The sequence below is a fragment of the Trachurus trachurus genome (assembly GCF_905171665.1).
Source record: "Trachurus trachurus genome assembly, chromosome: 20".
Classification (NCBI taxonomy): domain Eukaryota; kingdom Metazoa; phylum Chordata; class Actinopteri; order Carangiformes; family Carangidae; genus Trachurus; species Trachurus trachurus.
The window spans coordinates 8,490,974-8,555,575 of NC_139911.1; the positions used below are offsets into that span (position 1 = coordinate 8,490,974).

At 41.1% G+C, this 64,602-nt stretch overlaps 2 protein-coding genes across 3 annotated transcripts; both read left to right on the forward strand.

Moving 5' to 3' along the window:
- The first annotated feature begins 2,033 nt into the window (after window positions 1-2,033).
- Window positions 2,034-38,665, forward strand: phldb2b (pleckstrin homology-like domain, family B, member 2b). Of its 2 annotated transcripts, XM_083995715.1 has the most exons (22): window positions 2,034-2,124; window positions 8,091-8,147; window positions 8,720-8,843; window positions 10,257-10,355; window positions 10,965-11,048; window positions 17,629-17,748; window positions 19,787-19,974; window positions 20,111-21,241; window positions 25,170-25,550; window positions 26,472-26,633; window positions 26,768-26,905; window positions 29,335-29,490; window positions 29,589-29,699; window positions 29,848-29,922; window positions 31,722-31,865; window positions 32,075-32,174; window positions 33,577-33,727; window positions 35,764-35,854; window positions 35,944-36,090; window positions 36,242-36,461; window positions 36,578-36,663; window positions 36,785-38,665. In XM_083995715.1, the coding sequence occupies exons 1-22, from the start codon at window positions 2,092-2,094 to the stop codon at window positions 36,923-36,925; spliced, it is 3,939 nt and encodes a 1,312-aa protein (XP_083851841.1). In that variant the 5' UTR covers window positions 2,034-2,091; the 3' UTR covers window positions 36,926-38,665. The 2 variants fall into 2 exon arrangements, with proteins under 2 accessions (XP_083851841.1, XP_083851842.1); XM_083995716.1 differs by lacking the exons at window positions 2,034-2,124; window positions 8,091-8,147; window positions 8,720-8,843; window positions 10,257-10,355; window positions 10,965-11,048 and adding an exon at window positions 13,481-13,626.
- A 2,545-nt stretch (window positions 38,666-41,210) lies between these two features.
- On the forward strand, window positions 41,211-59,520 carry LOC311003807 (TLC domain-containing protein 4-B-like). The gene is made up of 7 exons (XM_083995676.1): window positions 41,211-41,608; window positions 46,793-46,962; window positions 49,262-49,351; window positions 50,657-50,715; window positions 50,901-50,995; window positions 55,453-55,526; window positions 55,774-59,520. Exons 2-7 carry the CDS (start codon window positions 46,802-46,804, stop codon window positions 56,090-56,092), a joined length of 798 nt encoding a protein of 265 aa, XP_083851802.1. The 5' UTR covers window positions 41,211-41,608; window positions 46,793-46,801; the 3' UTR covers window positions 56,093-59,520.
- Window positions 59,521-64,602: the final 5,082 nt, after the last annotated feature.

Below are 64,602 nucleotides of genomic sequence, written 5' to 3' on the forward strand. Positions count from 1 at the left end.
CGGGAATGCTGTCAAGCGTTCGGCGGCTCTCTTGAAAACCCGCAGGCTCTGAGATGATGTCACTGGGAAAGCTCACCAGCTCCCATTGCTCTAATAGCAAGCAACCATGGAGGCATAACAGCTTAATGGCCCCTGGAAACGCTTGACAAAAAAAGAGTGTTTAAAGGAACTGCAAGACGATTTTAAGCGTATTATCCTGATAACATGAAGTGGTTCCTCTTTTTAAGAATTTGACCCCGGAGATGCATCAGTTAACATTGAGTCAAGACCTAAAATGAGCACAAAAGCTGATATTTTGTCTTTCAGAGGTGTTCAGATGAGGTGTTGAGATGGATGAACTTGTGCTATCATTCTGGCCTACATATAATTTGCTTTTTATTCAATCTGGATGACTTAAAAAAAAAACTAAGTTTGTATATTACTGTGGTTGTGGACTGTGTGCATAGCCTAAACAAAATTCTGCACGACACAGGCAGTGTTATAATTGTGTGTTGTGCATGTTGTTGTTTGATGGAACCTCTGTTATGAACTTAGAAATGCATGAACCTCTGCCAAGTAAAGTTACCTACCTCTGATACAGAGAGCTGCCGGCATGCCTGCATCACGACCTCAGACTTGATGCATGACCGTACATGCAGCAGAGATTTTTCAGATGACAAACATGACTTAGAATAGACTGTCTGCAGATGTACCCACATGAAATATGGCGATACAAGTCAGAGCGATAACACGCATCGACTGGTGAAAACTAGGTTCATATTTCATCTTTGTTTCGCAAAATTAAATTCTTTATTCCGTTTTTTCCCCTTCAATTTTGAGGAAAAAACAATTAATTTAGCTCATCACCTGCACGATCCCTTGGGTGAACGTGCATGCTTGTCAGAGAGGGGTTTTCACATCAGATAAGTCTTGCACCTGCGCCCCTGTGGGATCTAATTACGTAGCTCCACCTGTATTTGAGGGCTATTTGTCACGAGATTAAAGGCCACATCAGTTTAGCTTGGCTGGAGAAGATGTTCTCCCTCAAATTTATTCTCACTGAAATCCTGCTAATATCCTCTTAGGGGGATTAACCTACTCCGCCTTTTCTTCAAGATCATCGTGAACTGCATCTGCATCTTGCTGTCAGCATAATAATCCTAAGTAGTTCAGAAATGTGCCTCTAAAAAGTGGATTTTGTAGCCTACTGACAGGTGCTGTTGCTTCCCCCCTGACATGTATCCATAACTGTAATCATCCCATCACAAATTGGTACATCCAGATTACAGTCTGTCATTGCAAGTGCCTAAATTTTAGGATTTTTTTTTTGGTCTTCTATGTTATATCAGTTTTTACAGTTTATTTGCTTGCCAATTTGGATCTTTCTCCGTGTATCATTCCACTGTATTAGATCTGGGCTATTTTCTGTTACAGGAGACTAGTCTGCATTCCTGTTATAATATCATTAGCTAAACATGCTTCTTATCATGGTTTCTTATCATTTCTGCCAAGTGAAAGAATGCTATCCCTCTCTCTCCCTCTCTTCCCCACTCTCTCTCTCTCTGTGACCCTTTCTTTCTCTACCTCTCCTCTCTCTCCTTCTTCTTCTACCAGCCTAAAGGCTTCTTTCTCTCTTTGAACCAGTAAGAATGAGAGGTCAAGTGTAGGTGGTCTGTAAACGCTGTATGGTTAACACCTGTACCCGGTGCTCTTTGTGTGAGGGAGTGACACAGAGAAAGAGGGAGAGAGGTAAAGAGAGAGAGGGAGAGAGAGCGAGAGAGAGAGAGAGACTCCCTCCCTCCCTAACTCGACTTCCAGCTGTTGTTGCATTCCTCTACACGTCGCAATTGGCTGAAGCCGCCGGCTTTTTTTACGTTTGTATGTGTGCGTATGTTTGAAGTGCGTGTATGTGTGTGTTTGTGTGTCAATGTGACAGCGGATTGGAAAACTTTCCTCGACATCCAGAGGTTGCCCACGCGGCACAGGGAATGCATCCTCTGCCTGGCCGCAGAGCGTGATCACAAAACAGAGGAGAAGTGACAGAATATTTTCACGCGACATAATAATCCTGGATCTGGGAGCAGCGACGTAGTTGCGTCACCTTTCGGGACAATGACACAAGTCGCCAGCCCCGCTTCGATAATGGTAAGTCCGTTATTTTATGATCCAGATGTGTGTTTTCTAGATTGTGTAACTTTTTTGTAACTTTCAAAACTCTTTAATGGTGTCACTTGTGTTTAATCCGCGGCTCAGAGTTTGTTTCTTAATGAGCTGCTTAACGACAAAGTAAATCTAATCCGACTTTAAATAGATTCTGTAATACAGAGGAAGTTGTGTTTCTTTGTACGACCCCGTCTATGAAATTAAAGGGATAATCATCCTATTTGATTGCGCTGAAGTTCAGTACAAAATAAACATAGGGGGAAAAATATCCAAGATTATGGCCCAGACATAGGTCTATTATCATATTGCCCACGATTACAAAACTAGGCCTAACAGGCATTGGACCCAGAAGAGAATCAATCAGCACAGTGTTTTGACTGATAATGAATGGATGTTATAATATTGGTGTGTGAATAAGAGCAGTCAATCTTAAACTATACCACCATCATCATTACTTGATCCAGATAAATGATGAATCCACACTTGCTTCATGGGTCCTGTAGAGTTCAGTGAAGTACAACATGTGGCCTATCTTGGACATCAACCAACAAATTTAAGAGATCAGACCCAGGAGCCATGTTCCACCTCTTTAACGTCTCAGATTTATTGGCAGGCTATAGATGAAGAACAAACACGTCTGGGTATCTATCATCATAAATCATGATCTCTTATCATGTCAAATTGCATGAATGATAGAGTGTTACAGGTTGTTATTTATCTTTGATGGGGTCCACTGCAAAACATCTGTCTTCAGAGTGAAATATCAGTGTAATAGTGAACTCTCAGAGGTTTTAATCAAAGGCAAACTTGCTGTGAGTTTAAGTATTGATATAACAAAATAGAGCTGTTATATACAAGGTTTTTTTTATATATAAAAAAAACATTACAGTATCAAAATGTTCGGTTCATGTTAAAACCATTATGTCAAATTGGGTCCTGTTCTCCATGATGGGGAAACCAGGAGGACACAATTGTTCTGCTACAATGACTCAACATAACCAATATGAGACTGAAAACATCTGATATGTGGTATGTGCACACATGTACGTGGGCTACATATAGAATTTAACCAGATGCAACAGCTATAAAATAAATCACCCAACAAACTTTCAACTGCTCAGTCAAGTATGAATATTTCTACCCTGTGTTGTCAGGACAATTGGAGTTGCACTATTGGTTTGATAGTTTAAAGATGTTTGACTAAAGTTAATTTGTATTATTTATAATGAGCATTTGGTATTTTCTCAAGAGTGGGTAACAAACATGTGTCAGTTGGAAAAAGCTAAATTAATGGGTTTGTTTTGCACATAGTCACTGGGTCAAATTGCTTAAAAAATACCCAACACAGTTGTAACAGATCTTTGGGTTTATTGTTGATGTATGAAGGTAAATGTTTGGTTCAGTGTGTCATCATTGCAGTATACAGCCACATTTTGTTTCAAGACCAGTGCTGCAACTTGGGGAAACTTTTTTTCTTTGTCAGTCCACCATTAATCTCTTTTCCGTCATCCCTGGATTCTTCAGTCTGTGTTTTCATTCATTTCCTTTTCATTCGTCTCTCCGTCTCCCCCACACACGCTCAGTTTGCTTCTCTTGTTATCTAAAGATCCATCTCTCTGCCTTCCTTCTTTTCTTTTCCATCCACAAGTCACAGTTCATTTCACCATGTCAAATATGTGACTTATGTGGGTTATGTGTCTGTCTATCACTTCACTGTCCCCCAGCGTCTCTCTGTCATATCCAGCGTCTTGCAAACCCAAACATTCGCTTATCCCCTGCACAGCGGCTAAGGTAATCTGTGTTTTTTCAAAGCACACACAGACACACACACCCTCAATAGAAATTCAAGTTAGATTTCCTCCAACTCTGAGTCAGCTGCAACAACAATGGATTTTATTTCCTGTGAGGATCTTGGATTTCGGTAAATGATAGAAAAAGTGTGAGAAAGTTTGGTTTGGTTTTGAACAGTGCTGGTGGATATTTGTTGTACTCCAGCAGGGATTCAGGTCAGGTTGTGTTAATCAGCTTGCAAAGTTTGCACCAAACGTGAACACACACACATGACAAAGTAAATTTAAAGAGTTACTAAGAAGTACGGACTTTTATAGCCTGCATGTGTGCCTATGTGTGTGTGCATGTAAAAGGCATTTATCAAACTAATTAAAGTCTTGTTGGAGACATTATTGCAGACAAAACAGAGAGTGTAGTGAGTTGCTCCATATGAGGGCCACTCAGAGAAAGGCTCCATATTAAACAGCATCTGTGATACAATACTTGCTTTGTCAGGTGGGAGGAGAGGGTCACGCTGGAATGTAAAGGGGAGGGGACGTTGAAGCGATTGAGGGATGGAGAAAGAGAGAGATAATGTCAGAAAGAGGAGAGACAGAGACCCAGACAAGACACAGCGACACTTCAATGGCCAGATGAAACACATGTCACATATGAAAATAAATGAGACAGAGCAAATAGGAAGAAAGGATGAAGACGTTCTGGCTCCACATCAGTAAGAAGAGAGACAAAGACAAAGAGAAAAGAGATCCTGTGACAATCAAGTGACTCCATTTACTCACATTCAAGAGCAGCTAAACAGTTTGGGAAATTGGATTAGTCCCAAACGAAGGAGCAGACACACACACGGTCTCACACCATACTGTGAATGACACCCAGACATGCACCCACACGGACACAACACAATACACTTGGAGCTATTTCTGTATGCAATTCATATTTAGACAGATGCAATGCCAGTTTGGCCTTTAAACTTGCACAGGATGTGTAGAGAAGTCAAGACAGTCTAAGGATTGCTCTCATTGTCTCTGCAAAGCAAATGTAACCCTACTCCTCACTCCAGACAGCCAGCTGAAGTCACTCAATCTGAACACCCATAATGCATTTTTGTCAATTTGTCTCTCTGATTATACTCCAGCTCGTGGTCATCATCCTGAAGAGCTGCCTTCTTCAAAACACTCTCTAATGCACTTATGGAAACAGTGCTGCAGCTGCCAGCTACAGAAGCAGCAGCTTGCAGCAATCACATGCCTTTTTCTATGGAAATGATGTGATGCGCATATCCATTTAAGATCCCAAAAATGCTAAATTTGGTTTTTATTTTAATCAAAACAAACTGCCATATTTGAAGATTTACACCATGAGACAAAAACAAAAGAGCAAAGATGATTAAAAGAGACATACTCTCACACATCCTATAAAATTCTGTTCAAAATCAGTGACAGTTACAACACTGGGAATTGTCCTGTGATGTGGTTATGGGAATGTAGTCTGCAGCACAGACAGCAAGAAATGATGCCGAATGGAGCTGAAATGGAGCAAAAGACAAACCAGATGGAGAGGAAATGCAGAGGAGAGGAGAGAGAGGGCAGAGGATAAAGTAAATGAAAGGATAAGATGAAACAGTCCGAGAATGCGGCGTCTTCCCATCTTGTTTTATGAGTCTTCTCGCTATCTTCCTCCTTCACTTTCCCTTTTTCCATCAGTCCATCTATCTCTCGCTCCTACTGTCTTTCTCCATCTCTGCCTCCAGATGCAGGGTAAACAAAGCATTTGGGGAGGGGGGGGGGGGGACTCAGCTGTTCTACAGATGGGATCAAAGAGAGATTGTGTGTCCATGCACTGTCTCTGCTTGGGTCGTTGTGATTTTAAAGCCATTGTGTATTTACAAAGTTTTTCAGCTGGCACACAGTTGGGATTAGTTCAGGTGTAGACCAGATTTAGAGTTACGGGTCAGTCAGGGTTTTCACATTGGCGATTTTACAGATAAAAGAAAAATTTACCTTGGAAAATTGTCCTTAAGATGTTTATTTGATCAGCATTAAAGGCTAAATAACAGAAGAAGTACCTCCTACAAATACCTGACCCAATTCAGTAGACCAGATTGCATCAGGTTTGGTGTTTTGATCTGAGACTCGGGGAAAAACCGAGGATGTCGGAGCTGGAATCTGTAAATCTAGAAGGGGGCTCGACACGCCTCACTGCTCTGTATCAACTAGAGCACAACAAGGACCAACACTTGTCTTGACCTGCCCCAGAGTAGAGCTCACCTGGTGAAAGAAGGTAACGGGGGTCGGGCTAGGCTATACAAAGAAAAGAGAACAGCTGACACACAATGGGGAGGAACAATGGAGTAAAGATGGGAGAGGTTATTTGTGGGGGGACGGGAGGGTCAAGGAGGCCGGAAAGGAGATACAGGAAGGGAAAAAGGAAGGGAGGGGTGAAAAGAGGAGACTTAAGTCTTGACACTAGACTAAAAACAGGATCTCTTGAGGTTTAAATTTTGATTTGACCTCCATTTCTCAGTCGTCTATAGCTGATGTTGCCATCATACATGCTGTGTTTGCTTTGTCTACACCGGCGATGGAAGAAAAAAATCTGTGGAATGTGGGGCCTCGTATCTTCATGCGATAACAAAAAAGAGCTGATGTGTGACTTTATTTGTGGATGTTTGTGTGTTTTTAAGAATAATAAGGGCACAAGGGTGGCGGGTGCGTATGTTTAGAGGCAATAGGGGTGTCAAAGCAACAGAGGAAGTGAGCTCAGAAAGGAAACTGGCACTGAATTAGAGGAAATGGTATGGAGCTGACTTTGATTTTGTGCTTCCTTTGATTGGAGGACAGAAAGAAAAGAGAGGGGAGTGACAGTAAAAGGGGAAAAGAGATAGAAATATAGAACGGAGACAAGAGAGGAATAGAAAATCCATTCAGTGAAAGGAAAAACAGATATAAAAGATACTTTTGGTTTAAAAAAGGAGGATAACAAGGAGAGAGAAGAGAAAGAACAGGAAGAGATGACAGGAGCTGCCAAAAGAAATGTGGTTGGGGTGGTTTATCATATGCTTCAATCATCTGTGTTTTGGAGAGAGGCATCCAGCCCATCCATCTCATTGTGTGTGTGCATGTGTCTGTGCCTTTGAATGAGTGTTTATGCACGTAAACGTAGGAGCTAGCAAGACTGTTTTGAATTGCAGGGTAAAGCAGGGTTAGGCCCTGACACTGGATCTCACTGTGTTTACACTCCCTCTGTTTTCATTCCTCTTAATGGTTTATCATTCGGTTCCCACTATGGCCAATCTAATCATCAGAGTTTTCCCTCTGCCTCCTCAATATTCCCACCTCAAGCATTACAACTTGAGGGTATAGGCTCAGGTTGATGCAAGAGACAAATGTTGAATATCATGTTCAATTTTAACATGTTTTGATTGGTTATGATATAACCTGACATTCAAACTGTGGTTTAAGAGGAAAGCAAATGGCAAAGTTTCATCTTCTTATCCATTTTCAGATGTGAAAAATATGCCATGCAACTCATGGATATCACTATCCTTTGGGCTTGTAGGTAGTTGGATTAAAATGTGTATTATTTGATATACGACAGCTTCAAAATAATTTAAAACAACATTCATTCTGAAGCCCTCAGTGTACTGGGACGGCATGAATGTGTTTACATCAGATAAACACATTCACATACCTTCTGACTTGTTGAGTGTACACAATCACACTTTCCCTTTACACCACATATGTTGTTCTCTGACACAGAAAACACATGCACATTCAAAGCAGCAGGCAGTGCGATGGCAGACCATAATTAACAAGTCGTGGGAACAATGTTTTCATGGAACATTTCTGCCCGTTCTTCCCCCTGCAAACCAGCTTTAGTGTGTGTGTGTCTGTGTGTATGTGTGTGTCTGTGTGTATGCCTTTTTCCTCTCAAGTGGTATTTTCCCCTTGGAACAGTTTCACATGGAGAATTCCTCTCATGTGGCACCAGAGCAGATGTACTTCTGTGTACTTGTGTGACCCTACTCTTTCATGTTTACATGTACTATATGTATAGCTACACAATACTATTTGTATCCACTTGCATGTGAGTTATGTATCACTACTTTCTACTTTCTGCACAGCCACTTAACATAATCTTCTCCATCCTTACTACAGGACTCTGAGATGATGTTCCAGCCAGAGTCAGACCAGGTGTCTCCAGTTGAACCCAAGGTGAGAGAATACACACAATCATGCACGCTCTGTCATTCATCAATAAATCATATGGATTTTTAAACCCCTTAATTAAGAGGTGGTCCCAAATCAGACTTAAATAAATAATCACATTTTATTAAAGAGATAGTTCAACATTTTGGCAAATTGGCCCATTGCCATAATCCCTATAGTTTTAGGAGTAGGTTTGTTACCTTTAATTGTTGGTGCAAGCTATTTTTAGAACGGCGGAGCAGAGCCGCGAGCTGCTCAGAGCTACGCTACGGAGGATTGGTTTCCCTCATCAAACTCATCAAATACACAATCCAACAACTTTGATGAGGGAAACCAAGAAATTCCATGAGCGTAGCTCTGAGCAGCTCGCGGCTCTGCTCCGCCGTTCTAAAAATAGCTTGCACCAACAATTAAAGGTAACGAACCTACTCCTAAAACTATAGGAATTATATTATTATTATGGCATTGGGCCAATTTGCCAAAATGTTGAACTATCCCAAATACAGGCTGGATTTCACACAGGTTTATGTTTTGTTGCTGGTTTTTTTTTTTGTTCTCATGACCTTTCCACTCTGCAGTCTCCACCACTGGATCTGATCGACACAGGGAAAGGGCTGAAGGTCCAGACAGCTACACCTCATCTAGTTAGCCTGGGCAGCGGGAGGCTGAGTATAGCCATCACCCTGCTGCCGCTGAAAGAAGGTAACCCACATGCTGTATAGAAGGGGTAGGGTTACCAGGCTTTACAGTAGCCATCTATCTTCACTTCCCTCACCAATGCTGTAGGTCATGGTATCGTCATATGAAACTACCCTCATTGCTTTGTGTCTCTGCTTTTTCCGCTCTTCCTATCCTCTCTTTTTTCCCTCCCTCTACCCTCCCCTCGCTTCATTTCCATAAGCACTAGAGAGGCACGAGGGGAGTGATGCGATTAAGGAAAGAGAAACTTTATAGGTCACAACAAAGTCTTCTGTCTCAGAGAGGAGGACTGGAAACCCATATTTATACTCGTTACTCCATCCACATCCCTATTTGTTTTCACTGGGAGTGAGAATTATCCCCCTTATTGGTTAATGCACAGCCTGAACCCACAGCCAACCAACCAAAAATCACAATGCTGCACGAACAGACCACAACCTAAACAGTATTAAAACAGCAATGACTACCACTGCATGGTTTTCCCGACGGTTTCGAATACACAGTGAAAGCAGCTGCTGCGCTTATTTGAATCACTTGTCTTTTCTACATTATACACACACACACACATATTCATTCATCAATTGAGCAAGCCACAGGTGTCATAGTTTTATTGCTACTCCAGGTAGTGAGCCAAATATCACATTGGAGAGATGGGAACAGAGATACAAGCATCTGCAATATGTCAAACAGAGAAAATGCTTGTACAACTGATTATTATTCAATAGCCTGCAGATACAGAAGTACATGGAATAGTAATGCAAACTGACAGTAGATTAGAGACATTAACATAAAAGGATCATCTGTCTTCAGTTGGATAACTGGAGACTCACGTGTACTTGTGGAGTTAATATATTCTGCACAGATAAACTTTTTGCATGCAATAAAAACATAGTTTTTACTTTTCAAAATGTTTTTTGGCTTTTCAAATTGTTGCTCACTCTCTAATAATAAGTGTGATTTTACTCACAGTATATATAGCACCAAAATCATGGGTTTTGCATATACAAAAAAAACCCAGATAAAGGCTGTTTGTTATAGCAGAGTCCGTATTGTGATATTCTAAATTTGCTTAGTCACTATTCAATGTGTAACCTTTGCCACACACTTTCTCAATCCCATCTTGGTGTGCCCTTTCATTTCGGTGCGGAATGCCAACAATGTGAGCACAGCCTGTTAGGAGAACTAGGTCTATTTTCTCCACAATGAGTCCACTGAAGAAGCACTAGTTCAATTCATAGTGCTGCAGTTGCCCCTTTTTATCACAGGCCACCCATGTAGTTTGACTTGTAAAGATGCTATCTTAGAGGAGTGAGTCTATATATTCTGGTTGTTATTGTCTAATTCCCTAATTTGAATCCCATAGTGTCTTTATGTTTTTGTTCTACTGATGACCCTGTGTTTGTCTTGATGTTCCAGGGGTGACCCGCATAGGCCGCGAAGATGCTCCAATCCCTCAGGATATCGTCATCCAGGGGCCTGGCGTTGAGGCAGAGCACTGTTTCATCATTAATGAAGGTTCATGTCATTTCACTCTGTCTGAAACTTATTCATAATACCGGCATATGTATATATTTTCAAGTGTGAAAAAAGGCAAGGGACTGCTAATCAACAAGGTGTTTTAATCTTAACATCTTACTATTGAATGGGCTGAAAACAGTTCTGCCGGTGGAAGTGAGATTATAATATTTGAAACGATTCTGTCAAACTTGTAAAGAGCTGATCTGATACCTGTTTCAATGAGTAATAAATCAAAGGCTCTTTTGTTTTATTCTAAGAGGATTAATTATTATAACAAAACTCAACAAGTATTAAATGAAATTACCATAATACAAGCTGGTATAAATCTAATCTTTAAAGAAAAATAATGTTTCAAGATGAATATGGATTAATTAGCTATTTAGCTGGACTGTGCAGTGTATTAGGTGGTTGAAAGAGACGCTGAGCAATTAATCACACTCTTAATGCAGTCAATCTTCCTTTGTGGCACATTCTGTATAATTATTACTCTACACGCTTTCAGACTAAAAGCTTTTTTTTATGACAATGCTTTCATGTTGTTTCACCTGTTTAAATCTTAATAGTGGACAATATGGACTGATCTTCTTCTCATTATTAATACAACAGGAGGGGTGGTGACCCTGGACCCCTGTGGTCACCTCTGCAGTTTGGATGGAGTCCAGGTCACTGTGCCGACACCGCTCACACAGGGTAAGTCAGAGCTGCAGTGCACAAGCTTTGAGATGTCGCCCCCTACTGGAACAGAGTAGCATAGAGGTGGAATAAAGCTGATTTCATTGCATCAACTGTACGTTCTTCCACTGTTTCATAACCCTCTATGTGTGTTTGTGTGTGTGTATGTGTGACAGAGAGCCAGTGGTTAGTATGTGGTTTGGTTAACCTGCATTCCTCTGAGTTTGTGTATGAGTCATATGGGCACAGTTAATGCTGCGCTGACTCTCTGCATAGAAACAACAAGTAAGCTATATTTGTGTGTATATCCACATAACTGTATAGTATAGGCCTATGTGTGTATATGTGTGTGTGCATGCGTGCATGTGTGAGCATTTCCACATGTTTGTGTATGTGTTTTGATTAATGGAGTGCGTATGTGTGTGTGCACCTCTGGTTCTGGTTTGGTTTAATTTGTCATGGTTTGGATTAGCTCGCTGCTACAATGAGTCACAGCTTCCAGAAACTGCAGAGGGTACAACTGCTCTTTAAATGCTGTTATATTAGACTGGCAGAAACACATAGACACACACAGAAAGAGAGAGAGAGAGACTACCCTCCCAAATTGTAATGCATTCTTATCTTTTTCCCTTCCCCTGCCCACGTGCCTGTCTGCCTGTATCTTGATCAGTTTATCTCTTGCCTGCCTCTCCTCCCTCTTCTTTTCTCTTCTCCTAGTTTTCCTGTATTTTTGCAGCTGCAGAGCTCCTCTTGTTTCACTTTTTTTCCTTCTGTGACACTTTCCACTCTGTGTTCCTTCTTTTTTTTTCTCCCCCCTTTTTTACAATTCTCATTTCATAGATCATGCAGCACAGTGGCTTTTCATTCTCCATGTGTCCGTCCGCTCTGTGTACTCTTTCCTGCTTTTCATTGTCTCCAGTGTGGCCTGGTTGTTTTCGGTTAAATATTGACAGGCCTATTTATCTTCCCGCTGCGCCTGGCTGATTCAAATATTGACATCACACAAGGCCGAGGGATCGTGAGGTAGCAGGGATTGGGGACAAGGACTGAGAGGGTTAAGAGAAAAAGTCAAAAGGGTATAGTCAGATGGTTTGGTTTGGAGGGTTAGGGAAAGAAAGAAGGAGAAAGAGAGAGCAACATCTTTTGTGAATATCCAGAGTCTCGTACACTCTGGGTTGAGTTAGTCTAACCACACACACAAACACTCGTATACACTGGAGGTCTGTCTGGAGATGATTAGCTATGTTTAGGAAGTGATCTGTTCTGTATTTAGGACTTGACCTGGTATCACATCAGCGTCACTCCAAACAGCTAAAAGTCACTGGTAGAATAAAATAATAATATGTTCATACATCATAATGATGACAATGATAGTCATTGTATCCGAACAACAACATTGTAAAACACACAGGATAACTATGGGCTTAGTATTAGTACTTAAGTATTATTTCCAATGTAGTTTACAGAGGCTATTAACTGGATAACACCGGGTTTTGTGTATTATATCCACTGAATCTTGCAGTTACTTCAACATAATGTTTTGTTTTGTTTTTTGTTCACAAGTCACTAAAGTTTGGGCGCAAAAATCAATGGACCAGCAATCAGGCCAGTATGAGGAAAATGCAAATTTAGCTGCTGAACAAAACACAGCTGCTCTCTTTTCTTCTTTCTCGGCACAAACACACACGGTGTGCACACTGTCAATGGGTTCATGTTGTGCTCTGAATGCACATAAGAAAGCATCATGAAGAAATCAGAGGAGACCACTGACTTTGGCCTGAGGGCAAAGTTTAATCTTAAATACTCTTATTTGCTTTTCGGTGTTATCTGTCCCTCCCAAATTCTTCCACTTTAACCAGTCTGTCTGCTATACCCTCTAATCTTTACATACATAGACATCTCTGGCTAACTTTTAAGTCAAATTAACCACTTTTTTTAAAAACTAGATTAGATCAAAGCATTACACCATTTTCAGGGTTTTTCAGTTGGTCTCCATGGTCGTACTGGTTTGAGGTTACACCGGTCCAAGGTATTTCAAAGAAAAGGAGAAAAATAGGTAGGTAGACAAAGAAAAGCTGAGGGGGCGTCCACCAAATACCTCACTATCTAATAGTCTTTAAACCTGCCAACTACGGATCGGGGTGTCGGCGTATTTTTTGCTGTTTGTTTACATGTGGTTTATAATTACTTACACTCGTGGTTCTCCTCTGTGACGCGCTGTTTTGAAGACGTCCATATCAGTTGGGACACTGGGTCCCTCGAGAGCATTTAAGAGCGTTTTCTCTCGTAAATCCGAAGCCTCCACCCCCTTTTTCCAGAAGGTGGTACAGTCCGGGAGTCAGGCTCGTTGATGGTAAATCTGTGAACTTTCTTCCACTCGGAGTCAAGACGGCGCAGAGGAGGTGTTTTATCGTAGAGGAGGGAGCCAGACAACAACAGAGACACCGGCACCACTGTAGCTGTATAGTCCTTTTTTTTTAGTTTTCTTACTTGAATTTAGTTTAAATAGATTGTTAAAATATTTTTTTATGACGTTTAAGCAGAATAAATTTGATTTTCTTTCGTGATAAGTGCCTACTTGAATGGAAATCAAAAGGTTAGTGGCGTATTTCTATTACCTTCTCTAACAAAAGTAACAAAGTAGCGTTATATTTACTCTGACTTGGTTTTGACGTAACTCTACTTTGTTGAACTGTATCTTTTTTTTTCTTTTTTTTTGTTACTTTATCGTACTTTAAATGTAATTAGTCTACAGTAGGCTAAACTTACCTTATCTGACCTTATTACCAGTATTAGCGTATTTATCCAGCCAGTGTAATATGTTTTCTAACTTCAGTCACGTGCTCTTTGAACAGGTTGGGCAAAGTTATCAGTCTTAAATTTTCTAGCTGTAATCATCATGGCTCAGTCTTTGTTTAAATGTTGTCTTAATTGACAGTAAAATAAACAGGCTAAGTTACTTTTACCATGATAAACAGCAGTTGCTTAACAGTTAATATATTGACTTTACTGTAAAAATGAATCAAAAGCCTATCAGTCTGTTGCTATAGATTAATGGAAATATGAAGTCTGTGAGGAAAATCACTGCATTCAGGTGTATCTGCTTTTACATTTTTAATTTATGCAGAAAACCTATGCCTTTTTTTTGTCTTTTTTTAAATGGTATAAGTGTGTAATGTACAATTTGACATGGCATATTCGTTCAGCACTCAGCAGGACTGGTGTTATGACTCTGTGCAGGTCCTCGGTGCAAGTCCGGCCCTCACCAGGAAGTTACTTTGCTGATTTGCAGCCAAACTTTGGAAGCGTTCCATCACAAATGGCTGGTTGTTGCATACTGCCAGCACCTTTTGATGGAAATAACCTCAGTATTCCTGCCCCGGGGTCATATATTAGCTGACAGGTTCACAGACTGGTGTGAGTGTATGTGACAAAGAGAACTATAGCCCTGAGGCCACATAGACAGATTCAGTGGTTGGGATACCTGACACCTGAAAACAAAACCTGCTTCATTTTTCTGCATGTATTGTGTTTATACATCTTTCTTCTACCTGCCACCTGTGCACTTTCCCTTCTTATATTATTAAGACCAATGAGAAATGTGTTTATGTTGAGAAATGTTTGGTATCAGCCGTGTTTACCTTTCTTTCTCATAGATTAGAAGTTGTTGATACTGTCCCCTTGTCTTCAACCTTTGCTTGTGGTGGGTCATTAAATGAAATCTTTGAGGGTAAGATCTGAAAGAGAACAGGTAGAAGATAACCACTGAGGTGTAGAAGAGCCAGATTGTGTGTGTGATAGAGAGGCAGTGAGTGAAAAAGTGTGAATGAGTGACTGAGCTAATCTGCACCGACTCCCCTGAGAAAGACCAGTCTTGTTTTTTTATGATGTTACTGCTGGACCTGTGATCCCCAGAGAGGGTTAATTTGTGGTTTTTCAGGCCAATTTACACTTCCACTGGGGCCTGTGTGTGTGTTTGCATCTTTTCGCGACCGAGTAAATAAACCTTTAATTCAGCACCACACAGTAGATTTTCAGGATCATAGAAACATTTAGAAGATAACTGGTTTATTTCAGAAAAGAAATGGGGATAATTATAATCTGACTCCACTTTGAAATCTTTGATTGTGATCACTTTGGATGTCAAACATGACAAATCAGGAGGCCGGGGGAATCTTTGTAATTGGTTTATTTTTCCCTCTGACCTACTGGTCTCAAATTGGCAGTTCCTCCACTTACGTTAACCAAACAGAGAAACAGTTTTAAGTTTCCTCTCCCATAACATTGTGGTGAGAGTGTAGTTTGGTTCGTTCTGATCTACATTGGGGCAGAAATTGACTCCAGACGCGATACAGCTCCTACATCTGTGCCCTCAAAGAGTCTGAGGTCTGACTTTGTAGATCACAAACTTTCAATTATCCTATAAATGTATATACAGACTAATTTCAAGTTTTATTGTTATTAAAAAAGGTCTGTACATGTGTATTTGTTGCAGGTGGTGGTGGGAGGGGGGGTATACTTCCATATGGGAGGCAAACTCAATTAGCTGGTAAACAAGTAAACACGTGAATGAGATTAAATGGGTTTTATTGTATCTCTTTGTGTCTTTGCTCTGTGTGTGTGTGTGTGCAGAGGAAGGTGAGCATGTGTGTCCTGAATAACTTGTACAAAACGTTATTTAGGACATCAGGCTTAAATTCCCTGTTCCAGTGGAGGCAGTTATGATTACTGTTTTAGGATGGGGATGCTGTGTGTTTTGTTGCACATGTGTCACAGATGGATTTCTTTTTACAAATATAAAAATCAGATGTGGGTCTAAAAAAGGAGAAAAATAACAATTGTTTAACCAACAGCTTGAAATCTTTTTGTTTGTGTTAGAGTTAATGTTCTCATTATCACAGTCACTCACACTGCTGCTCCTAAGTGTTTCTGCTGAGGGAATATGGGAGGGGAGAATTAGTTAATAGTTATTTGTTAGCTGAGAAGAAATAAGGAGGGGGAGGGGGTGTGAACAAATCAGAGTGATGCACTTCACCCTCAACTTTTAAAGTTGCTCATTGCGAGGCTATTGAGGCGAGGGGTTTTTACAAGAGCTGGCTAAGTGTGTGTGTGTGTGTTTGCTGTTGTGCTAAATACTGAGGGCCATCGGGAGTCATTAAGCAGACACTGTTACAAGACATGCTCCCACATACACACACAGATACGCAGGGCATTTTGAAGACGTGCACTCACATTACTCATGTCTGGCAATGAGAAACACATATTATTATTAGGTCTTGCTCACACTAGCTAACAAAGTTGATGTATGAGAGTGAGAGTGTGTGTGTGTCTTCTCCTTTTGCTCTCTTGTCATGATGCCACTTCCTCACAGTTTTGTGCCCAAACCTGCAAGATTGTGTTTACGTAAAGTATATTTGAGAGGTTTACAGTTGAGCTGCGTAGACTAAACATTTCTTACGCTGTTTTCATGTGTGTGCAGTGGTTAGCTCCAGCTCACCACTGCACTCAGCCCCCCCCTCTGTGCTGAGATACTCCAGCTTTGAAGACAAAACAAAAAGAAAAGAAAAGAAAAAAGCTCTCTAGGGCAATGTACAGACAGGTATGACGTCTTTTAGCTGAATTATAATCTCAAATAAAGCTATTAACGCTGTTTCTTTTAGTGAGGGTAAGTATAATGTGAGACGGATAAGGGGAAATTAAAATTGAAAACAAGGGAAGCGAACGAAAAACCGTCTCGACATTTTTCCATTCAGTCTTTTTCCATTCACCCTTTTGCTATCCCCCTCTTGCTTCAGTGGTTGTGTCTAACTTCAGGTCCAAAGAATCTGATGTAACCGTAAAGGCGCTATTAAGGAGGTGGGTTTTTTTTTGCCTTTTACACACATGCTAATCATTGTGGTGGTTTACTGTAACGCTTATCTGAATGGAAGAAAGGAGAAAGGAACAAAGAGAGAAAAATACTGCATGTGAGTGTGAGAAAACAGACAAAAAAGATGAAGGGCTTTTTGTTTTTGAGTGGTTTTCTATCATCTTTTATTGTTCACTCTTCAACATGTGCATCGGTGTTGTGCATCGTTTAATTTCTGTCTTGCTATCCTTTTTTTTTGTACTTTTCAAACCTCTTATGCGTGTGTGTGTCTCTGTGTGTGTGTGTGTGTGTGTGTAAATGTGTGTGTGTGTGTGTGTGTGTGTGCGTGTGTCAGCTCTCCCTCTCTGTCTCTCTTCCTTCCCTTCTGAGGTATTTGGACAGCTGTGGCTGGCCATGTGTATTACAGAGGTTGTGACCCTGACATCTTGTTTAATACCTGGCCCTCTCAGCCTAATTGATGGCCAGAGTAAATACTGTGGTCTAGGACGCCTGGCTGTGTGCAAGCATGTGAAAGTGTGTGTCTGGCTGTGCATAAATATTACCGACTCGTACTAATTTAAAGCTGTATTTATGACCGTCTCCTCATGCGCAGCGTGTGATGCCACGAAGGAGTACTCTTCAAGGTTGTTGCTGGTCTGTCTGTGTTATACTGTCTGACATGTTTTAAGGTGACTTTTTTGAGTTATATCTAACTTTACGTGTGTTTTTTTTCTCTCTCCCTATCTCCAGGTTATTCCTTGTGTCTGGGTAAATCCTACTTTTTCCGGTTCAACCATCCTGAGGAGGCGAGCAGAATGAAAAGCATGCTTCCGCAGAAGAGCCCTGTGTCAGCTTTAGCCTACAACACAGGTATAAACACACATGCACACACACATACACACACAGGGTCTGGTAAAACCCCACCATGACCCCTGGACTGCACTGTCTTCATCCTCTCTGCCTTTGTTCTGCCACATCTTTTTTTTTTCTTCCCCCCACCTCCACTGGTTTCATCGTCAGTCACTTTGCTGCTTTTCACCTCCTCTCTACTTGTAGTTTTCCATCAGCTTTTTCTCCCGATGTCACATCTGATCGTAGCAAAGTCTTACAGTTTCAGACAGGTGTGTTCGCCTTGAGCATGTGAGTGTGTTAGAAAGTGAAACCAGTCAGGTTTCTTTCCTAAATATGTGGTTTCACTGTCACACACATGCTAAAACTTAAATTCAAGGCATGATTGACTGTTTTTGTCATCTGGTGCCCCCTCCATTGCCATGGTGATTCAGCTGGACTCTGTGTTGTCTCCTAAGTGATTGATCTGGCTGTGAGCAAGGTGTGTGTGTGTATGTGTGTTTGTGTGTGTGTGTGTGTGTGTGTGTGTGTGTGCCATAAGTGGAATCCTTGCTCTTTAAACTCCTAGACACAAGGAATGCACCTCTCTCTCCCCCCAGCCTCTCTCTCTGATGTTTTCATAGAAATGACTTACATCTCCCTTACACACACACACTCTCTCTCCCTCTCCCTTTCACACACACACACATACACTTTTATTTATTACAGGCAGCCAAAAATCTTTACTGCTAACCCTTCAGGCTTCCAAGACTTTCACTCTTTGACATGTGAACTTAAAGTGAAGACTCTCGCACAGAGCGGCAGCGGCTCGGGCATAGAAGAAAATAGTCATGATAGAGGAGAGTTGATGCACACCAGGCCTCCAGTATAAATCTGCCCATGTATGGACACAAACACCCCTGCGTACGTGTACATGAGCGTGAGCGTGTGTGAGTTTCTAGATCTTATGATGTTTTTCATTTTCTGCCCCATTTCTCTCCACCGGGCTTATATTCAGCGATGACGTGCGCCTTTAGGTACTCTGCTTTCTCTTAACAATATAACTCCACTAAACAGAAGGAGCTGAGAACTCACACAATTCCCCAACACATATGTACACTCTTGGCACATGTTCACTTGCACCATACACATTTTGTGCGCGTCTCTCAGGCGGAGCCACAGCTTTTGTGTGTGTGTGTGTGTGTGTGGGTGTGTGAGGCAGTTAAACGCTGGGTGGTCTAAGCTTGAACATTGTAATAGCTCCTTTTCCACATTATGCCACAGATGATAAAAAAAACAGAGCAGGTTTCTCACGTAGTGCTCTCTCCTACCCAAGTGTTTTTACCTACATTTTTGATGACAGGGTAATATTTAGGGATTAGGGCCTTTTGGAAGCAGAGCTATCAATCAAACGGACTGCTGTTGATCTTAGCAATATTTTAACATGTTGAAAAAAATAGGCTTTGGTTGATGTTTCTTAGTTAAATTTAGCAAAGGGGAAGTTAAAAAGCGACTCAGTTGAGGTTTGGAAAAAGACCCCCTCTCTGCTGAAACAGCTTTAAATAAAGGGCTTTGGGAAGGGTGGGGGGCCTCTTGAGGGTATTCCAGAAGATTTTGTGGTCTTTTTCATTTCCCCAAATCCTATACTAAGGAACTGAACTTGAGTTAGAGTAGAACTGTTTGTCTTGGATCGGATGGAGGGTTTTGTGCGAGTGTGTTTTTTTTCGCATAAAGCGTGTGTGTTGACTCCTATTCTGGGGGATTTGCTGCCAGTTGTGGATTGTTTGGGTTGGGTTTGTTCTGCCAAGGGCCACATGTATCAACCGCTGCAGCTTCAGGTACTTTCTCTCTTTTTTTTCTGAGAACATTTATGTTTCTTATGCCCCCCCCCCTTTTCCTTTTATGTCTTAATGATTTTTTTTTCTCAGACTGAGCAAAAACAACTTCAACCCATGTCTTCATTCATTTGTATGGCTCATTCCAGTCAGCCTTTTTCTTTTTTTTTTGCCCTGCCTTCCCTGTCATTTTCCCATTTGATCCATTTATTTTCTTTTTCCATTTTATCTCCCACCCCCTGCAGACTACCTGAAGTTCAGCAGTGACTACAGCTATGCGGTGGCGGGGGGCACCAGCAGCGCTCGGGGCATGCGATCAGCCTCCGAGCTGCGGGACTTGATGGACACCCTGCAGCGCAAGAAGATTGCCCTGGAGAACAGCCTGAGAGCCAATGGGAACGCCGCCAACCCGTCTTACTTCAGCGTGACACAGGTTGATCATCTTTTAGCTCCACTGTGAAGTCTGTACAGTTAGACATAAATCTAGTACAGCTCCATTTGCGTGAAATACTATGATAAAATAGACATTTTAAGTATTTCTAACTGTGATCTCTGTTTCCATCTCTCAGTCTCCCCCCACCACCCCTGTAACAAGTCCGACCACGTCCTCATCAGCCTATCAGGACCAGGCAAGGCGATTCTATGGCTCTGATCGTCCACCTATTTCCTTGAAATCGCCCCCTCCTCTTTCCCCTGGACGTCGATCCGACCCCCTGACCCGCACCTCCGACAGCCGGCGGCATCACAACCAGGGCTCCTCTCCTCTGCTGTCCACGTGGAACGGCGGGGGCTCTTCCAATTCAGTGGCTTGTAGCGAGAGCTCCCTCCTCTCTCTCCCCCCTCCCTCCTCATCGCGCGCCCCGTCGTCAGGCGGCGCCGTCAGCATGCCATCAAGCCCCCGTCTTGGACGTCGTAGCTGTGGGAACCAAGAGCCGTCGCCCAGCGGTCGGACCAGGAAGTACTCAACAGGCTCGCTGACCGGGTTGGTGGGAGGAGGGCACAGCCGGTCGCTGCCTCGCCTCTGCGCCTCCCCATCTCCTCATGACAACAACAGAATGCTGACCCTGTCAACGCTGCCGCCACGGCGATCTGATATCGCCGGGGGTTACAAATTAAGCGGCCAGAACAGCTACATGGCCAACCCCGACCTCAACCACAACTCTGGTATCTCCACCCATCAGACCTCCAACAGGAATCAAGTCCAGGCCAAAACTCAGGGAGAAGGTGTTGTGTCCATCTCCCTCACCTCCACCAAGAACTCGCCTCCTCCCGTCTCCGCCTCCACCTCCACAGCAGCTCCACCCGATGTGACCATCCCGTCCAGAGCAGGGGGCTCCTCTTCCCCCCGTGTGGCCAAAAAACTCAGCCTGACTTCCTCTAGCTCAGTGGGCTCCATCAGCTCCATGTGCTCGAGCCCTCAGGACGCTGAACGGCTGGGCAGCCACGGATCCTCCCAGCTCTCTGGTGCACCGGGTTTTACTATCGGAGAGAGGCGGTCGTCCTTCGGGAAGGCAGGGCTGGAGCCTGGGATGGGCTTCGGGGAGCGGAGGTCGTCGTTCGGAAAGGCAGGTGTGACTCCACCAGGGGGGTTCAGGGAAAGACGAGGGAGCATCAGCTCACTGAGCGGGAAGGAGGAACTGACCGACTACCACCATCGCCAGAAAGAGGAGAGACTGCGTGAGCAGGAGGTGGAGAGACTGGTGAGTTGGAGTGTGTGTTTGTTTGTCTTTATCTGTAAGTTTAGAAACATTGAAGAAACCTTCAGATCAAATGACGGTGTATAAATATGTAGATATACACTGTGACACTGTGGTACAAAGGGTAAATTCACTGGTTAACAGACAGACAGACTGTTGACAGGTGAACCGTTAGTTGCCGTTACGGAAAGAGGCTATGTTTTGATTTGCAGTGGAGGATTATGTGATTGCAAATGCATGTAATTACACAGAGACACACAAGGAATGGAATGAGTTGAGGAATGCCTCCCTTCATCGCTAACCTCCTACTTGCCCTTTCGAACGCACTCTCCCAGGGAGCTTAAGACACACACACACACACACACAAAGTGAGGTTTACCACTCACACAGATGGCAGTTAACCGATACTAACAGAACTATTCTTAACTCCCGTGCTCGGATTGTGTCTGTGTGTTTTGTGTATGTGTAGTGCGTGTTTATGTCAGTCATCTGGAGAACCGCCCGGTGCGGTTCGGTCCGCTGAGGAGCCACAGAACACATCAGTCAGGAGTCGGTTAGAGAAACTACAGAAGATTAGAGAGCTGGCTTTCTGTGTAGCAGGTGGATAAACACACATATGCTCAGCGTATAATGACAAGTGGACTTTAAAAATCCTGCTCCACTTCTACCATTATGTGTCCCTCTCGTTTACACAGAGGCATATTCTGCTGAGGAGACTGGTGCCTCTTTAACTACTGAGAAACAGTTCTCTGGATTCTGAACAAACCAAACTGCATTTCACAAGCTTCACAGTGGCTTTCGGCGAGTCTCCAGATATCATGAAATTCCATCTTGCTATCATTCCTACTGGGATAAGAGAGACATTTGCGCTTTGCAAAATAACAAAATGAATCATTTATGAACACATCATAGCTGTGGATTTTATTTAGTTTGATTTACAACCAGTCATTTCTGTTTAAACGATTGCATATTTCTAGTGGGTGTGTTAAATTCTGCAACCATTTAAGTTTCTATTATAAAAAATTCATAATGCTTATTAACTTTTGGCTATTTTTTAATAACAGTTTCTAAATAACTCCTAATAAAAGAGTGAGCTGATTTTAGAAGTTCTGATCAGAAATGGCTGGGTGCAGTATGAAAGCCACAAGAAGCATCTTGGAGTTCAAGCCTCAAGCTTTAGGAGAGCATCTGGCTTGGTCTTAATTTTGTCTGCCATCTAGTGGTAGTTCAGGGAAGCTGCAGACACAAACGCAAAACCAGTTTTAGAGTAGAGGACCAACTGTGCCATTAATGATAAAGCTGAGAATCAATACCTCTTGTTTTAATCTGAAAAGCGGAGCAGGACATAAAAACAAAAATATGAATTCTTCTATAAGTTCACTGTTAAACCAAAGCACCAGCTCATTCTATATTTCTCACATTGTTTTCTCTCTTTCTTTCCTTAAACTCTTTCCTTTTATTTTCCAGCCATTTTATACCTTTTTACAATCTCACTGTCTTTAGTCTCTGTCCCTCTCCATCTGTCTCTTTAGTTGACAGCTGATTACTATAAGGGCTCTACAGAGGCTTGTGGCCATTAGAATAGAACAAGGTGACAAACTGACACTGGCTTGTTTTTTTCTCAGCTCCTGGTTCACATTACATGCGTTAAATGGGCTGTGTATCTGTTGTTGCACACATAACAGTGGGGTCCAAAATGTCTGAGACCACTTTCCCATTCAAGTAAATCGAAATGGTCACACTTTAAGTTTATTCAAATGTCTAACCTATGGAGTGTACTGTATATACAAATGATAGGCTCATTATTCAACAATTTCTATTCAATTCTCTGGAATAAATGTATGTTTAATCTCTAAGACACTGAGTAATAAAATATATGTACAGAGCCATAATGCTTCTCCAAAATGGGATATCTCTTTCCCGGAAAATGATTGTCTCAAGTATTTCACACTCCAAACTTCACCTGGTTCGGATTTCTTCCTACAGTACATTTCCCTGGAAAGTGTCTTGTTTCTTTAGTGGCGGTACACACATACACATTCCTATGTTTTGAGTCATGGCTTGTTTTTGTGTATACTTTGGATCATGGTTGACAGCTGTCCACCTTCTCATTAGCTCACTCGTTCTCTCCGTCTCCCACATATACTCACCCCCCTAGCCTCCTTCATTCCCCCTCTAATTTTACTTGCACATGCTGCCTGTGTGGCTTACATACTACTCTCTCCAGAGGAGGTACTGCTGAATCCATAAGGGAGTATTTTGATTCATCGCAGCCTCCATAGATGACCGTGTAACAGAGTTGGGGCAGGCAGACCTGTGGAAACGGAAACTCTTGCTCTAGGAATAGCCAGGGAGAAGAAAATATTCTTTCTAGGATATGACATTCAATAAATTATAATACTGAGAATACTTTGGACCAAACAAGAACATTTAAACAGGAGGGACTGATTCCTGCAATGCTTCCTCAGGTAATCTGAGCTCTGGAAACTTTTATGATGGAAAGTAACTCTAGTACTCTAACACTGATGTGACGTTCTCTGCTATGGCACATAACAGTGTTCATTTTGTGTGTTTATTTTAACAGTTTTAAAGACATCTGCATGTACTAAGAAAAATAAAAAATAAAATGTGCAAAGTGTATCATTTTTGCAGGATTTGAATGGTAAATATCTACCACTAATAGAAATGTACCGATAGGTTAAGTTTACATTAGGGCAGAAATTATTTTGGACAAGAAACAGAAATAATCCCAAATAGGCCTGGGACGATAATCAATAAATCAATTAATCGCACGATAAATGAAAATGAATTCGATAGTTTTTCCGGCCTCGATAAATCGCCATGTGCATGCGCACCAGATGCGCACATATTTGTTTTCCTCCAACCAGGCTGGATGACAAGAGGCTTCACTCTGTGCATCGGTCTCAGCACCTGGGCCGTTTGTTTTGCAGAATGAAAGGAGTGAACCCTCTCTTCAGTCATCCAGGATCTTTGTTTCCCAGAATGCATTTGGCAGCAACCGGCAGCGCTAGCTGTAAAGCTAAGCAGCTAAAAGCTATTTTACCGTAATTCTTGCTGCCGCGCTGTTAACACGTCACTTTTTAAAGTTTTAATATTTTTTCATGCCAGAAAGTCACAGTTTAGATCCCCACTCCCCAGTCTGTGGTCAGTTTATCCACATATCGCCTGTTAGGAGATTTCCTCCGACGTTTTTGGAGCTACTGTGGTAGCAGCCAGCAGGAGGAGCGGGGCTTCCCACAGACTGCAGCCGTCTGCAGCAGCTCACGGGCCGGGTCAACCTCCGTCATTGGGGGAGAAAACGACTAAGAAAACGTATCAGCAGGTTTTTAGAGGTTTACCGCCGGCTGGTTTAATACTTTTTAGGAGATAAATGCTAGTCTCATTGATGAAATCTGTGGAAGTGACATTAGTTTGTTTAAATGAAAAGTGGAGCTTCAGGTGTGTAACGTTATTGGACAGAAAAGCTGCACTGCACTGTTTATTATTTTATTATATGTTTATTTTATTTATTTAGGATAGTAGCAAGCTATATAAGTTCTTGTCATTCCAATTACAATGGTAAAAAAAAAAAATACTCATGAGAAATAAAAGTTTATCGCATTTAAAAGGGTCTACTTGCATTATTATGAAATATTATTATTATATTAGTGGTTAATTTGTTCTCAAAAAAATGTGTCAATAATATCGTTTATCGTCAATAATTTGTGGGACAATATATCGTCCAGCAAAATTTATTATCGTCCCAGGCCTAATCCCAAAACTTAAATTCACACCTTAAACACTTTAAATGACACTTTGCAAAGTAGACAAAGCTCGACCACATAATACTGTACAAAAATAAGTTTAAGGTATCACCGTTACATCTGCACGTACTTTAACACATGCTGGTGTTTATATTTGTGTCTCACAGGAGCGACAGCGGCTAGAGACCATCCTGTCTCTGTGTTCAGAGCTGGGCCAGGCCGACAGGGACGGAGCCGCCACCACTACAAGTCCCACTTCAGCTGTGGCCGATCTCCGGAAGATCAACCAGGAGCTGGAGAAGCTCCAGGTGAACGACGACGACGACGACGACATGCCGTCCGTCTTCTCCGACTTTTCATCTATTCTTGAGACAACGGGGAACGGGCACATGACCTCCCCCGGATCGGAGAACGGTTACTATGACGATGAGCTGCTGATACGACAGAGGCGCCGAAGCGGTCACCGAGACAACAGAGCAGAGTCGCCCACCGTCAGCCTAAGAGGCTTTGCCCCCTCACCTTCTCCACGTTCACTGAGGACCAATGAGGTATAAGAACTGGGACGTCTATTTGGATGCTAATTAAATTGCGGATTTCTGCTTTGTATTAACACAAAACACATGGCGCACCCCTACTAACATCACATCTTTTAGCTGATGGCAATTAGGTAATGATACCTGAATTCACTCAGCTATTGATGGGCTTGTTATTGTCAACTCATCACCTCCCGTCAACAATAATAAGTAATCTGACCTTCTGACCCTCTGATGAACTGGATTTTTGTTGCTGCTCAGCAGTGGAGAACAGGCAGAGAAAATGAGTACTAACATAAGGAATATATCGATGTCTACAGATTGCTGTCTAATTCATTGATCGCTGTAGGAAAGGTGTACAACAAGACTGCAGGACAAGCTCCTTCGACTTTAGTCGGCTTCTTTAAAGATTAATCAGGATTAATTGTTGGAAGTGTTTAAGCACCCTGTTCTTTTTGGAACACATGAGAGTGAGAAGGATCACCCTTAATACTTGGAAAGTCTTGACATTACACTTCCTCCACATACACAGATGTCAGATATTTACAGCCCATTTATTAGATTAGAGCAGGCGAAGTGTTACCAGTTAGAATTGACAGCTGATGTTTGAGTGAGTATGTGCATGCGTTTGTGTGCTGGTGTGTCCACCTATATTTGTTTGTTGTAAAATTGTCAAGTGGTAGTTCCGTCTCGCCACAACAACAAAACTTTTACAACAGTTTCTATAAAATATATTTTAACCTGGTCTAAATATGAAGACAGCTGGTGCACAGTGGTTTAATGTCTGACTCTTTCAAAGGAGGTTAAATCGAAAGCAACTGGACTTAGTTATTTGTCCAGTCCAGTTGCTTTCGATTTAACCTCCTTTGAAATACTATGACCTGGACAAATGAGAATATGCACCGGCTTAATGTCTGACTCTGTTGATGTTTGCAGTCTATGGACGATGCAGCTCGTCGCCGCAGACAGGACACGAGGCCTTCAGAGGAGGAGGTGAGGCAGGTGGAGGAGGAGAGGATCCAGGTGCTGAACAACATGGAGGAGGTGGAAAGGAAGATCAAAGAGCTGGACAACCAGATGGACGAATCTGCCCGAGAGGTACAGAGAGAGGAGGACAGAAGGATAGATCATGAAAATGTTTAATTTCATTTTATCAGTAGGGCAGTCTTTTTCACAAAAATACCCAGAGAATCACATCACATGGCTAAGTTATTTTTGTTTGTCTATCCAAGGTGGAGGTTGAACAGGCTCTGGTGGAGGCCGAGCAGGAGTCGGAGGTAGCTGCTCTCCAGCAGGAGAGGGAGGCTCTGGAATCACTTCACAATAAAATGTCTGAACTAGAGACCAAGTCCCAACAGGAAAAGGAAAAGGTATTAAACAGGCTACGGTTCATTCAAAAACACTGAGAGTGAGTGAAATACTTCTCAGATATTCGTAATGGGTAACACAGACACCAAGAGCCTGTTAACACACTGGTGGGTCAAAAGATGAGAGCATACTTGAAATGGAGAGAGCGTTAATTCACAGACTGAAGCATTTGATGAGGCATCTTCTGCAAATTGTCTGAGTTTCCTTTCTGAGTCACTCCATTAGAAACATGGGTTTTACCCAGCAGCATGCATTTCTCTTCCCGATGCATTTGTGTGTTTGTGACATGAAGAATTTACAGGCCACTCAGAGACTCTCATACATTTAGGGGTCATGTGACTAACTGATAGGTGTTAATCCTTCTCATGCTGCCTTGCCTCCAAATATATATCCGTTAATACTGCGCGGGGTATACCGGTCACCAAGTGATCCCATCTTACACACACTCCTGTGGGGGGAAGTGCACATGTGTCTGTCTGTATTTACAGTGGCTTCACATTATACTCCTAACTTTCTGTTGAATATATTGTAAATATATAAAGTTGCCATTGGTCAATGCTCACATGGCCCTGTTCAGACCTGGTGTCTCAGGCGGTCACATCACAAGTGGACAGATTTAAGTAAAGGTGTGAACACAACTAGGACGCATTCAGGACACATCTGAGATCCGATCACTCAGACGACACTCGAAGTGAAGCAGTGTGGGAATCCTCCCCTGACGCTGAAATGTCCATGCACCCCAGAGCTGTTAGCTGGTATCATCCTCATGATACTGAGTGAGAGAGAGGGCAAGACTCAGAATGATAAGATTAACTTTAAAAATAAGTTAGGTTGAGCGTTTGCTCATATTTTGGACGCCTGTGTCTGTGTATGTATATGTTTGGTATCTGTAGAGATAGGCAGCATTAATGTGTTGATTAACCCTCTACTGAGACATCCCATATATCCTTCTCCTTTTTCACCCATCAGCCATCACCCTCAGTCATTTCCATCCAAACAAACAAACAGAGGAAAATAGGCAGGAGATAAAACTCATGATAATATTCATACCACCTCCCTGCCTTCATTTTACTCAGTTCCTCCCCACCTTTCCATCCCTTTAGTAGATTACCTTTTCTCCAGCTTTCCCTCCCCCCCTTCCCTTTAGACCAATGTTGATGACCTGGTCACCGTAGTAATTAACTGTGGCTCCCCAGTCCGACTAACGCTGCCATCCTCTCTCTGTCCTGCGTGTGTGTGTACGTGTCTTTGTATTTATATATGTACACATAAACAACGTGTACATGGTATATATGTGTCCTTTTTGTGGGCACGTGTGTGCGTTTATGTGTGTGTATGTCAGGCGTGCGAGTTGCTGCAGGCAGAAAGGGGCAGAGTAGAGAGGTTGGCTCAGATTGTGTGTGAGCAGCGCTCCCAGCTGGACAGCTGCCCTGAGGCCACCAAGGAGCCCCTGCAGGAGCAGCTAGCCAGGGTCAGTACACACTCACACCTCACGCACACATCAAAGGAAGACATTTACCTCCATGCGTAAAACCAAGGAACAATGCAAACAAACACCAACACACAGGCAAGGATACTACAATATGTCTGAGAAGTGCAGCAACTGGATATCCAAACACAGATAGCAGAAAAAACAGAGTCAAATATATAAATACATTCAACATACAAAATACATCAACATGTGTTTGCATGAAGAGTCTCACACATGAACAGAAAGAGACATGTGATGCTTGCATACTTGAACTTGCATGTCAACATGCACACATTTTCTTTCCTGTGCTAAGTGGCTTTCCACCCCATGTCCACCCTAAACTTTACATGGTTCATGTTTTCTTCTCACTGTCTAACTCTTTAGGTGTCTGTGTCTCCTCTACACCATCTGTAAGAGTATAAAGTACCTCGGTGGGACAGGCTGTCAGTCCTGTTTGTCTCTTAGAGAAATACACTGACATTTGGACATTGGGTCTAAGGCTTCACGCTGTTTCGGTGTGTTTGTATGTCGTTTAGGATGCACCACCTGGTTATGTTGACTCCTTAATGTAGCAGCCCGGGTTCAGCTGCATGTCTCTGTCCCCTGTCTTACCTGTCTGTTACTGTCACAATAAAGACAAAAAAGATTCAAGTTTTCATTTATTTGTATTGTGGGGAAATGCTTGTTGCATGTTGCATACATGGTTTCATGACTTGATTGTTAAGATGAAATATTGGGGATCTGTGAGTCTGGTTTTCTATGTCTGTGTCAGTTTAATGATTGTTTGTCTCTATCTTGTCTCATCAATTCATTTATTACCATATAGGCAAAATTATCATCATCATATCCTTTTAAGGTGACAATGTGCAATTAAAGAGAGTATGTGGTTTGCTCTTTATCCATTCCTTTGTCTTGCTGGTTCACCTGTGTATGTTTTTTTTTTTTGTATGTGTCTGTCAGGACTGCGAGGTGCTCGAGGCGGAGACAAAACGTTTCGAGGACCTGGAGTTTCAGCAGCTGGAGAGAGAGAGCAGGCAGGACGAGGAGAAGGAGACCCACACGCAGCAGCTCCTGCGTGACATTGCAGATTATCAACGCAGCACAGTCACTCGCAAGGTAAGAAACCACTGTGTGTTTTTGCTTCTTACTAGGTCGAACCTTGGCAAAAGCTGTACAAAGTTTCATGTAAAAATGCTTTATTCCATTTCTATCAGGAGCGACTGTTAACACTGAGGAAGCAGGCAGCACAGATTACCCAGCAGGCTCAGCGCGAGAAGGAGAGCTTTTTGAAAGAGAGGAGCACCCTTGAATCAATGCTGCAAAGGGTACGAGGATATTGATGTTTGCTTGTGTATGCACGTTGCCCTGAATGTGAATGATTATTAAAACCTCATGAACTAATGGTTCATTTTGTGTTAACATTTTTTTTTTACTTTTTGCTTTTTTGGGGACTTTTTCTTTTTCTGTCTATAGGAGAGACAAAACCTTTCCGCACTGGAAGGAAAACATGCCGAGCTCACTGGTGGCCGGGGTTTCACGCTCAGAGAGGTAGGTTTAATTGACAGCTGTCGGACAAGACAACTGATAACTAGTCTCCTCTTTAAACCTTTTAAGATTCCTGAAGCGGACATGGCCCTCCATTATTTTTAATGAGTAGGGTTTCCTTCTCTGCCTGCAAGGATACAGCCTTTTTTGGCTGATGTGTCTCAGTCCTTTAGTGATCAAATCAACTGCCTCAGTTTTTCCTCTTACAATCAACTGGTGAACCCTCGTATTCCTCCTTTCCTCTATTTTTAGAGGTACTTTTTCTTGTTTTATTAATTTATCCCTTTCCTCTGTGTCCCAAATTGTCTGTATAAAGTCATCTTTCTTCCTATGCCTTGATCATGATACAAACCCTGTCTGGTCCAATCCAATACTTATGTTTATGCTTCTTGAATGCTGATTAAATAAGGCATACTTTATGGCCTGTACAGTTGGATGCACCACTGTAAAGCCTCGGTGAGAGGAACTGAAAAGCAGCCAGGCTCAGATGAACACAACACAGTAGCAAAAGTATCAGATTTTGATCCTGATCCTTAAGATCATGTCTACTTCCTGTCTGTTCCTCCTCTCCTTCTGTCGGCTTCTTTGTCCCCTTCTAGTTTCCTGTTGTGTCGTAACTGTCCAGCGTTACAGGAAGCAAAAAAAGTTGCAGTAATTCGAGCATTTGTTGTATTAATTCTATGCACTAAACTGATTTATTAATACTGAGGTTAACTTGTCCGAATGTTAATTGTCCTGTGTACTCCATTTAATCATTGTTAACATGCTGTGTCTAAGTAACTTATTTCTTTTGCTCTATTTTTTGCCTTGAACCTGCTAAAATTACCATTAAATTCTGCATCTCTCTAACAACTAATTTACCGTAACATATTAATATGGCTGACTCACTTCATGCTATGCCTCACCCCTTCTCTCTCCCCCATTTCTCCATGATGCTTTCCAGGGCTATGTCACAGTCAGTGAAATCAATGAGCTTTACTCACACCTTAGAGGAGACCCTAAACCCACCCCCGCCTCGGCCAATGCCTCTCCTGAGTCCGAGGCAAACTCCTCCCCTGAGGACAACAACCCCAAACCATCGGAGGATGAGGTGTGTGTCGTGGTGTAAAGGGTTCGTGTGTGTGTGTGTGTAGCCTAGTACACAGCCACAGATGATGCAAAATGTGTATGAGTGAATGAGTGTTTTTTTTTTCTTTCCTCAATTCCCCCCCTTTCTACTGCGCTATTTCAGTTTTCTGACATGTTCCTCTCTTCTTTTCAAAGCTCTATTATTCTTCTTCACCTGTTGACTGTCGCTCCTCTTCCTCCTCTTCTTCCTCCTCCCATCTAAATCCCCGACCCCTCCCCAAAACACCATCTGTGCACTGGCCAGAGAACATGGTGTCATATCGAGACCCCTCTCCCCTCCCTGACTCTCCCCCGCCTCCTCTTCCTGTCAAAAAACACCATCACCATCACAGGCAGGTAATGTGAACTGTAAATATGAATGAATGCAAGTCCAGTGATAGTGCGCAATTACAACTATGAATAAGCCACATCAATGAATGAAAATTGATGGACATTGATAATCAATATAAATAAAACTATATACAGTATATATGTATACTGTATGTTTTTTTTATACTGCCACCAGATGTCACCAAAGAGAGAACCCACATAGGAAGCCTTAAAAAGTGGGGCAATGTTAAATGACCCAAATTGAAACTGGATAATATTGGCTGTTGATTATTGATAAATAATTCCTAATGAATGAACTAAGTATTTGTCTTTCCTTTGGGGTGTATTTGTGTGTGTTTGCTCAGCATATCCGTCTGCTGGAGGAGAGAAAGAGGTCTGAGAAGGAGAGTGGGTCCCATCTAAGTGACACTTTACCCAGGAAGAAACCCACTCCCAACATGACCCGCCAGTTCACCTGTGCAACACTTGGGCGTAGTTACCCTAATAAGGTAGACACACACACACACACACACACGCACGCACACACATGCATGGTCATTGATGCATAAGTGACACAGAAATTATTCATTGTGATATACTTGGTCTGTGTGATGCTTTTTTTTCAGATCTGACAAATAATTTTTATTATTACATTGAAAATAAATCATAACTTTATGTACTGTATAATAAGTTAAATGTTTTGTCTTGTTCTCCATAGCCCCATCAGCCGTTGGTGCAGAGCACAAGCTGTGGCAGCATTCTTCCAAGATTCCTCTCGTTATCCAACAAGGAAACTGAATCTCGACGTTTGCATAAAGGTAGAAGCAACACACATCGGTTTTACAGCACCCATTGGCTCACACATCCACAAACAGTCTTACACAGAAACCAAAAATAGGAATAAAGCGAGAGCATGTAGGCAGATGAAATTCATGTAACTTCACCTACAAAGGCTCTCTTCATCTGTTTTCTCACTTATTTGTGTCTCCTTCTTTCACAAACACACACAAACAAAACCCTGTGTTACCACATAAGAATATGCCTTATATGGTAACAATATCCCTGTTAGAGGTTTTGTATGTGTATGTGTGTCTGTGTGTGGGTGTGTACCTCATTGTGTTTTGTGAGATTACACCGTTTCTCATTTGTTTATCTGTTGTTGGAGATAGTGGAGGAATGCAGGAGGCGGAAAGCTGCTCCGTGAAGTGACTTAGAGCACTGTTTATGTTTGTGTTTATTCAGTAGGGACTTAAAGAACATATTCTTTATATGGTTGTAGAAGTGTTTCATACACATAGTACAACTGTTGCAAAAAAAAAACACACACACTTGAAGTTGATATAAACCCACTTCCTACCACAAATGTCAACCAGGCATTTCCCATCATTGAAAAAACCCTCTGTTCACTCACCAGTCTATAATCCTTTTGGCCTCTTGTTTCGCCGTGTGCTGACATGCGGTTTTGAACCCAGATTTTACTGTTGAAAGATGAAGGGCAATCTTTTACCTCAAGAAAGCTGTGCCTTGTTACCGTGTCCAGTTTGTGTGTATTACATGCAGATTAGCCATGAGCGTCAACCACTTCTAATCTTTTTATAGCTCACACACATAGTTCATCACTGCACAAAGGGGGACATCCAGAAAAACAAGTTACTGTAGCACTCCCTAATGTTTTTTAATACTGAAATCAAGCTGCAGTTTTTTTCCTGACACTTGCACGTGTAGTCAGTCCCTCACTCCCTATGGTCCCTTGATCTGGCTCATCAGATGGGTGGGTCTGCATGGGGCAGATGGTATCAAGGTTGTTGGTTTTTTTTGTTTGTTTCTTCCTGTACACAGTTTAGTCTCTTCTCCAAGTCCATGGACTGTAATTTTGTCATCATTCCTCCTTTTAGTTCTGAAGATGTCTCGTTTTCTTCCCATTTCTCTTTGGACTGAGTGAATCACATTTAGGAGCCTTTTTTCCTTCATGTACTTGTTTGACCTACTGACCACGAGTAATTACACCATCAAGGTGTGGATACGTTTTTCACTGAATGTGCAAGAGCGCGTTTCACAGTGGCGGGGCATTGTGATCCAAAATTAAAGCTGTCTGGGCAAACTGTCCCCGAGGACGGGACCCAAGCAGGTACAGCACAGATGTGTGTGCATACGAGTGACTGAACTTGCACGAATTGCTACTTCACTTGTTTTTGTTTTTCTTTCTCTGTGTGTTTACAGGTCAGCCCGGCTCTCGAGCAGCTTCCCAGACCAACGTCTACCTCGATGCCTTCGGGTACCGTGACAACCAGGCCTTTGACACAATGAGTGTGGACAGCACCGACTCCATAGAGACCAGCATCTCCGCCTGCTCTCCTGACAATGTCTCCAGGTAAGTGTTGCTGTGTTTACACTTGCATTACTGTGGATATTAACAAAAGATACACACAAAAAAGCCTGCCAGGACTGTGTATTTCTGACTTTGTCTCAACAGTTTGTTTGGCCTGAATGTGGCTTTTTTTTAAGTATGTAGTTCTGAACATCACTCTTGAAATCAGAGCTGCAAGGACAAGAATTTCAAAAAGGTTGAATATGCGACAAAGAGACAGACATACTGAATGTCCCTTTGTCTTCATAATGTAAAACATTGACTCCAGAGAGGAGATGGACATCTGGAAAGAACAGGAAGAATAGAAAGTGAGTTAATGTAAAAAGTGTGTGCAGCGCTTTCCCGCCTTTCATGGTGCCTCCTGAAATGTGTGTGTGTGTGTTATGGGGAACTCTTGATTAGTGTTCTCGGGGTCAGGTTACGGAAGAGAGAAAACTTGAAGCACTCAACCCCCTCAGGTTCAGACGAACTGAGCAAACCAGCCTGAGTGTGGGGGTACATTTGGGGGTTCAGCCTTCCCCCCCCGGTTTGGACCAAAACCATGTGTGCTTACTTTCCTTCTCTTCTTTTTACAGTGGTTGCATCTGTCTTTTGTCTCCCCTTTTGTTGTTTCTCCAAATGGTACGGTCTCGTTTCTGCAGATAGATTGTAGACAGTCCTCAACCGTTTGCAGATTGATCTCTGTGCATTGTGAGTTTTCTTGGAACAAGCTGCTTTGGATCGTGTTGTACCGGTTTAGGGTTAGGGTTAGAGTGGATTGTGTGTTGGAATATGTGGCGGAGCCTGGACCAATGCTGGAAGTAGCTTCATGATAGAACTGCATTTCTTATGATATTGTCAGTGATGTGTCCCTGTTGGAGCAAGATTTTTAAAAAGTTATTTTCAAGCAAAGCCTTGAATAAAAAGTCTCGAACTGGCCTCATTCTACAATGACGATGAGTGCAGTTCCCTCTCATCGACGGAGGTAAGAATGACAAGGGAATTGGAGGAGGAGTGGAAAGGATGGATGTTGGATAATTTTTTATAGTAGTGAGTAATAACAAGCAACGAGACTAAACTTGACTTGAATGTGGCATAAAATATAAAAAAGTATTGATGTAATGAAATCCATACATTATATTTCTTTACCTGAATGATAAGCTCCTCATCTCTGCCTCTAACAAAGTATCTAATAGTCAACAGACTTGATGTTTACATCCTGAATCCACTGTATGTACATTGTGTTATTTGGTTAAAACTAAAAATGTAGTGAGAACAGTTTCAGTGATTTTACATCAAACAGGAAACTGAATAAAAAATACCAAGAGTGGAAATTAATTTTCCGTTCTCCGCTTGCTCTGGTGTTTTCTTCATCTTGTATGATCTCCCTCCAAATCCTTATTTCTGTTTTCCGTTACTTCTGATCCCCCAGTCCTCTCCTCCCTCTCTCCCTCTCTTCCTGATTTGTTTAGACTCGGACTAATGTCAGGCATTCATCTTAACAGTGTTGTGTGATATCATCAAGATGGGGGTATCCATTTCCTTCTGGCTACGGATAAGGGAGAATTTGGTTGTGTGGTTACATGTACAGAGGCAGAGAGAGAGAGAGAGAGAGAGAGAGAGAGAGAGGGAGAAAATAATGTTTTAATATGACAAAAATAGACAAAGATCTTTTCCCTGTGGTGTTGGTCAAGAATTCATTAAAGAGATTTATCTGCAGCCTGAGAAGCATGCGGTTGCATGCTGGTCTGAACTGAAGATACAGTGGTACAGCAGAGAGTCAGGAAGACAGATGAAAAGACAGAGAGGAGGCCTGTGGTCCTGTGTGGATCGCATCTGTATCCCTAATATTTTTCAGAGCACACACACACACACACACATTCAGGCTGGATACTAAGCAGGTTTAAAGCAGCTGCTCTGCTTCATTACATTTCTTGATAATTTCAGGTTCAGCCATATTAAAATCGATTGGGTCTTTGTTTCCCTCTGACTGTTGCCAAGTGGCTGATTGTGCCCACTTTTTTCCCTGATGAGTGTTTTATGTGTTTGTGTGTCTACAGTGCCAGTACATCAAATGTGGCCAAGCTAGAGGAGATGGAGCGTCTGCTGAGAGAAGCTCAGGCAGAGAAGAACCGTCTCATCGAACACAAGGTCAATATAAGAAATCACAAATCTTACATAATGATGATTTTTTCATTTGTGATAAATCCTAAACATAAACAAAATTGATTATTCTTCAGGAGCGAGAGATGGAAGTGCGAAAGCAGGCGCTGGAGGAGGAGAAGAAAAGAAGGGAGGATCTGGAGAAAAGGCTGCAGGAGGAGACGAGCAGGCGCCAGAAACTCATCGACCGTGAGGTTAAACTGAGAGAGAAGCAAAGAGCACAGGTGAGAGGGATGAACGGGACATTATCATAAAGGGATTGTATTTCCAGATTTGTACAAATCATCAGATATAAACAAGACCATAAATGCATCATTGTCATTATTTGATCAAATCTTTTTCCTTTTCAATGAAACTCTTCACTCTTCCGTCCAGTCCCGGCCACTGACGCGGTACTTGCCAGTGCGGAAGGACGATTTTGACCTGCGAGCTCACATTGAGTCGGCGGGCCACAGCGCTGACACGTGCTTCCACTTGTCCATCTCTGAAAAGACCTGCCGAGGCTACTTGATCAAGATGGGAGGCAAGATCAAAACCTGGAAGAAACGCTGGTTCGTCTTTGACCGCAACCGACGCACGCTCTCCTACTACGCAGGTAAGAGTCTGAAAATCTGAATCTACTTTGTGTTCACCCTGCAAGCCTTTTTTAATTCCTGCACTGCACTTGTACACAAATAAAATGTGCATATTTTTATGTTATCTCTATTGCAGACAAACATGAAGTCAAGCTGAAAGGAGTGATCTACTTCCAGGCTATTGAAGAAGTGTATTATGATCACTTGAAGAATGCACATAAGGTATGTGGTATTATTTTGAAAACAGTCTTTTAAAAAAAAATGTTTTCACTTGTAAATTAATCTCTCACCTTCTCCACCTTGTCATTTCTCATCCTTGTGTGTTTGCCTATACCTCCCCCAGAGTCCAAACCCCTCCCTGACCTTCAGTGTGAAGACTCACGACAGGGTCTACTACATGGTAGCCCCCTCGCCCGAGGCCATGAGGATCTGGATGGATGTAATCGTCACAGGTGCTGAGGGATACACCCAGTTCATGGTGTAGCAGAAGGGTCACGGCGGCAGCATCTGCCTACATATTGTGGCTCTTTGTGGTTTTTCTCTTAGTTTTTCTTTTTTTTTTTTTATCCTTGAACGTTTTAACTGTCTGGATGGATGTTGTTTGTATCTGTGCCTTGACCACAGCCTTACTCAATAGTTTTGTAACATTTTTATCTGCATCATTTGGAGCATCATGTGAATAATTGTAGGAAGACTTACTGTAAGACATGTATGTGTCTGTGTTAAAGTGTTTAGACAATCAGGTTCAGGTCAAAAGAATGGGTCAAATGTGATACTAATGTTAAAAACAGACTGTTGCATGTAGCCCAAGAGCAGACCATGACTCTGCTGTTTTTTAACCAGCTCATCTGAGCTCCATGTCATGACCATATCAACATCTCACTGTATTTAGAAGTCATTAGTGCCAAAAAAGAATCATAGACAATTTTGATGTCATGGAAGAACTTGTAGAAAATTTTGTGATGGATTTAATCAGTGTCGGATAATTTTCAGTGTTTTATTAGAAGTTTTATTCAATTCCACATGTACAGAATAAATCAAGGATATTAATTTAGTGAAGGTAGTTGAGCAAATTTCATGCATCATTACTGTGCCATTGTAATACTTAAACTGTTTGCACAGATGTGTGTCTGCGGGTCATATGAAAATGAGTGAATTTATATACATATGTGTTAAAGTGCCTGTTTTATGTGCATACTTGATGTACATATCTATTTACTTTGAGCTTTGAATGAAGCTCCAAGGTGCTATTCTCTCATGGTAAATGACACTAATAATCCAAACTGCATAGGATTTAGATTAGCGTATCAATGTTAATGTCAACATAGTGTCCGTCAGTCATTTTAAAATGGATTATGGTGCTGGATTTAGACAGGCTCAGAAGTGAAGCTGAAACAACTGTTAAAATGTTGAGAGTGTCAGACGACCTCTTATTTTTCCATATAAGGAATAAATAGTTTTAATAAGGCACAGAATTGTGATATTTGTACATTTTGTTTCTAACTTGTTTGTTTTAGAATAGTCAGTGATTCATTATCGACTTGTGCCTTTTTATTTTCATATTTTGTGTGACAGTACTTTGACGTGCTTATTATCTAGGTTTTCCAGAGCCACATCTGTCTGCTTCAATGCCAAACTGTCTTTGGTGAGAAAACATGCAGATGTGCAAATATGGTCCTGAGCGGCTCTGTGAGAAAAGACTAAATCTATGGTACACGCTTAATTAAGGCGTTGCATTAATCAAAACAGACTGATTGTTGTGCTGCTTTGGTCCATTAGCTTTCATGTGTATTGCTTTTTTTTATTATTATCAAATTAATGTACAGAATAGATGAACTGACAATTCCACATTGATCACAAAAGCTGCTGTTATGTTGTTTATCATACTACACTTTATATCAGAAAAAAATCCAATCCACTGATTAGTGCTTTTGTCATCTTATCTCTTGTTTTACTGACCAAAGTACACCTTCACATACTGTAACACAATATAGCAATATATGTATATCAACTACTCTTTTTCAAGATAAGATCAAACCTACATCTGTTTGAACACAGTGTTGTTTTCCACCAGCTAGAGGAGCTGTTACAGTGGAGGCTTCATTATTCTTTTTTTTTAATAATTATTTTTTTATGCTGATCCTATTATATTTATGTCAATACCAGTGCATGTATCTTTTGTATTTCTATATGAATAATAAAATATATATATATATGTATGTTTTACTTTTCGTATTGTCCGTACTGTAATACACCTGTGTCCCAAAACAAACACTGGTGCTGCCATGGCTGTTGCATTTTAACTAGAAGGGCAATTGTGCAACCATCGCCTCATCATCAGTTGACAGTGGCTGCCTTCCCACATAATACAAACACAGCTCACACCCTGTCACTTAAAAACAATAGTATTGGGGTTTTCTACATTTTTTACCTCATCATAATGAACTGTGAGGCCAATACAGGTGTAAATATTACTGTCCACAATTTAATTTCTCAGGAAGTGAACACCATGTAGATTATATTACTATTTGGTTTTTGATTCTGATTTGATTTTGTTCTTGTACGCAGAGAGCAAAATAAAACAGTGCTTTTACTACCAAATTGACACATGAAACCAAAAGTCTTATTTTTGTAGGTAATAAAAAGATAAAGTGATTCAGGTTTTGAATGTGTGAATAGTGTAAACACAGTGCGCAATGAAAAAAAAAGTGTTTGTTGGGTTTGTTGAACTCTCTGGGCCACTCATTACCCTAGATACGCAATAAAAACAACAATATTTACCGACGAAACCGTGGTTCTGTGAATTTTGGATGAGTGGCAGAGATGATAGTACCTGGATCTCCATCTAAGCACAGGAGGTGGCGACCTTATACCCACATAGTCACATGATGTGACCAAACAAACAAGACCACTGAGAAGAAAAAAAGGCTGCTTACCAAGTAACGTTAAAAGCCTTTTTTTTCTTCTTTTTTTTGCTCAGCAGGTTTTTCCAGAGGAGCTGACAAACATGTCTGTCACTCACAAACAACCTATATGTTTAACTGGTGAATCACTATGTCAATGAATGTGAATGAGAAAAAAACAGTAGTTAAAGTTAATGTTTTGCAGCAGTGAAGAGGCGGAGGAGAAGGGTGTACAGGGAAGAGCTGATTATTTTTCACAGGGAAAAACAGTTCATTCAAATTTCTAAGCACCTTTCAGACAAGAAACCTCCCAAATCTTCTCATGTAAAAAACAACAACTTGTTAAAGTACTGATGTAATATGAATAATATTGAAATGAGAAGGAATAATAATTAACTAGAACATTTTCAAGCAGATATTTTGAGAGTGCCACAGGGGGCACTGCCAGGGTGATTTCTGTTAACATGGGAATGAAACCCACAACCCTAACAACAAGAGTCACACATTGCACAGGCCAAACTAATTTGGCACTTCTCTCTGAACACTGACATGAAGGAGCTGTCAGGCATGATCTGTGATCAGTTCTGTTTGTGAGGGCTAAACACACCCAACTGGATGGGTCAGTGGGTAATACCATTGACTTTGGATTGGAAGGCTGGGGGTTTGAATCCCAGTCATCATGGCTAGTCGCTTGGTTCAACAATAGCTGGCTTTCTTGTTATGAATAGATGTAAAAAGATATTTGCTGTAATCAAGCACACCATTTATGTAATATGACCAACTTTGTTCCTTATCAGAGGTTTGAGGTTTAGCAGGACAAAGTGACACATGCAATGTAAGATACGTAATAGTAGGATGCCACTGTCGAGCCAGAGAGAGTGCAGACTTGGGCTCGGCCATGCCAGTAATAGGTGCACCGACTACTTGCCTAAGGTCTACTCTAGTGGAATCATATTATGCACATATCAGTGACACCTTAAACCGAGAGCCTGCACAACTACAAATCAGGCCACAATGATGTAGACCTAACCACACCTCTGTGCTTTAAATACACCGGCTTTCCTCATTCAATTTATAGGATGTGTAATTTTATATTGCACCCAAAGGTCATTTAATCTGTCATCCACCCCCCTGGTAATGTATATTGGTGGGCTCTGCACTCCGGCCCTACATCTGGGGAAGGACAGGGACCATAACATCAGTGGCTCCACATTGGGAACATTAGAAATGGCTGCTGTACTGTATGCCTAGTGCAACTGTCTGTCCTGATTTGTTTTTACATCTATTTTTTTCCTATGGGTGGGCCATGACCGTATCCTGTCATTGAGCGAGAAGGAGTAAGCAAACCATATTTACATTTTCTAGTAGCCTAATGACCTTGTGCATTTTTCCCCTCAGTGGGCCACTCATTATAGGCCCGAGCATGCACATGCAGGATGTTGCAAAAAAAAAAAAGAGAGAGAGAGAGAGAATGGATGCAATGCTTTAAGGATTCAGTCAAGGGGTTTGATTTAAAAGCCTTAAGGGATTCATTGATATTAAGACCAGTAGGCCATGGCTGCAGTTTGCCTTATACTGGCTATCTTGTCTGATTTACCCTGGATCAGTTCAACAAGCCTGGGCTATAAATAGACTGTGAGTGTTCTTTGGCACAGCACTGTGGTCGTGCATGTGTGTGTGTGTGTGAGAGAGAGAGAGGGAGGGCGAGAAAGGGAGAGAGAGAGAGGGGAGAGAGTGTGTCTTTAAGAATTCAGTTGAAATTTGATCCCTATGGGCAGAGAGAGAGAGAGAGAAAGAGAGAGAGAGCACTAACACCAACACCCCTCCCTCCCTCCCTCACACACACACATGCACGCCCCCACCTCCTCTCCTCTCCCCTCCTCTCCTCTCGTTCGTACGCTAATCGAGCGTCGAGCTTCACGATCCGCACCTCTGCAATTATGCACGTTTCACGCCGCACGGGATTCTCGGTAAACACCGCAAAGGTGGCGAAGCCTCTGCACGGCGAACACTCCGCGTCCAGCCCGAGTTTATAGCGCGGAGGAGCGGCAGGCAGGGAGGCGGGCTGTGTTGTTTATCGAGAGAGAGAGAGAAAAAAGAGAGAACACAGAGAGAGAAAGAGGGAGAGAGAGAGAGAGAGAAATGACTCGATATGGCTGTAGCTTTCACTCAACGGACACGGCTTCACGTTCACGAGCGACCCTGGAAACCAGAACCACTTGAGAGAGTGACGGCGCTGAGATCATCTTAATGAAAGTCAGAAGGTGAGTCTTTTATTTTGTAATGTCATGTGTAGCCCACGGCTGGTGCACACGGGAACCAGCACCAGGCACAGGCCACTGTTATTCCCCCCCACCACACACACAACACACACACACACAACACGTTACATACACACACACACAGGCTGACCAGGCAATGCGGCGTGAATTGGCCTCGCGTGTGTGTATGAGTCTGTGTGTGCTGTCCTATATCTTATAAGACGTTAACACCTCCGTTGATAAGGTGGGCTTTGAGGGGGGGAATCCAACAGCTGGGGGGAAAAAATAGAAATAAATAAATAAAATAAAAATACACGCACAGCTGAAGTTATTTTTCTTCAGCCTATCATCCATCTATCATCTCGGTCCCCCCTTTAAAAAGAAAAGGGTCCTCCTGTCTTACGCAAGCGCATTTTGGCTGTAGGCTACTTGCCATTTGGTCGTTTTAGATGCATATGAAGGTTGCAAAACAATTTGCCAGGAAGTAACCAGTTTCATTCTTGTGCAGTGGAAATAGACATCACCTATAGCATGATTTAGACTGGACCCATGAATGCAGTTCTCTATGGTTGAAACAGTAGCCTATAATAGTGATCTCAAACATGGACTTATGAGACCAGCATGTTGCAGCAAAAGGGAAATTTGTTGTTCATAATGTTGACTCTTAATTGGAGGTATTATTATCAGTACAGGTCTATTTTGAATAAATAGCAATGGTATTTGACAGGTGAGTCAGGAAATAGCCTGCATCTGATTAGCCTATTTATTTTATCTCTAAATCTTGTTCCGTGATTTCTCATAGTTTTCATTCCACAGTTCCATTCAAGTAAATGCTAATGTGTTTGTTAAAAAGCAGATTTCCATTCAAGAGGCTGTGTAGGCTACATGTCATGTACAGTAGCCTTTATTCTTTGTGGCGTTTCAGCTGTCTTTTTCTTCTACACTCAACTTCAGAATGTGCCCTTGGCAGCAGCAGTGTCCTGTACGGCACTCACCGGACACAAACATGCATGTGTGTGTGTACCTAAAATAGTGCCATGTGCTTTGTAAGCACGACAGAGAGTAACATTAGTCCCTTACCCAGAATCACCTCACGGTTTCCTGAAGTGTCCCCCATAATAACAAAGTCTTCTCTGCCTTGCAGCGTGCTGTGTTTAAGTACGGGAGCTCGCTGCCCACTAATGCATTACAGGCAGGCAAGAGGAGAGGACTCTGTGGAATTGGCCTCTGGTCCCCTGGTGGCTTCTTGTTGTTTACAGTGTTTCCATGAGGCACGCTGCTAGTCCTCAAGCATTTCTTTGACACAGCACAGCAACAAAGGCAGGTATAAAATCACCAAGGCCAGAGCTCCAGGGAGGGAGATGAGTTTGTTGGTTTTTTTTGTAGGCCTGTGCTTGAGGATACTTTCTCCAGTTGCAGAGGAGATGTAAATATGTCACCAAAGTTAACAGACTTGGCCTCTTACCAATGGCTGGAGCAGTCAAATTAGCCTGTATGCAAATAGCTCAATGCAACACTCATAAAACAGTTCAGTGGAGTGGGCTCACAGTGGCTGCTGTGGACCTCCGTCTCTGACATACATTTACTGGCTACGGGCCAGACTGTGAGTAGAGCTGCTAATTTTGGGTCTTTGTTTTCTTATAGAGGACACACACTTCATCCAAATATAGACATGATGGATAGATTTTTTGGAATGTAACAATGGCTCTGGGCTGTAACGCATGGTTTCACTGCACACTATGTTAATTTAAGACCATCCAGTGCTCAACATTTATACTATGCTCTCATATTCCGCCACAGGGCTGACCACTTAGAAAAAAGCCATCATACCAGGAGAGTAACTGGAACATTATCCATATAATAGTAGTAGAACTGCTCGATATATATATTAAGAATTCTACTTGTCATATTAAAAGTTACTTTTTTGTAAATGTTTTAAGTCGAAGTGTTCAGAAAGTTTTCAGACCCCCTACCCTCCATCTTTCATATTTTGTTATGTTTCAGTCTTACACTAACATAAAAAAAATGCCTTCACAAATCTACATTCAATATCACATGAAAAGATAAAAACAGATTTCTATGATATATTGATGAAAGTATTTGGAAGCTTTTCTATCTCACTTCGAATTTATCTGCGGTTCCTTCTGATCATCTCTGAGATGTTTTTACACCTTGATTGGAGTCCACCTGCAAGACATTCAATAGGTTGGACAGAGCCGCATCCTCTGAGGGAAGTCTACAAAAAGGACAAACATTAGTGCAGCACTCCATCAATCCAAGTTTTATGGTAGAGTGATCATGCAGAAACCTCTCCTCAGAGCAAAACAAGTACTTTTAGGATTCTCAGACTTTGATAGACATGTTTCTCTGGTCTGATGAGGCCAAGATTGAACAGTTTGATTTCAGTTTAAAGCATCATACATGACGCTCAGAATCAGTTGTCCTTCTGGAGGTTTTTTCCACCACCCAGCCAGAGTTGCCGTCAGGTACTCGATCACTTCTCTTCCCAAGGCTCTTCTTTCCTGATTGCTTAGTTTGGCCGAGCTGCCGACTCTTGGAAGAGTCAGGGTTGTTCAACACCCCTTTAGTTCAAGAGTTATGGAGGAGGCCTGCTCTTGGGAACTTCAGTGCACGGATTCTTTTTTTCCTCAGATCTGAGCCTCGACTCAAATCACAGTCGGGTCTTTGAGCTGTGCGGGCAGTTCCTTCCTCTTCTTGGGTTTGGCTTCTGCTCTGATCTGCATTGTCAGCTGAGAGACCTTAGTGTGTACAGACAGGTGCGTGCCTTTCAAAATCAGGTCCAATCAGTGTAAAACTAAACTTAACCATTTCAAAGCAAAGTGTTTTATTCATGTAGATGGATGTAAGGGTTTTCTGCTTTTATTAAACGTTTTAATTCATTCATTTTAATTTTACTTTAAGGGGAAGATCATGTGGGGATTCACAGTGATGTCGAGTCGATAAAAGTCAATCAATTCAAAACAGGGATAAACAGAATCACAAGTATTTCTTTAACATAAAGCTGCAACTAACCAACTAAGAAAATGGAGGTGGTCAGAAAGCAGTTAATACTTGAATGATTTAGTCTTAACCTGCATTATTCAATATAACAGTACAAAAATTCCCTTTTTGCATTGTGGAATTAATTCAATATAAATAATGGAGCCGCTTTAGTGATGCTCTCACAAACAGGAGCACCATTACATTTTTCATGCAGGCTCAACTACTGTATAAGCTAATGCAGCTTTGGTGGCTTGATTCGGAGGAGAGCACAGCACTGTACAGCATGTGCTGAACGCCTACATGTTTGCAAATGATGATGAACCCAAGCACAGAGACTTCCATCGCAAGAGTGTCTTGAAGTTTATGCTGTTTACTTTGGATAAATACTCTTACATTGTCCTGTGTGGTTTTTCGTTATATGATATATCCACGTGTTCAGAGTTGCAAAATCCCTCTTGGTGTGGATGTTATTCAGGATACAAGCCCTCTGATTGGCTGTGCTATTGTGCTTGATTATGTCACACAGCTCACCTTTGATTAGTTGTCATACTGTTGTGATTTTAGCTGAGGAGGGGCGGCTTCCCAAAATGTCAGCGCAATGCATGAATAAACAATTTAAGTGTCCTACATCCGATTTCCTTTTATTACCGCCTCTGAGGATTCGGCACCCATCTATTCACACAGGGTTTGATCAAACTGACTCATTATCCAAGTGAAACAGATTCACATTTGTCACACAACAACAGTAATGTCTCTCAGTTATGCAATGCTATTCCGCAACAACACAAAGTCGTCTTGGTGAAAGGAATTCAAAGAGCATCAGTGGATGTGTTTGAAACCTGCTTTTTGAGACCCACACACTTGAGCCTTCGCCTCTGGACATGTTATTGTGTGTTGTTGAGGTGAATATTCATAATGTGAGTCTTTGACGGTGACTCAGTGACATTCACAGAAGCTCTGACTGTAGCGACCAGTTTGGTTACGTGTTATGAGACCATCCATAGGTGCATGGCAACTGGATTTTGTTTCTCTTTGATGCATATATAGCTACTACTACATAGCCTACATAATACCAGGCCATCTGTAGCTACCGTTAGTATTGTTACATCAATCATTAAAAAGAATGTGTCCTCACTGGTAGAGATGTGTGATTTATACTGTTACCTTTTTATCCATAAAGCTCCAATTGGACGTTCACCACCCTCTATAATATCTATGCTGTAACTGGCCTTGCATAACATCTGTGTATCTTGACATCACTGCAGACGAGGGGGAAACCTCAGTGACCTTCGAGGCTTAAATAAATAAATGGAATGAATGTTTCCACAGAGCTCCAGAGAATGAAGCGCTTTTGTTCAGATAATAAGAGATCCACTAATAGACACAGATCCAGCATAAAAGACGTCAAAATTTAAATGATCAAATGTTCAGGATGTCAATAGTATATGCAGTGCTTAAATAACCCTGTTTCACACTGTTTCACATTAATCAACCTTGTTATGCTCCACCAAATGTTTGTTGTCTCTCACAGTGTTATGCGTGTTATTATTCATTAACGCTCTTATCTTCATTGTGTTCAAGATGCTCTTGGGTAATATCTAAGTAGTTTTATAAGTAGCTGTGCAGAATGTCATTAGATTTCCACTCGGCACCAGTGGATGTATGATGTATTGATGTGAAGATACACTCTGCCCTGTAATACACCAAGGGAAACAGAATGTAATTACAGAACTCATACCATGGCTCTGCTTTAAGTTGTAAAGTAGGACACTGTCAAATGGTTATAGTGCTGCTGATCAGTCAGTCAGGTCCATACTGGGTTGAAAAGCGTGTTTTACATCCAGTGTAGACATGTAAACGAACACCTCCTTTTTTGTTGTATAGTTTCCTGAGGAAGGAGGCGTGTGTATGTGGGTTGAGATGCTGTGTGAACTGAAACCACACGGTGTTCAGTCTGTAACATAAACCAAGGAAGTAGCACAGCCACATTAGCATGTCATTGTCACGTAAATACATTTTCATTCCGTATCTGAAGATATAAAGCAGCCGATGGAGTAAAGGTAGCCCTGAAAGTTGCTAATACCCTATGTTTTTTGTCTTAGAGGTGTTATAATGAACCAACAGGGTAGCACTAACTTTCCAAGTCTTCTTTTCTAACCTTTTTACTCGTCTCTTCTCCCACAGTGGGGTTGGATGGCCATGGACCCATTCAGCCAGCTTATCCTCACCATCTCGGTGACCAGTTTCCTCACCTTCCAGTGGCTCTTCCACAAAGTCAGCCCGTGGATGTCCATGCGCATCAGCCGCGGCTTCCTCGGCCTCAGCGACAAGCAGAAGGTGGAATGGAACTCAAGGTGAACGGTCACGATGAGTAGGAATTATTCACACGCGCTATGTACGGCAGCGGAGTGTGAGCTCAGCTTCGATGTTGGCCAGAGCGGATTCGTTTCAGCTCAGTCCAAAGATACTGACAGTCAACCCACATATTTCCTGTGACATAGTATCTGACTCACCAGTAAGATGCATTGTGTGTTTTTCTATGTTGGCTCTATGTGGCACTGCTTCAAGGTGCTGGCAGCATAGTGCTGTAGTGTTTTTTTTTTCCAGCCTGACCCTATATCACTGTGCTATTTTGAACAAAGACAAAATTTAGACTTTTTACAACCCTTTACAGTTTTCATGCCTGTTTGTATTGGGTATAGTATTATTTTATTCACCAACTTCATCGCTGACATCATTTATGCAGTTAGAAGTTAGACTAATATTACAGAAATCCTTTTAAATTGTAATCCTTGAGATTTCCATGTCTCATGACAAGAAATGAGGCAACAAATATGGAAAAACATCAATGTTTTATTAATTAAACAACATTTTAAGGTAGCGCTATAACAATTAATTGATTAATCGAACAATAATCGATTATTAAATTAATCGCCAACTATTTTGATAATTGAATAATTGGTTTGAGTATTGTTTTAAAGAAAAAAAGTCCAAATTCTCTGGCTTCAGCTTCTTAAATGTGAATATTTCTGGTTTCTTTGTTCCTTTATGACAATAAACTGAGTATCTCTTGGTTTGTGGACAAAATAAGACATTTGAGGATGTCATCTTGTGGTTTGGGAAACACTGATTGACATTTTTCAACATTTTTTAACATTTTATTGACCAAACAACAAATCGATTACCGTAATCGTTTGAATAATCAACAGATTAATCGATAATGAAAATAATTATTAGTTGCAGCCCTATCTTTAAGTTTTTGTGCTGTGTGAGGAGCAAGTTTTCTTCTTGGATGCTTTCACAGAAGCTGACTTCATGCAGTGTCCTTCATACTGTCTGACAATCTCTGAAACATCATGTCCCAAGCCAGAAACACTTGCATGTCTGGTTTTCAATGCAAGGTTGTGTAAATAGTAAATTGTGCAATGCATATATTTTTCCGAGGATGGCACTGAGCCTTCAGTCATTGAGGGTAAAGCCCCTACACCAACTAACCACTGCTGGACCTGTGCTGCAGACTTTGTAGCCTCTGGCCTACATTTGAAATCACAGGTGCAATTATTTTTTTGTAGTGATCACAGGTAAACTGACCTGCACAATTTTGCAGTTTTGGATCATTTTACATTTTAGTGATATTGCCCAGTGGTATATTCTTTGGCTGGCTACCACAGTGGTGTGAACATTTTAGGGTTTTTTTGGTTTCATTCTTGTCTGTTTTTTTATTTCAAGCTCCTCTAAGGATTTAATTATGAACGTTCTTTGTGCTTTGTGTAAATGTTCACTTGTTCTTACAGTCAGGTCACCCTTTAATCAACTGAATCATCTTATCTTCACCGTTCATCGGTCAAAAAGAACAGACAAGCAGGAATGCTTGAAGGCGTCTGTGCGCATACCGATGAATGGACCATTTGATCAGACAACAACCGCATGTCATCTGTTGTCATGTTGGTGTTTAATCTGCTAACTTGTCATGGGAGCGTTGCAGATGTGGGTTAGAACATCCCGATCGGAATGAAAAGATAGAGTGAGACAGACAGACAGACTGTCTGCTCTTATCGTAAAGCGCGATGACAGTGAAGGCCGAACAGTGGGTTGAGAGACAGTGGATTTCCAGGAGGGTTGAGTGTTTGAGGGCACCAGCCCGGTCCAACCTGCATGAATCATTCATTTTCATCTTGCACACTCAGCGTATAACTCATGAGAGCACTAGTGAAATTGATATAGTCACATGGTTTATTATGAGCAGATAAAAATTAATGATTCATAGAGATGGATATAGGCTATGGGGATAAAAACATCTCAGAGTCAGACTGTCACTCTGTCTTAATGACTGATTGCTGAGAACTGTTGGACAGTCTCACTGCTTGAATGATTGACTGGGACTGAGTGCCGCTCTGCCTGACCCTTCAGCAGTGTTTAATCTCTTAGTCTAATTGGTCTGAATCTGTGTGCAGCCCTGACAGGGGATCAGTTGATCCATAGTGAGTACTCAAAATTCACTGCTTAACCACAAAGCAGCTCCAAGGCACTTTTCATGAATGAAGATAAATGTGCACTATTCCACTGATGGGAGCAGAAAATCTCTGACATGTGTCAAGACAGGAGCAGATCATCACAGCAGTGTGTGTGTGTGTGTGTGTGTTTTCATTTCAGGACAGTGTCGACGTTCCACGCACTGTTGGTGGGAATCTTCTGTCTCTACATCTTGTGGTTTGACGACCCGGTCAATGAAGATCCAGTCTGGTGAGAGTTTGGCTGTGAATCATGTTTGTAAACCTGAACGTCCATTTTCCATACTTAGCAGCTGTAAACATGGCTGGTCTGTCGATCTTGTCTGGTATGCTACACATGAATGGGTTGAATCAGTATGCACAGGGTTGGGAGGATGGTGTGTGTTGATTCTTTTAAAAAACGCAGCAGCAGAATTGGGTTATACACCAGCAAATTGTGAGTGTTAAATTTTGTGTTTGGAAGTTTTTCAGGGGCTGCCTACAACCATTTTGAATTTGACTACCATTAGCAATCCTCAGGGTTTTCATACCAATACTTATTTTAAAGGAGCTATTTGTATGGTTTGCTATTGCCACAGAGACAGCCTTAGTGTTAACAGCTGTTTACTTGTGTGTTTTGAAGAAACACTGCAGGTCCACCATCAATCTTTAAAGGAGACAGACATTATGCCCCTTTTCCACAAATTAAAATAGTTCCCAAGTGTCTTAAAGACATGTCTGTGACATGCTGTGGTCAAAATACCCCAAGGATATATACCAGGTAGGGGTGGGGTTATGCAAATTAGAGAGCTAGTTACATCACTGGAGGGCAACTGAGTGAACAGCTCATAAAACCACATGGATTTCAATCTAGGGAGCCTGCAAATTACAGATTTTTTTGTCAGTTCTCGCACTATAGCCTTCAAAAAGTGATATTTCCATAATATGTCCCCTTTAAAGCAGCTGTATTTGTCTAGGAAGATGTTTTGCCTCTTATCTTATCCTGGGGCTTCATCTGTTTGCAACGCATCGGTCTGACTAGTCCTCACTGGTCTGACTAGGTCACTGGTCTGACTAGACTAGTGAGGACTTGTCAGACTGATGCATTGCGAACTGATGAAGCCCCTGGATAAGAGGTGAAACGTCTTCCTAGACAAATACATGTCCAGTTGCCTTTGATTAAATCTGTTGCCCAGAGATAACGATGACCTGGATGAATGAGAATATCCATAGACAGAAATTGTCAGCATTGGCATTGCTTTTCATCACTACAGCTATCACTTCTTTCCTTCATTATGTTAGCAATGCATACTAACCCAAGCCCCAACCCAATATGTCACTTTCTGACAGGGACACACTATAGCCTCCAGTCTTCCCTGAGAACATATTGCTGCTCAGTGGGAGTGCCGTCACCTCTTGTCGTCTAAACGCAACAATAACTGAAGTGCTTTTTAACAACAATCAACACCACCTGCTCCTGGCAGGAAAACTTACAGACAGCCCGTTTTTCAAATTCATTCACACAAACCCAGTCAAACCCAATGTGTATTTTCAATAGGGGAGATCCTACACTGGTGAAGACTAATGTTGCCATCACAACAGGCTACCTCATATCTGGTAAGAGAAACACACTGTTTACCCAGGTAATGTTTGTAAGTGAGACCCAAAAAGCATGCACATCATTGATAATGCAAAAGAAAACTGAATTTGAGTTTATATTAAAAGTTTACAGAGTATTTTTTTATGTTGTGAATGCACTAATGACATTGTTTCTCTCTTTCCCTTGTACTCTTGTTTTCCAGATCTGCTGCTAATATTTTACTATTGGAAGGCGATAGGCGACAAGTTTTTTGTAATTCACCATCTGGCAGCATTGTATGCTTACTACTATGTACTGGTGAGTGCCCTATTGTCCAATAGCAGAACGTGCAGGCAAGATGGGAAGAAGACAACCAAGGGTGAACAGCCATGTCTTGTTGAACTGTCTGTGTAGCCATTTATTCAGTAAGCGGCCATCCCATGGCCATCCTCATACAATCCCACAAGCTCCATATAGGGTAGTTGAAGCCTAGTCGGAGTCCTGCACAGCACATTATGGATGGTTAAAATCAGTGGGTGCTCACAGTTTCATTATGAAGATGTTTCTTGCTTTTCCTGGTTGTATTTTTTTTTTTTTTTTTAGATAAAAAAGACTTGACTTTAAAAAGTAACAGTTTAAATGGTGTTTGTAAGGATTCCAGTAACAACACTGATAATCACAGGTTTCAGGCTATTTGACATTTCATTTATCTTCAGCACTTACACCCTAACCCTAGCTTGATGTTGATTTCAAAATCCATTTGAAGTCCTAATTAGTGACTCATTGGTTATTACTCCACTGCTCGTACATGGTGTGAGCTTATCTAGACATGGAGATTGTTCAGTGTACTCAGCGTTTATGGGCAGTGCTGTTCACTCTTGGTTCAATCTGAAACCCTCTAGGTCGCCAGGATCTGTCGCATAATTATCATAGAGATGAATGACTATGGTATTTTTTGCATGGAATGCTCAATAATGGTACTGGCTGATGACCCCCCCTCCTCCTCCTTCCCCTTTCACCTTGCCCTTACAATATCTGTGCTTTCTGTTTGTTTTACTGACCCCTTTTAATGTTGTGTGAATGTGACGTACGCTGAGCTGCTCTGATCTTAGCGCAGCCGAATGCTGGACTGTAACCACTGTGTGCATGCTGGCAGCTCTGAAGCCTTCTATAAAGACAGGGTTCCTTTCTTGTTGCTGTGCATGCCAACAAACAGTATTTAACGCTCCTAATGACTTACCTGACTTATCTACAGTACCTTCAGCCTGTCTGTTTTTGTGCCAGAGCCTAGTGCTGCCTCCTCTCTCTCTTCTCTTACACTCCTCCTCAGACTCCCTGATGAGGGAGAGCTGACAAAGCCATCAACATGACCCCAGATGATAAAATGCGTCACCAAATAGCCAAAGCTTTTTATAACACCATGTTGAATGTATTCTGTCAGGTGTACCTGATGGAATTACTGTTGTTAACACTCTAAAAATTCTTTTTTTCCCCTTATACCCACTTTATTTGAGTTAAATCAACTTACAGGTCATTCCTGTTTGTCCCCCCCCTACGATAAATGTTCAATATTTTCAATATGGAACAATGCAAGAGGACATACAGCGTGCATTGCTCTGCTTCCAAGTCCCCATACGTCAAGTGTTCTTGGATTTAAACATTTCTTAAATGCTTTGTACTATAATTTGGTTTCATGTTGTAATTGGAAAATCACAAAATTGTGGTGTAAAGCTGTAAAGCACTTCAGACATCTGGTTTGAACCAAAAGTTTAGTGTAAATGCTGCAGTCCAGATTTACATCTTACCCCTTTGGACATTGCAGTCAGTGGCTGGATTTACAGATTTCTTCTTTTAATGTGACTCAAATTTACATTTTTACACTTTTAATGTGTATTATCACTACGATACATTTCTTTGTCTTTACCATAATGGACCAATTTAAGAGTGTAACATTGTCGCTCTTAAATTATAATTTACTGCTGACTATAAATCCAGCCTTTCACTTGGAGAAACAGAGCAAGCACCTGTGTCTAAATAGAATTAGGTAGATGAGATGATGTAGGCCATACTGTTACTGGACACTCATGACTGTTTCCTCAGACTAGATCTCCAATCCATGTGGCATAACAGAATGAATGCTCCACATTATTCAACAGTGATGGAGAGAAAACAGATAATGAGTCACTACTGTAGGCGTGATTATATTTGCATTTAAAAACACAATAAAATTGGCTAATCCTTGATGTCATTATCATTTTCTTTAGTTCTGTACCCAGTCAACTTTGTCATTTGTTGTCTTAGTCTTATTAGTTAATGTGTTGAGTGTGTTTATGTGGAAATGTACATGTCAAATTCACAAAAAGACTCTACCTTCTCAATATTACCCCTTGAGACATACAACAAAATCTAGGCCTAATTCAATTTACTTACAGTTGAGAAACGTATTAAAAAAATATATACAAATCAGATCAATTTCATGATATTGTTGGCATGTTTCGAATATTGATTAGTTAGTCATTGATGTCTGGATTGAACAGTGTTGAAGTCATTTTATATGTATTTCTTAATAACAGCATAATCTGTCTTTTGTGTCCATTTTAACAATTAAGTATAGCTTAATCATAAAGATGGAAACATGCTGTGTAATAATAGATGCATGCTTTCTTCTCAGTGTTGTAAGTGTTGCTTCTTATTTGCTTCCAACTGTGGTGGCATCTTTCTTTCGAGTTTCTTCTAATGTACCTGTCTGTCTGTCTCTGTGTCCTCCGCTGACTTTAACATAAATAGCCCCTCTTTTAAACCCTACATGCAAAAACTACCAACCAAAAGTTGGGTTGTGTCATCCCCCGCCCCCCGCCCGTTCATGCAAAAACTACCAAAACAGTTGTGTATCATTTAAAAACCCAGAACAGGTCTTTGATCTAGATTGGGACTTCTTTATTCCTGTCTTGTCTGCTGTTATTGCTGTTGTGTTGCACTGAGCAGATATGATGCCCAGTCACAGTATGGACTTACCAGTTCCTAGAGGTACTAGTATGCTCATGCTAGGTGGAAAGATTACATCACATGGTATATAAACTGTTATGCAGATGTTCCCTGTTTGTATCACATAGTAAGTATGTTTAAATGACCAGCTTTTGTTTCAGCCCTGACGGTAAGTCTTCCTTCATGCTCTATAAATCGGGCCAAAAGCCGAGTAACTTTGAATTCTATGTTTTTAGGTGTTTCTTAGTGAAATTTGAAACTGATTTTCATCCTTATTTTGATTTAGATCTTTGTGTTTGATCTTATTAATTACGTTTTAGACAACAGCACTTTTTTTTAGACAGAACATATGATTCAAATTTATTTGGCTAATGGCACAATTTTGACAGCATCATTTAAGTCTCACTGTTTGTTGCTGATGTAGTAAGTTAGCCTCGGTCAACAGTGTTAAAGATCAGTCTCCTGAAAGCATCTTGGTTTTAACATCATCTTTCATTTCATCATTATATTTAGCAGTAGCTGAAAATTGTGCACTTCTATTTAGTGTAATGGAAATAAAGACATGTCAATTACATTTTTATCACTCATACTAGGATTTTGCAGTGGCTTCTGTCCAGGTCAAAAACCACCGCTTGTGCATTTTTGAATCGGGTGTCATTGCCACCATTGTTAGATTTATAAATTACAATCTCAAGTACTCATAATCCAGCTTTAAACTCATGTTCAAGGCGGGTAGAAGCTGCTGACGCTTATTCCAAACCTAAGACAATGTGGAATTCAGGCCCTGATCTTCTAAACAGTGACATATTTGACAGTTGAAACCTCACTTTTTTTTTTTACTCTGCATGGCTTTTGATTGCTTCCTCAACTAGTGGCTGGCTCATAATATGTATATGTACATTATATGTATCAAAGCCTGTGCTGTGTTGATATGTTCTGAATATATTGGGATGTTACTCAGTCCTAACAGTATGTTTTTTTTCTGCACTCAGGGTGAAAAGACTAGAAATAGTTGATATATACCGTAGTTTGCTGTGAAGGTGTATTGGTGATGATTACCTGAATAAATGAAAAACAATTGTTATTCATGTTGGCATTTGTGCATGGTGGTGGGTTGTGTTTTTCAAGGGCAGGTGAAGATGAACGTTTAGTACTTGATCATGAAAACCTCTGTAGAGGCTCCCTAGAAGTGAGGCCAGTGGTGGCATCGGTTGGTTAGGCTGTCTATCCACTGCTTTTACTTATAGTCACTGTCTAGTTTTATATTATTTTGTACCTTGTGAGTTCTTTGTACCCCACTCTTAGTGTAGGATGAGTCTCTGCTCACAATAAATGAGGAGAATGAATCATTAGGAAGGGAAATTAAAGGCGACAGTCTAATTTTGGCCTGCAAAACTTGAAGGAATAATTACGTGCCCTGACGGAGAACGGTCTTTTGTTAGATCTGCCAAATAGGTCTAAATTTGGAGGGGGCTTCATCTAATATTAGACCTGCCCATGCTGTAAAAGTATTTCCTAAATTTTGAATTGGATGGTAAAATATGAAATATGATATGGTCATGCATGCAAAGGTCTTCGATATACCTTAGTTTTGTTGATTCATCAGGATCTTTGCTGTATGTACAGTACCTGCCGCTGTTGGTCCAAGGTACTGATAAGAAATGCTGTTTGTGTTACTCCAAGGAGCAGATGGTGCATCAGCTTTATGCATGCTGATCCAAATGACTCAGTGTCTTGTTTTTGTCCCTTTCATTTTCTGTTGTCTTCTTGTTCTTGCCTTGTTCTTCCAGGGCCAAGGAATGTTGCCTTATTTTGCTAACTTCCGTCTGCTCGCTGAGTTTTCTACACCATGTGTGAACCAGCGGTACGTATCTGCTTACTAATGATCTGGGTTTAAAATTCATTGTTGGAGCATTTCTGCAGATTATTATTATGTTGGAGGTTGTGTTAATTGTTGGGAAATCCACTGCTGGTTGCATGTTTTTTGTGCTAAGCTAGTTCTTTGAGTTTTGAACCATTTATCTGGATAAAGCTGTGGTCATACATAACATGCATATACAGCATCTTTGTCCAGCTCGATGCTATTTTCTCAACCGTATATTATGTTTCAGCTGGTTCTTTGAGGTACTTGGTTATCCCAAGTCCTCCAGGCCCAACATGGCAAATGGCGTTGCTATGGCAGTAGTCTTTTTCGTGGTCCGCATCGCCGTCATGCCAGTCTACTACACTCGTATGTATGCAGTCTATGGCACTGAGGCCTACTACGTGGTACCCTGGGGTGGCCGCGTGGCTTGGATCTGCTCCAGTATCTGCTTGGACGTCATGAACGTTATGTGGATGCATAAGATTGCCCGCGGCTGCTACAAGGTGTTGCGTTCGGCACACCGGAGCAAAGCCGGCACACCTCAGGAGAATGGGAAGACGGATTAAGGGGAACCAGGGTGTCAGTGGTGTGGAAACGCCACAACAGAGACAAGACGACGTCACTCTCAGTGCATCGGTGAGCGGCAGATTGGACCCTTACATGTCGAGCTGCTTCAGATGTAGCACACCTGGGACTCGTGACATTACAGGGCTGAATGTAATGAGGGGAAACAGATTTTTTTTTTTTTTTTTTTTGGGGAGAGCGGGCACAGTCACTGAGATGTACCGATGGACCATTTTTAAGTGGCCATCCCTAAGCCATGAAATGACGTCTTAGCAATACTCTGTGTGCATGGTCAATTATTTTTCTCTTGAACAATTTACCACTACACAAAAGAGGTTGTCATGGGACAGTGGACTGTTAGCCCCAAAAACACAAATTGTCAAAAAGTTTACCGTTCTTTACAAACTTACTGTTCAACAAAAGACTTACAAATTTTAAGATCAGGTTGATGACGACACAAAGATTTGAGGGATCCTAGAAAGCATTTAGTGATTCCACAACAATGGTCAGTGCCATAGTATCATTGTCAAATGCCTGTTGAAGGGTGAAGCGTCTTTTTTTTTTCTCCTTGAGATAAATTTGCAGGGATATGATTGAGTCACAATCGGATCTTATTAAGTGTAATCACAAAGAATGATAATAATATGTATGAATGAGTCAATTCATCTTTCATCCACTGCCATTCAATGAAAGGTTTCATTTTGTTTTTTAAATAGCCTTTAAGAAATGTATTGGAATATCTGAGTCTTGGATGTGTTTACTTCCAGAATAATTTAAATAATGTCAGGTTGAATGGGCATTGGTATGCTGTGTGTTAAAAGCATTCATAAAATATTCAGACCTCTTCTATTCCTTTTTTTCCCTACATTTTATTATGTTATGCAAAAATGTATTGCATTATTATTTAAATAATCAATTCAAAAACAGAACATTTGTTTTTAAAAACATGATTGGAATTTTATTAAAAAGGAAAAACTGTATCATCACCTTGACATAAGTATTCAGACCCTTTAGCCTGCACTTGGTTGAAGAACCCTTCTCAGTGATTACATCCTCAAATCGTTTTTCGTTAAGGACATCGCTGGACTCTGCACCCTCACCACGTTGAAGAATCGAATGAGAGCCACACAGGCTAATTGTGTCATAGCAAAGGGTCTGAACTCGATGTGTGTGATATTTCAGTTTTTCCATTGTAATGCTATAGATTTTTCAAGTGTAAATTGATAACGGGAAAAACTTGAATTTAAATAAAAGAAGTCCAGGGGGTCTGAATACTTTCTGAGTCTGTTTGTTAGGTCTTGCTGGGATCGAGGCAAATGGGATTTTAAAAAAGACACAGGCAGTTAAACAGGACACTGATGTACAGGTTATGTCAGTACAGAGGTGCTAAAAGGGAAATTGAATGTCAATACTGTGTTTTTACTTGTGACATTAAGCAATGCAAGAGCAGTTTCACACCGTTAATGTCTGATTTGTAAATCCACAATCTAGTGTGTATACAACCTGAGAATGCAAACAAAACGTTTCACATTACATAAACAGAAGTTACTTGTCCATACTATCATGTGGGAATAAGCATTATATTTATTTCACATTGTGCATTGCATGTTAAGTGGTGAAGCTGACCCGGAGTACGGATACAGAATTGGTGTCACCGACAAACCTACAAACACAGATTACAGAATGACTTCTTTCAGCTGTTCCATTTATACTAAGAGGTTCGATGGGAGATGTTAGCAGGATTCTGACACTCGTTTACTTTTTCCATCATCAGGTGTTGATCTGAGGTTTATATAATATTCACGCTTCCTATTTATGATATCTTTTTAGGCACAAACTGTTAATTTTACCCTGGGCAACATTTGCCAACAAGCTGCATGCTGCTATAGTGCGTTTTCCATGAAGGAGGAAACTCTATTCTTTTGCTAATATGAATGAGTTTGTTTTAGCAGATTTTAGTTTTGACAATAACCAGTGTTTCTGTTGGTAAAAGTTCATGTCAAAAATATTTTTGGGATTGTTTAAGAGCATTGTAATAAGAACAGCTTCCTGTTAACAATCCAGTGGAGTTTTGTTTTCAGCGAGTATAAATGTATGGAAAAGCTGTGAAGACTGACGTTATAATTGTTTTCTTAAGCATCATTCTACTGACCATAATTTGACACTGAACACATGGAACAGTTCAGCTCAAACATATTAAAAGCAAATGCATCATTTGCTCAAATTTCAAGTTAAATTAATCGATTTCTGAAACCATCTACTTGAATTTTTGTTGTAAATGTATCTTTTTATGAGCTGTACATCAAAAGCTGTCAAATGTTTGTGAAACCGAAGGGATTGCTAGTTTTTAAAGTACGCCTTGCTATGTTCAGAATTTGATTTTGTTGCCTTTTTTTTTTTAAACGGATAATGATTGCACAGTGAATATTGCGTTAACTCCCAACTCATCAAGACACTGTGATTTACCTGTGTTTTTCATGTCTGATGCTCGTCTAATGTGATTGTTTTGCCTTTGTAATAGATCAGTTTCAGATGTAAATCCAAAAGGCTTGTTATGGCTGGTTGTTTTAGTGCTCTTGCTTTTGTTACAGTTTTTACATTTTCCAAAAATGTCTGTATATGTGCCAATGCTTGAGTCATTACTACTCCATGGTAAGGTGTCGTCACAAGATGATGTTGGGTTTTTTTTGTTTTTTTTTTCCATGAGGATTTTCATTCAACAGTGCCAACTCGCAACCATGCTGTTCAATTCAATGGTTCAGATCAGTTCTGTTCGCATTGCATGCTGTGGATAGTCACACTAGTAATGATGATTAGTTTGCCTTGAACCTCTTTCAGTTACGCCAGCAACACAGTGTATTTGGAACAGGATGGACTTGACAACTGATTATGGGTGTATGTCATCTAACATTACAAGAAAAAAAAATATCACTATCTCGCATCTTCAGGGTGTAGCGTTTTCCAGTATGTCACTGGATTTAATTGGAAATCATGCAATGGTTTGAGAACAGCAGCAGACTGTCACCTCTGGTAGAATCAGGGGTGGCTCTGAATGCAAGGTCATGCATGGTCAATACAGTCTTCTTCATGCACCCTCTATAACTGCATGTGGTATTGCATGGAGATTGCACTATAAACAAAATAGCATATACATTTGTGAGACAAGTTCTGTTCTTTGTTTTCTTTTTCTTAGTACATGTACATAATGTTTAATTAAACGTTATTCTTGTACTGTGCCGCATAATGTAATCCACAGATGAAGACGATGATGAAAACGATGTGATGAGAAACATCATAAAGCAGATATTTAGTATAATATCCAGCACAGAAGTAATCAGTAAGGGAATACTTGAATACTAATCAGCACAGTTTATAACATTGGCAGCGCAAATAAACATTAATACTACGAGCGTCTGGCATCATCTGTGCACCATTTGTCTTTAATTTATTAATCAAAGAGAGGTAAACATGAAACAGCATTGTGCTGCTACCAGCTAGTTAATCTGGTGTTGGTGTTTCTGTTCTGAATGTTATATGGAGGGGAGATGGGAGGGGGTGAACTGTTTAGTGACATTCTATGAATGTGTTGGAGATGGGAAAATATTTGTCATTTACATTTTTATTTGTTCATTACAATAAATACAAAATTAACTGATGTGATGTATATCAATCAAGACAAAGCTCTGTTGGCACATTGGAGTACATAATTAATGAGCCCTTAATGTGTTCTTTGGATTTCACTGTGCTGCCAAGAACATGATCAAAGTCATTACATCTGCTTGGGACATGCTGACATGAGAGCCTAATTAGTCTTAAACATTTTTATTTTTTGACACCATTGTCATGTTTTTGCTCATGTAATTTGCTTTGAAGAAAGCAAGCTATTGAAACATTTCACTGTCAATAAATATTCAGACTCAACTTGCAATGTCAATTATTACTGATTTTCTCCTTACAGTACCATTAATACCAAATGTCCCACTTGACCTAAAAAGTCTGTGGTTTGAGACTCACCGTATCATTTCTGCCCCCTGCTGGTAAAACCACGGCAAAACCTGGTCACACAATCCCACATAAATCTTCATCAGCCACTTTATTTTACCCCACCGTTTTCAAATGATTTACTTCTGTGGTAAAATAATAGGCTAATTATAATAATAATAATGAATAGCCTACTAAATAAAAACTGCTAAGGTCTCAAAGTCAGTTGTTTTTGTTAAAAGATGTAATCAGCAACCGTTGTCATCGTTTGGACTGACTGGAAATCTGCACGAGATACATTACCCTATATGCAATGTCTTATATGAGCCGCTAGAGGCCAGTGTAGTAGCGTTTTCTGACAGACTAATTGTAGCAGAATGTTTTTCACCACAAATCATTTCTATGAGGTGTCCAGAACAACATACTAAAAGTCCTAAGAAATCTTAGTTGGGGAAATATGTTAAATTCTCATTGATTTACTGTATAAAGTCTATGGTGCCAGAAAACAATACACCCCAATGGGGCTATCTTTTTTCCTTTACTGCGATCACAATGAAAGTTTACAAAATGAAAGTATCTATCAAATGTAACATTTTTTGTATTACAAGTTTCTTTGAAAATTAATTTGAATATGCAAATGAGCCACACACTTATCAAATATGCCTAAAATACACCCAAATAGGCTTTTTTCCCCCTTTACTCCTACCACAGTGAAACTTACACAATGGAAGTGCCACTGAGTAACTCCAAGTCCTTATACCCTATCATGTACACTGGGCATGCGCGTGCCGATGTAAAAAGGCAACAATAGTAACAACTGCCTGCCCTTCTCTACACGTGGTCATAAAATGCGCGAAAATGCGAATTGATAGCCTACATTTATTAGGCTATAGCACCTTTTTTGGTCACTTTAGGCTTCGTGACATAGCCTATGGGACAATACACAATCGGCAGTGTTAAAATGCAACAAAGATAACAATGTGATAGGCCTAGCCTACTTCTCTTTCATTAGCCTATGTCTCTTCCAGTTTTTTTTTTTTTTTTTACAGGTAGGCTAGAGCCAACCAGGGAGCGACCGTGACAGGCACGTCACCCTTTCCAAAGGTCTTCGTTTTCAGCCGCAGTTTATCATATAGCTACATACGTCATCATCTTTTTACGCTGTTAAAAAAAACGATTTAAGTCCACAGTCTCACCTGAAAACGTGAGGCAATCACGCACGCCTGCGCGAGCCGGTGTAAACAGGAAGTAGATTGATGTGTTTCAAAAACTACGACGAATGGGGAAAAATAAATAGGCTAGGCCTAACAGTGTAGCGTTAAAATGCTGAATTGTAATATTGTAGCCTACAACTGCTAGCAAAGACATAAAGGTGAGTAACAGTTCCATTTCATTTGTGTTGCTTTCACGCGTGTGTGTGTGTGTGTGTGTGTGTGTGTCGCGCGCAGGGAGAGCCAATCAGGATGCGACCGTGCGCGTTACGTCACAGTTTCCAAAGGTCTCCGTCCACGTTCAAGTGACTACTCAATTTCTGAGATAAAAGTGGGACCAACTCTAACCTAACCTTTCAGTGCTTGCAAACACCAATGCTAATAATGGAGGGGCAAATCCAGCATTGTGGCTAGGCTACTATCTGTCCAGGGTCTGGTAAACAACTCGGTGATAGGCCTAGGCCAGTGGTTCCCAAAGTGTGGTACGCGTACCCCTAGGGGTACGTGAGCGCATTGCAGGGGGTACGTAGAAACATTTATTTATTTATTACCAAGATGATAGGCTACAGTAAATAGATATTCCAAGTCACTTCATAAGTAGTCTCGCCTGCCAGACCCTCCTCCAGAAAAGAAGGAGTTCCCCCCCAGAAGACAACAACCTGTAGCACAGCTTTGTATAGTTGTCAAAAGTATCGATGCAAAACGGCGCATCTGGATACATGACTGATTTCTAAAAGTATCGATATTAACAGCGCGCCCTCACAGCGCCCGACGCGCGCACTCGACAGGCAGAGCAGAGCAGAGCAGAGCAGGCAGCGTCCAGAGCGTTTGGACCTGAGTGAGTAACAGAGTTACACAGAACTAGACACACGTAGGGTGAATTTAGCCGTAAGAGTTTAAAACGGCGATATAAACGGCAACACTCCTCTCTCGTCTCCTCTCTTTTTCTCCGCTGTCTGCGTGCACGTGTGTTGTGAGGGAGGAGGGAGGGGGGAGCCCCGCCCGTCAGAGGAGAGGAGATGCATTGTAATGAATGTAATGAAACAATAGCAACACGCTGGAATTGCACAACTCTTAGTTAGCTTTTCATTTAATTAAAAAAACAAAAACAAACATCTGTTATAAGTCCCTTTGATTATAATAAAAATAAAATAATGGAACAATAATAAGCTGGGAGGCATTGCTGCTGTGTTGAATATGATGTCATATTCAATATTTTCCTGGGTATTGGCATTGAGTTTGAAATGTGACAATCCTACAACTCTGTGAAGACACATTTAACCACAACAAACACCACAACAGCCAGAAACAACTAAAATGCAGGAGAATATGCGTAAAATGTCTTTGTACAAATTGAAGAGAGAAATTGAAATGATTTTCATTTCTTAATCGGTTGTGTTAAGTTATGACCACTTTTGGAGAATCATCAACACGTATGAGGGAGGGGGTACTTGTGGTATGGCAAAACGGCTCAGGGGGTACGCAAGACAAAAAAGTTTGGGAACCACTGGCCTAGGCTAATTAAGGTTCATCTGCTGTTTGACTTGGTGGTGTAGAAAATGAAAAATAGTAGGCCTACACATTCAAAAGAAGACCATAAGACCAAGAATAAGGTACACTGTTGTGATATATCAATGTTGACATGGTTATAAGACATATAGGTTTTTCATCAAGATCACAAACATTTTAATGAACGAATGACACATCTGACAATGGTATGTTAAAGCTTGCCACTGTTTTGCACACAAACAATTTAAGTTAATATAAATGCTGAGAGTAACCTGCCTGATGTTTCGCTCTTTAAATGGTGAGTTCAATGTCTGTCCAGTATCCGTTTGAAAGGTAGCTTTAGTAGCTTTATGCACATCTGGCTCCACAGGGTCGAGGCTTAAGCTTTGTACTAATTGAGGGACATGTTTGTCCTCAGGCTGCTCACCTTTGGTCAACAGCTGGTTCTCCAGAAACATGTAGGCTACACAAACTTGATGAGTTGGTATGCAAATTAGGGGTGAAATGAGGCTAAAGGTAGACTACTTCAGTAGCTTTTTTACAAATTCACTCATTTCCATTTTATGTTGTTTTGTTGTTTGTTTTTCTACTCTACTTTTAAAGCTCAACTAACAGGTTTTACTTTAATACTGGTGAACATCATCTTTGAAATTATGATGCATTATAAAATATAATTTAGCTAAACAACACAGCCTATGATTATGCTTTAATTGTAAGAATGCAATTTGGATGTTGTACAATACAAAGACAAGAAAAAAAGTGCAAAGTACAAATGAAGTTTTAAATGAATAGTAATGACTCATAATGAACTCTTAAAACAGGTATACACTCATCAGTACAGCAATAAAACAGTGGGCCTAACTTGTTTTAATCTTGGTGCATATGAAAAATATATTTAGCGAATGCTTTAATCATGTTGCAAATACCTTTAGGTATGATGCTTTTACTTGCTTGGAATGTGGGACTTGTGCTGTGAAGGTATCCTCTTTCCAAAAATGACCCTAAAATGGCCTTTTCTGAGACAATTGGCAAGAAGTTAAGTTGTAACATGCAGCCAGACAGCACAGACACACACTGAGGAGAGGGGGGGCTTTGTATGACGCTTCCAAAAATGTTTTAAGGTTATTGCCTCCTCTCTGCTCCCTGTGAGCGGAAGGTGCAGCCGGTTGAACAGCACTGTGCCGCAGAGGTGTCAGCTCTTGTTTACGGTGTTTGTGTCCTGAAAGTCGTCACGGCAGGAAAAAGGGGAGAATTAGTGCTCACCTGGGCGTTGCGTTTATGTCACTGCCGATCGGAACCGAGGCCGATAAGTATCCCTGACTGACTGTTGCTTGTATCCTTTTCATTGTCTAGATGTAATGACTGATTTAGTGCTTTGTGCCGGTTTTTCTCTTTATCTGCTGTCAGAGGGGCCTGACTGTGAAACATGTTGCGCAGGGACTCATTTGAACATTATTAATTTTTGTATTTAATGGGTAACTAACGTGTTAACTTTTTTTTTTTTAACCTGTGATTCAAAACTTGTGTTGTCACACCTTCTGACAGGCTTGTGTTTCCCTTGGTTTGTGTTGTTTGTTTGCAGAACATAACTTTGACTTAGGCCTATGCTAAGCTTGCTATCCAGTGATAGGGCTGACTAACTTCTTAAAAAGCTAAAGAGTGACTGAATATCTGATCAGATAAAGGTGTGTTGAACAAACATGCTACTGCAGTTTTTATATGGCCCATTGCATAAAAGTCATAAATGCATCAGAACCACTTCTTGGTATAATTCTTCTTAAGAACGAAATTCATGTTAGATGGAATTCTGA

Coding starts and splice junctions, on each gene's coding strand:
- phldb2b (XM_083995715.1), top strand. CDS start 2,092: ATGACACAAGTCGCCAGCCCCGCTTCGATAATG. Junction 21,242..25,169: donor AGCAGGAGGTGGAGAGACTG/GTGAGTTGGAGT, acceptor TGTGTCTCACAG/GAGCGACAGCGGCTAGAGAC. Junction 36,462..36,577: donor CACGCTCTCCTACTACGCAG/GTAAGAGTCTGA, acceptor TCTCTATTGCAG/ACAAACATGAAGTCAAGCTG.
- LOC311003807 (XM_083995676.1), top strand. CDS start 46,802: ATGGCCATGGACCCATTCAGCCAGCTTATCCTCACCATCTCGGTGACC. Junction 50,716..50,900: donor AACAGGCTACCTCATATCTG/GTAAGAGAAACA, acceptor CTTGTTTTCCAG/ATCTGCTGCTAATATTTTAC. Junction 50,996..55,452: donor ATGCTTACTACTATGTACTG/GTGAGTGCCCTA, acceptor TTGTTCTTCCAG/GGCCAAGGAATGTTGCCTTA.